This window comes from Eulemur rufifrons, chromosome 1 (assembly GCF_041146395.1).
Source record: "Eulemur rufifrons isolate Redbay chromosome 1, OSU_ERuf_1, whole genome shotgun sequence".
In the NCBI taxonomy this organism is placed as follows: domain Eukaryota; kingdom Metazoa; phylum Chordata; class Mammalia; order Primates; family Lemuridae; genus Eulemur; species Eulemur rufifrons.
The window spans coordinates 53,337,138-53,409,226 of record NC_090983.1 but is presented as its reverse complement, the minus strand read 5'-3'; positions in this window follow the sequence as shown (position 1 = coordinate 53,409,226).

Sequence of the window (72,089 nt, the reverse complement as noted above, 5' to 3'; positions counted from 1 at the left end):
GGTGTGTGATACTGGCATCTAGTAGGTACAGGCCAGGGATGCTGCTAAACATTCTACAGTGCCTGGGACAGTCCTCCACAGCAAAGAATTATAGCATCCAAAATGTTAATAGTGCTGAGATTGAGAAACCCTAATACATAAGAAGATATTTTGACATAGGTCAGTAGTGTAGGAATTGCCCTATTTTGGAAGAGAAATGGAAATTTAAATTATAGGGTAATTGAATATTCAGTCTGAACTTATAACTGAAGCACTAAAAATTCTAGAAATATGAAATTTCCAAAGTGAGGTACCAGATCACGATGTGGAAATTTGAAAGAGAGTTATAAAAGCTGGGAAGCTCTAAAACCTTCAAGAAGGATATAAAAGTGTCAAAAGTGTGGATATCGGGAAAGGAAATAAGAAAGGAATTCTTTGGCAGAGAGCTGCTGCCCCGTGTAACTCCTAATCCCACCCCACAAGGAGAAAAGTTGGACCCATTTTGAATTCTGCTTCTACAGTATCTCCTGGGAGCGATGGGACTCCAAAGTCTCTGCGGAGTGGCAACTCCAGAAAACAAAGGCCGAAAGAGTGCAGCAGCTCGAGGAGTAGTCTACTCAGTTCACCTCCCAGGCCTGAAGCTGGAGGGACCCTGCAGAGGAAGCTCTGAAGAGCCCACCAACATCCCCACAAGAGTAAGATTCACCCTCAAGCATCTGCCAGACCCAGACAGGGCAAAGCTATCTCGCAACCACACCATTCAGGTACGAGCTGTGCTGTACCTTTTCCCTTCTCACCTCCCAGGGCTCTGATCCCAGAGGAGCCTGGAAGTTAGAAAGTGGAAAACAAGAAAGAAAAAGCCACCGTCTTTCCTTCATCGAAGGCAGGTAGCCTGTGAAGAACAGGCTATGGCTGGCGAAGGGAGAGGAGGTCTTACTTTTAAATGTTTATTGGAAGATTGATTACATATTAGACTGGAATTCTAGTTCTAAATCAAGACCGTGTGTTTCGGCTTAAGTTGATAGAAGGATTTTCTACTCCTTAAGTGAGTAGAACATTCCTGAAATCTGTCAGAGTTTTCAACGAACAAAAATCTCCCCACTGAGTAAATTCTAAAGAGCAGTGGAAATCAAAAATAAGTTTCATTCCAATTTCATCTTACCCTTCATTCTTACAAACTTACGTCTTCGTTCTTCTAGAAATGTAGTCAGGATTTCGTATGACCTCTTTGCCTAAAGGGAAAAAAAAAAAAAAAAAAAAAAACCACCTTGCTAGATATTCCCTGTTTAAGTGAGATACAAAAAAAAAAAAAAAAAATCTAACTTTTTGGTTCCTAAGAATTTTTAATCAATTTCATTGAACTTTGTACTCTGAAGGGGAAAAATATCTCACCTTTCTGTCATTAGACTCAAAGCTCTCCAAAATTATAAACTCAGCTGTGAGTACTTCCCACACTTACGAGACTGACTTTAATGATCTCAAATTGTCAAAATTTGAAGTTAATAACATTGTCACGTATTTTGAGAGGATGTTTTTTCAGCTATTGATATACATCAAGCATTTCAACTATTTTGTATAGGATCCCTGATACCCTTAAAAACAATGGAACCCAGAATCTCATCTTATATTTACATGGGCCTGAACTAATTTCTCTGGGGTGACCCCAAACGGACAATAGAGAGGTATGAAATGAGTAGAAATGTCATGCACAGATGGAAAAATGATTTTGTTTTTATTTCATTGACAATCACACATAAGTCTTCACCTAGATATTTTTTGAAATTAAGTGCTATTATTTCTTTTTTAATACTTTTTTATACTTCCCATCATAGAATTACAGTCGAAGAGAAGGAAAACAATAATTGACTTTAGAATATTTCCTGAGGCCCTGAGATCCCCTACCAAAAGTGTGGTCCATGAACCAGCCGCTTCAGCCAGACCTGAGAGCTCATTAGAAATGCAGAATCACAGGTTCCTCCCCAGAACTACTCAATCCCAACCTGCATTTTAGCAAGATTCCTGGGTGATTCTCAAAGATCACTCACTCAAATTTGAGAAGCGATGAAGTAGGCTGTGATTGAAATGGTCTGTGAGGATGCTAGATAATTTAACCCAAGACAATTAAATGGAAATAACGCAGTTAGGATGAATTTATTTAGAGTCAATAAATGAATAAATAAATCCATGGTAGAAACACTCCTTTCATTTCCTTGGCAATGAAAATCACTTTTAATCCAAAGAGAGTGCCAAAGATTTTCATGACATGCCATCTGTACCCATGAGCAATTTATGCAGCAGAAATACAGCAAGGACTCAGCTGGTAACTCCCAAGACTGTGCTGGCCAGCTGTTGTGTAGGACTCACAACTTCCTGATAATCCCAACTGACTGATGATTGTGAACACTTTTGTCTTTTTTTTAAAAAATGAACTCCTAAGCCCATGGGCAAGGTCAGAAAGATAGGAATATATTGTTCCAGTGAATATTTTTCTTTTTTGTGCTATTTGGGAGATAACCTTCAGCAGTAGTTCTTCATCTTTGCTACACATTTTAGAGTCAGCTGGTGAACTTTCAAACATCTCATGCCCAAGCTGTCGACTATACCGATTAAGGCAGAGTCTCCAGGGTTGGAACCCAGCCATCAGTAGTTTTTAAAAGTCTCCAAGTGATTACAGTGTGCAGCCTTCCTATACAAGTCAAAATGGAGGAGTTATTCGACAATCATATGGTGTATTTATCAAAAGAAATAGCTAACATTCATAATGTATGTCCCCAACTAGATTTGGTGGGGGTAGAGTAGGGGTAACTGTGTAGACTGACACAGTAGCACCCTCTCCCCACCCACCACACTCACTTACTCTCATCATCTCTAATTAGACTATGGCAGTGGCCTGCTCACTCATCTCCTGCTTCTAGCCTTGGCCACTTATACTCTATGCCACCCATCTTCTCCCCTCTCCACACGGCACCCCTAACCCAGGACTAAAAAAAAAAAAAAAAAAATCAGCCTATGCCCCTCCCCCACTTAAAACCCACCAAAGGCTCACCGTGGCCTGCCTAATAAGCTCCAAGCCCCTTAACCTGGCAACCCAGGCCTTCCATGGTTTATCCTATGCCAACACCTTCACCTTCACTTCCTGCTCTTCTTACCCCTGGGCTCCAGCAGCTTAGCCAGTAACACCTTCCCATATGCCCGAAGCCACTCCATGCCTCTGGGCCTTTGCCCATGTCTTCTCCTCATTTCTTGAATGGATTCCAGAGTCCTCTCAAGACCCCAGTGCAGGGCTCACTCTTCCAGGAAGCCTTCCCTTTCCCCCATGCAACTCCCTTTGACAGCTGCTCCAGAGAGAAGGGAGTAGCGTGTGAACAAGCACAGTGTTGAGAAGGCATGGCATATTCTGGAAAAGCAGATAAGCTCACTATTACAGATGCAGGTAAGAGAGGCGGGGCAACAGAGATGGGAATCCCCCCTTGTTTCTACTACAAGGCAGGTGCACGCAACCAGGTGATGGCAGGCTCTTGAAATCATGAGAGCTTGGATAAAAAAATGGACCCATGCTGGTGAAGGGGAGAATTTTCTCTGTTAAAACACCAGAAACTACATTCATCATTAAATTTTTAAAAAACTACCTGAAAAAAGATGAATTCTAAACTTTGAATGATGATTAGACTTTATATGACTCTGTCTGTAACAACACTCAGCCTTTGATGGAATCTCAGAACCATGTTGGGTTGCTCTCCATGTTAGCAGTCCAGAAACTTCCTAGCCTGGGTGATTCTCATCAGAACCTGTGGAAGTAGAGAAGAGAGTTATCATAACCATCTGCCACCTAAAATAGTTACAATAAATGGCCCAGCTAGATTGCATTGCTACCAAGACCACATGGAATGTTCCCCATGCTTTCTCTTGTGTGTTGTTAGTCACCATATATATATATATATATATTCATGATTTTTTTTAGTCCCTCTTCCAGTTGGTCCAGTTGAAAGAAAGAAAACAAGTAATGTTTATCATGCACATGTTTATATGCCAATCACTCTGTCTGGAGTATTTTCTGTATATTTTCTTGTTTAGCAGTTACAACAACCTTGTGAAATAAGCATTATCTACTTCTTACAAATGAAGACACTGAAGCTCAGAGAGCTTCAGTTGCCTAAGATCATAGTTAGTAAGATACAAGTAAGTTCCATAAAGCTGCGTCTTTATTGACAAAATAATGATAATAATATAATAAAAGAGAAAAAAAAAAACAAGATACCATTAAACTCCAAAGCATATCCTTAAATGTTGAATATATAGATACATATTGTTCAGAGATGAGACTTTTCTCCTCAACTAAAATCATGTCATTATCAGATTTCTTTCCTAGAAATCGCCTTTTACCTAAAAAATGTGAACTTGCATATCAGCTTCAGAAGAGTGTGCTTGGGTCAGACCACAACATTTCAATAAAACCCCTCCTCAAGATCCAAGCACAGGTTTCAACGTACAGCTTTTGCTAAAGCAGACATCTCTTACCTCTTAGATACACTTTGAAAAATGGAGGAAAACCTCATTCGGATCTAGTTTTAAAAAAAGGAATCACCACTAAAAAATAAAAGTGTGCCTCAACTTGCAGTTTCAATGCTGACGTGGCCTGTTTGTGGTGATGACTCTACGATGTGCATGAATCCATTAGTGTCTTCTGGATACGATATAGTATCACATTCATCACATTGAGTTTAGCAGCTGAAAACTCCAGATACACTAAGGCTGTCTGGCTAAAGAACAGTGGTCTTACAGGATTAAAGTAAGAATCACACTCTAGAGCAAACCAGCAATAAACTCACATAAAAAATAATCTCTTGACAGTAAAAATCATGCCCCAGGTTTAAAAGAAGATCAGTTAAGGAGCTACTAGTCCCTAATCTGAGGCCCATATTTGTTCAGTGAGGTTCACAGTTATTTGTTTTCATGCTGGTTTTAAGGAAAGTAAACAAATATAATATAAAATAAAGTAAAATAAAATAAAATAAGATGTTCCTGAATAACCCATGATAACCAAGGAGACCATAACACTTCCATGTTGCATTAAAGAGGCTTTTTCCAAGGTCAATGTGAGCTTTCCTATATAGATTGTGTTTATATATAAGATATAAGCACTTTTTAAACTGTCTGAAAATACTGGTAATCTGAAAACTATGACTTGCTTAAAATCATACACTCTGTGATATCTTTTCAATAGTCCCTGTGATCTTCTAATATGGGGAAGTGGTTTTTACCAAGCTAACCACCAGCCTTGAAATACCTAATGATCCCCTGAGACTGGAGGGAATCATTCCAAATTGCTCTAAATTGAACTTCCCATGGTAAGAACAAAGGGTGACACTTAACTCAAGGCCAGCAGCCATGGACCTTGGGGGGTCCAATTTTCCACTCAGGATTCCAGTCTTGGGAACTTCAGGATTTTAAAATACAGTGTCTCAATCTGGCATGCAGAGTGAACTTGCCCGTTTACCCAGAGAAAGAGCCTGTGTGGTGGCTTTTTTATTTCCCTGAGGTTCCCCTTTGCTGGGAGCTGGAGGCCTCCAGGCTAGAGGTGGAGCTAACTGGGGAAACAGTGAAGTCACTGCCCTGTGTCATCAGTTACCCAGATTCCCCCTGGATGTCAAAGTGTTCTCCATAAAGATACCCTGCCTCGTTCTCAGAATGCATGTCAGCACTCTATCCCAGACCTATTACAGCAAATCATGAATGATAGAGCAAATCGACTCCCCTCTGGGAAGAAACACACTTTATTAGGAAATTTTTTGGTTGCAAAAAATAGAACTCCATTTGAGCTAGCTTAAGCAAAGATGGATTACAAGAATTCTGGGAGTATCATAAGGAATTCAAGATCAGTTAAACAGCCAAGCTTCAGAAGGGGCGAGAAGCAGGAGGTGGCACATTGTAGGGAGCCCTGCAAGTGTGTCTTCTCTCCAGTTCATCACTGGCTTCACGCTTCTCCATTTCCCAACCCTCAAGGTGGAAAGTGGCTGTCACCAGCATGTCCTCACTGGTGTCTTTCCACTCCAGACGGCATCCCAAAGGGCCTGCGTGCATTTGCCCCTAATTCCACTTCCCCAAAGAAGGAATATGATGGACTCAGCTTGGATAAGGTGCCTGCCGCTCACCCAGTGAATAGAGGGAAGGGCATTCGTTCAAACACCACTGCCCACACTGAAACAAGGGGCTGGAGGAAGACGAAGGAGGGATAGGGTGGGCAGACTTAGCAGATAAAAATACAGGAGGCCCAGTCAAATTCAAATTTCACACAAATGGCAAATAATTTTTTAGTATTAGTATGTCCTATGCCGTTCACTAGGGTACCTTGAGATATTAATAAATATTCCAGGCCGGGCACAATGGCTGACGCCTGTAATCCTAGCACTCTGGGAGGCTGAGGCGGGAGGATCGCTCAAGGTCAGGAGAGACCAACCTGAGCAAGAGTGAGACCCTGTCTCTACTCAAAATAGAAAGAAATTATCTGGACAACTAAAAATATATAGAGAAAAAATTAGCCAAGCATAGTGGTGCATGCCTGTAGTCCCAGCTACTTGAGAGGCTGAGGAAGAAGGATTGCTTGAGCCTGGGAGTTTGAGGTTGCTGTGAGCTAGGCTGACGCCACGGCACTGTAGCCCAGGCAACAGAGTGAGACTCTGTTTCTAAATAAATAAATATTCCATAGATTTAAAAAGTTTAAGCCGGGTGCAGTGGCATGTGCCTGCATTCCCAGCTACTTGAGAAGCTGAGAAGGGAGGATCTCTTGAGCCTAGGAGTTCGAAGCTACAGTGAGCTATGATATGCCTGTGAATAGCCACTGCACCCCAACCTGGCCAATGTAGTGAGACCCCATCTCTAAACAATAAAATAAAAAATTTTTAAAGGTTTGGAAAACACTGGGTAACAGCCATCCATTCATTGAATATTAGAATTAGTGCCTACTATGAGCCAGCCACAAAATTCAACAAAGGATTTCTCAGAACTGTTAATATACCAATCAATGTGCACTGTGACTTTCCAAGGGCAGAAATGACTCTCCATGTCAAACTTGTCTGACAATGGAAAAATCACCAAATTCCTAGTGTTGCTCAGAACCTGCTCTAGAAAATGCTGACATAAGGCAAATAATAATAATAATAAATACATATATATATATAAATATATGGAGAGAGAGACAGCTTAGCAACCAGCTCGCAACAATTCTGGCAGTAGCCCAATGGAAATGCACATTCAGGGAGTTCTTAGCACGTGCATTATTGACAAAACACACTCCAAGCCCTCCGGCCTGCATCTGCAAGTCCCGGACCTGGTCACTTTCCCTTTGCATACAGATTATTATACAATGAACTTTAACCCTAGATTGTACAGAAATTGTTTTATTATTTTATTGAGGCCATTTGCAGCCCCCTTTTCATAGGGCTTCTAGAACCTTTCTGGAACCTGTATCCCCTACCAAAATCACTACTCTATTTGCATATTACATTCTGATCCAGAAAGGAAGTTTTGACTGTGGCCAGTGACACTGCCTATAAGAAATGGCAACGAATCGTGCCAGCAGCATGAGTAGCCAAAGACTTAAGTGCTTCCCAATCACAAAACTCAGCTTCTTGAAACTGCCCTGTCTCTACAGTACCTTTGCCCTTACCCTGAAGTGCTTCCCTTGTCTCTTCTTTGGGGTCTTGGCTTTCCCCGCCGTACACTCTCACTCGGAATTATCGTCCGTCCCTTTAATCTGCTAGTTTATCTTTTCCACGACAGCTCCTTCTGGGGGCTCTAAAATGCCTCCGAAGACGTATAATCCAGTTTGAAACAAATCTCCATGTGCACCCTCTTGAATTTGGATGTACCAGTTCTCAAAATGTGTGTGTGTCATGAGGCAAGTATGAAAAAAAATCAAAGCTTGAAATTTGCTCCAAGTTGCAAGATTCCCAAGGATTAAATATTAGTGATTTAAATGTAGTTAATTGAAAATTTGAATAGTGACTGGATATTTGATGATTTTTTTTAAAATTACTATTAACGTTTTTACCTTTGTTAATGGTTTCGTGGTTATGTTAAAAAATGAAAAGAGTAGATAAAGAAAGAAAAGAAAAAACAAGTGTGGGGGAGCCCTTCAGTTCTATGAAAAGTTATGATGCCCAGAGTTTGCTTCAAATTCATGCAGGAGGGTAAGAGAATAGATGGGAGTACGGATGGAGTAGGATTGGCTGAGGGTTAATGGCTGTTCGAGTTGAATGACGGGTACATGTTGTTTGGGCACTGTCCATTATATTCTTCTGTTTATTTTTGTGTGTATTGCAATATGCTTCTCTGAGGTACAGAATAAAACCAAAGTGCTTTTTCAGCTCTTACGCACCACTCAACACAACACTTCTGACAACGGATGCGGTGCTCCCTACACACAACAAAGCAATTCTGCAGAAGATACCGGCTGGGTGTCCTGTTATTCAATTTAATTCTGACGCTATCTCCCTGGAGATGGCGTCAGATCCCACAGGTTAAGGTCTCAGTCCCATAAAACTGCCCCAGACTTCAGATGCCAATTACACGTAGTAGGTTGTGACCTGTGCTTCTGACCAATGAGCTTGGCTTTTCCATGATCCCCTCCTCGGGTTCAATTAATTTGCTAAAGTGGCTCACAGAACTCAGAGAAACGCTTTACTTACATTTACTCATGATTATAAAGGATATTACAAAGGATACAGATGAACAGCCAGATGAAGAGATGCACAGGGCAAGGTACGGAGTAAGGGGCATGAAGCTTCCAGGTCCTCTCCTGGCATGTCCCCCTCACAGCACCTCCGCCTGTGCGGCAAGCCTGGAGTTCACCAAACCCTGTCCTTTTGAGTTTTTATGGAGGTTTTGTTAACATAGGCATAATTGATTATATCAGTGGCCATTGGTGATCAATTCAACCTTCAGCCCCTCTCAACTCCCTGAAGGGAGGGGCTGAAAGTTCCAACCCTCTAACTACGTGGTTGGTTCCCCCGGCAGTAGCCCCCATCCCAAGGCTACCCAGGAGCCCACCAAGAGTTGCCTCATTGGAACAAAAGATGCTCCTATCTCCCAGGAAATGCCGAGGAATTTAAGAGCTCTGCGTTAGACACTCCTGTCACTCATAAAATGACAAAGGAAAGGTCTTAGGAGAACTTTGGTTTAGGGAATAAAAAACTAAATGTCAGAACAAAAGATTCTCCTAATGCCCCTATCTACATGGGTTTTAGGAGTTCTGTGCCAAGCACTGTAGGGCAGAGACCAAACATACGTTTTATATTGTATCACAGCTCCATGACAAAACGTTTAAAGTAAATTAATGAATGGGGTTAATTGATCAGAACTTGGGGTACAGAATGGGAGTTATGGGACAACAGCTCTGCCATGGTCCAAGAATGAAATCCTAGCGATCAAGCCGAAAGCAAGCTTGAGAGGTTATCGTATTCCCCATTGTCCTAGGCGGTACCCTGCAGGGCGCTCATTTACATATTTCTGCTCTGGTGAGAGCCCCTGTGCTCAGACCCCACACTAGCTGGACATAGATGTTCACCCCTGTGTTAGGGAATGTGCACCAGGTCTTGGGTTTTGCCTGTGCAGCCACTCAAGGGGTAGACATCCAGAACTGAGTCTTTCTCCATCACTGTCTGCGGAAACCTTTGTTCCCCTCCGCTGGACGTGGCAAATGCCGGCTGTCGCTCTGCGGCTGAGCTTTCTGTCACCATCACACGAGCTTTCTAGGTTGCTGCTCTCTCAGCTGCAATCTCAGTTCTTTCATGCTGGGGTGACTAGAGGTGCCCTTCAAACCTTTTGGCAAGATGATGCCTTTCTGAGAAGAGCACAAACTGGAAGCGGTGCCATCCCTCAGACATCAAAGGCACAGGGACCGGCCCTGTGGGACAGTTTTAAACATCCCACAGCAGCAGACACCCACGAGCGCTGAGGTCCAACATCGTGTGCTCTACCAAAACACAAGTTTTGAAGGTAATTCTGGGTCGTGAGTAAGTCTAATTCATTCGCTGTTTGTAAGGTAGGTGTTTGGGAGACGTATTAACATTTAACGGAAAGAGATTACTTCCTGTATCAGTCCAGGTTCTTGATTTTAAACCGCGGGCACCGATTCTGGCTGATTTAAGGAAAGTAAGAATCTACCGGAAGGATGTCTTGGTAGCTCACGGAGTGTCCAGGAAAGTTGAAGAACCAAACTCACAAAACAGGCAGGAACAGAGAAGCAAAGTTTCCTGATACATGGTTAAAATCCGCTGCCCCTGCTCCTAAACACCAAAACCTCCACCACTGTTGCAGACACTGGTCCTAGACGCTGTCACGGTCCCTGCCTCTTCACATCACTCGCTTCTGACTCAAGTCCAAGTCGGAGGCATCTGGCAGGCTGAGCTGAGGATATGCCCATGCCCCACCTTCAAAGTAGGATGGGAAAAGGACTATCAGGCCATCTCTACCTCCATGCTGGCACCTATGGTGGGGGGAGGTGTCTCCCAGTGAAGCACCCATTTCACTTATGTTCTCCTATGACTCTGGGCAGCTGAACCTCCATACTAATGCAGAAGACGTCACCCTGGGGGCTCTGGCCAAGAACAGCTGCTGCATGGAGGTGAAGCCTCCTTTTTAGGGCAAAACTAGGGAGAGAGAACAAGAAGACTGCTCAGTGTTGTGCTTCGAACACTCAAAGGGGCTGCCCGTCTATAGCTATGACTTGTTTCCACTTCACCTCACTCCTAACATTTGTACTCAGTGTTTACTACACACTCTTTTTTTTTTTTTTTTTTTTTTTTTTGAGATAGAGTCTCACTCTGTTGCCCGGGCTAGAGTGCTGTGGTGTCAGCCCAGCTCACAGTAACCTCAAACTCCTGGGCTCAAGCAATCCTCCTGCCTCAGCCTCCCGAGTAGCTGGGACTACAGGCATGCGCCACCATGCCCAGCTCATTTTTCTATATATATTTTTAGCTGTCCATATGATTTCTTTCTATTTTTAGTAGAGATGGGGTCTCGCTCTTGCTCAGGCTGGTCTCGAACTCCTGAGCTCAAACAATCCTCCCGCCTCGGCCTCCCAGAGTGCTAGGATTACAGGCGTGAGTCACCGCGCCCAGCCAACACACTCATTTTTAATTTAAAAAACCTCATTGATAAGAAAATGATGAATGAGGAGAGCAAAGGGACCATGATGACAACCTGCCCTTTGCAGCCCTTTTCCAAAATAAATGAATAAAAGATATCTGTTGACTCTGAAAAATAGCCCCAGAGCCCCAGTCCACTGACATGTGCCTTTCCTGATTTGGAAGAAGGATCCCTGCCACTCCCCAGCACGGTCAAAGCACACAGTGGCACCCCAGGCTCAAGGCCACACACATTTTTATTCTCCTCGGTCATCCTTGCTGCTGTTCCCGTGGACACCATACTCACACACAGCCCGAACACAGTTATTGTAATGAGCCATGCTTATTTTGCAAGGTTGCCAAGTTAAACCGAGTCTGAACTCTTCATCTGTAATATGGTACGATTCACAGATGGAGTAAGCCATGACTAGCATCTTGGACTATTTCAGAATTAAATCTGCAGGTTTGGAATATTGAAGCAAACCTAACCGTCTGCTTCCAGACACCTTCTTCACTCATATCAATGATCAATGCCTTCTGTGTCTGCATTTATGACTCTGCCTGACGTGTGTAATTTGCCGTGTAGTATTTTGCCATACCGCAGCTCAAGGCTGTGATGGGGTCCTCTCACTTCCCACGATCGAGGGCGCCTGTTTTCCCCTTTGCCAACGAGGAGAGCAGTTCGAAATCCTGCTGAATCCACAGTTCCTCTTAAAGACTGAGCTGGAAGTTATAGCCATTTATTTTTCCAACCTATGCTTTCCGGGGATAAGTCAGGTACCTAACAATGTAAAACAATATCCAAATGGACCCAGGCCTGCACTGATGTGACACAAAACACCTGATCATACCTGAACACTAGGAAGCTATCAAGCACTGCCAGGGTCATGTCAAAAGGACTCAGGAGCTAACTTGAATAGGCTCCCGCTGATCAAAGTTGACACAACTTGAGTATTAGAAAAGATAATAATAGCAAGAGATTGAAATTATTTAAATCTATGAGTTATAATGACAGTTAAAAAAATGATCTCAATAGCTTATTGATCACATTTGGGGGATGCTGGGGAACCAACTCACTATTTTGAAAACTGATAAACAAAAGGAAAGAATTGAGCATTTATGCCTCTTCCCATATAAACTGCACCACTGGATGATCAAACAGTCCATGAAGGAAAATTTCTCTTTATAGAAGTCTTCTATCCTTAAAAATAAAGGATATGTGAAAGAATAATAAAATGATCCCTTGGCTACTTCTGGTAGAAAAATGAATCCAGACAGTGATCTCTGGTGGCTACTCAGATCACAGAAAGATAGTCACACATCGTGTGCCCCCTGATGCTGAAGCCACCACTATCTAAGAGGTAGTCTTGCCAAAAAATATTAATGATAATAAATAACATGAATTTAATCACATTTGCTCCAATTATCAACTTATAGGAAATAAACAGGTCAGCAGACCACATTAAATGACACCTTAAAGATGCAATCAGTAAAATCCAGACTTTGGGAAATACTACAGGACAAATAACTGTGTTTCTTCAACAATAATAACAACAAATTGTGCAGGAAAAAAGAAATGGAGAGGGACCTACAGCTCAAACTTGCACTTCTGCATTTACCATCCAACTGGAAGAGAAGTACTAAGAGCCACCCCAGGGGACCACCCGGGCGTCAGACACACCCACCTCCACCTCCATGTGTCCCAGCATCTGTGTGAATGTCTCCAGAAGATCAGGGCCAATTATCCCTGCCAGGATAATGACTCCACCCCTGGCCTGCTGGCCCCTTGCCACAGGGAGCTGCAACCACTCAGGCAGCCGTTACACTTTGCAATTCAATGGGACTCTGTCAGTGTCCCAAGAGAAAGGTTCCCCATTTGGATACCTGAAATTCCAAACTGACAGAGCCCAGAGTTGCAAGTACAAGAAGCACAAATTCCCCAAGTGGGTAACTGGAAGTAAGACCACCGCTGTTTCCTCCCCTTGGTTTCCAAATCCATGCATTCCTGCCACTGGAACAAGGCACCATATCAAATGTACTACAGCCGCAAGGGTGATGCCCTGTTCTCACAAAGTATCGCCTCAAAGCTGGCACTTCAGCTGTGTCTTTTAAAGGCCATTCTGAAGGTCTGCTAGGCCAGCAGCTTCTGGGGGGTGCAGTACAAGATACAACCAGTGGACAGCATGGTCGTGGGCCTGTTCCCACACTTCCTTCTCTATAGAGTGGATCCCCAGGCCCGACGCTGCAGGCCCTCAGATGGTGCTGCTGAATGAGACCCTACAGACAAGAAAGACAAACTCATGCTGGATTGTGAATTGCTGTCTCACCTAAGAGGCAAGGGACCTAATGTAGTCAGGTTGCTACCAAGTGTCTGGCTGGACTCTTCACGTCACACAGTCCTTGATGAATGCCACTTCAGGGATTCAGCATTGTTTTCACTTGCTGGCAGGTTGACATCCACAGTGGCAGGAGCTAGACCAGCCTTGGTAAGCAGGAGTCTATCTTGTTAGGCCTATGCGTAGCCTCCTTTTCTGCCACCACAGTTGCTGCACTCATGAGCCCATCATGCCAGGCATGGGTGTGACTGATGACAGCTGCTGGGTGACATCAATGAGCTGAGTAATTTTGTCTACTTGGTTGATTAGTGCCACTTTTATGACAGATGCTTTCTGGTGGATTAAACTTACAATACAATAACTTTCCCATTTTGACTATTCCTGTGTGTTCACTGACATCCTCTACACCAGTCCTCTTTGTCCCTGATCTTCCAACCAGCCAGCCAAGCCATTTGCCACTGCCCACAAATCCTTGAGTCACTTCTCTTTCCCCAGTGGATATTAGGGGAATCTCCCAAACCTCTGCCCACTGGGAGGGTTTTGCCTCATCAATGTCTTCCAAGGCCACCCTTGACCAGGGTTGTAGAGCAATTGCCTTCCATTTTCGGTTTTCACCTGCATACAGAAGCAACCCATCTGTGAATCAAACTGAGGGTTTATCCTCCTCAAACAACTGATCTAAAGGAACCATCTAGCCATAGGTGTGAGCTGAGGGAGAGTCACTGATACACTAGTGGCGTTGACATGGGGCTCGGGCTACCCATTCACTCAGCTTACTTATGTCCTCTGACCCTGCTCATGTTTGCTCCCAAATATTCTACTTCCATTTTATAAAGGATTGTTATTGTCCAAACTTATGGCTCAGTGAATCTGATAGAACCTAGTTCACGATGGCTGCGTGACCACTGGTGTTTATGTTCAGACACTGCATCTCTGTCGGAGTCCAGCAGCACCCAGAGCTGTTTCTCCAAAAGGCTTATTGTTCTCTGATGGAGCTACAATTCTAGAGGTTAGCATGGCAACTCTTTCACTGGGGCTTGCCAGACACTCCAAACAGCATCCTCTCTCACCACTGACACAGCTAAAACCACAGGGACCACTGCCTACCAGAGCCATTTACTTGGGTAGCTGTGCACTGGGGAAAGGAAATATACAAATATTTCAAGCATTATTGTTGTACCTTATATAACTGAAATAAACATATTTGATAGTTTGCACAATACTCACATTGGGTCTTTGGCCTGTAGGGTGAGAGCTATTGTGGTAGGCAAGACCAGGTGGAAGTTTCTGAAACTACCTCCTCTCCCCACACCCACTGCAGTCAAGATAATAAATAAAAAACAACATATTGTGGGGGGCATATTGAACCTTCACCACACACCAAATCCTCCAGCACCTTGATCTTGGACTTCCCAGCCTCCAGAACCATGAGAAATTAATGTTTGTTGTTTAAGCCACCAAGTCTATGGTATTTTTGTTACAGCAGCCCTGATTGGCTAAGACAGTTCTCTACAACTGAGGCATCTCCTAAGGGGCTGAGAGCTAAGGCCACCTGCCACAGCACTCCCAGCAGCCAGGGCAACAAGTCCCTCATTGAAAGGGAATCTGGGGCATAAGGGGATGCATCACACTGTCCTCCACACTTCTCTTTCCTTAACCCTGTTTGGATATCCCTCTATTGTGAGTATGCATGCAGGCTTTATTGTTTATATTTTAAATATTTATTCCTTCAAGGCACATAAACTCATTTACAAATATGCTTAAGAAGTCTCATCACAAAAATGTCACTTTTTCCAGCAATTTACTTTTCATTACTGTTTAAAAATAAACAACATTTTAAAGGGAATTGGACATATGTATAATGAGTGCACATAGACATTTATTACGGTGCCATAATGCTGGGTACACTAGCGCTCAGCTAATATATGGGGACAGCTTTTCTCTTTGGGTGTTTTTCTTAGCTCTTCTAGGATCCCTTCTCATTTCAGAACACCAACATTCTTCCATTTTAAAATCACCCAGAAAGAGCTGCTTTGGAGGATGTGGCAATGTCATCCTGACTTGACAGCTTCAGGGCACTAACAATGTGCTTTTAATATCAAGCAACCACTGGATTCAACAGATGTGCAAAGCTTGCTCTCTAACGGAGACTTTTAAGATACCTGCAGTGAATGACAAGTCAGCCACCCAATCTGTCAGAAGCCCAACCTCATGAGCTGACAGCAAAGCATTTCCCTCAAGAATACATTCTCCACTTACCTGGCAAAATGCAGCTTCCTCTGAGTGGAGGAGGAACAAGGCAACTGGCAGGATGTAGCTATTCTAGACACATCAGAAGCCTAACTATGTCCCAAAGAGGAGAGAAGGTTGAATTTGGGCAGGTATCCACTTCTGATTCAGTCATCTATGGCCCTGGAGGACACACACGCTCTGTGGAGCATCCACATGGCTGACTTAGACCCTGGAGGGACTCCCAGGATGAGCAATGCTGCTCTCAGGGAAGATGAGTGTCCACTTACTTGAGGCGATTATTACTTACAAGCAATTGGTTCAGTGCAAGTCACTGTCTTGATGCATCTTGGCTTCAGGACCCTTCCCTTCCCCCAACCCACTTGTCTGCGTAGGATTGTCTCATGCGGATCACATTGCTTATTCGTATAATTTCTCACACCTGCTTTGACCAGGTAAGTATGCCAACCATCATGTATTCAAACTTCCTTCTTATAAAATTCTAACCTCCTAGTCTTCTCGGAGCACTTGATTATTTCTTGCTAACTGTAGCATAAGGGAAACTACCGTGCCAAATTTTCCCATGTTTTCTACTCTTGTGCTCCCTATCCTTCTCCTTGAGGACTTCATAAATAATTGTCAATTTCCTTTTCTCTAAAATGAGAGTACTGGGTTAAAATTATTCCTAAAATTCCTTTTCACTCCAAAGTTCTATGATGCTATAATTTTTAATCATTCTTTCACTCCAGTAATCTCACTATCCAAAGCTGCAACTTTCTTATTTCACTGAATCCTTTATAATTAGGATTATAGCATACTTCTATAATTCAAGCATAATATTTATAATAGGAGTCATTTTGCAGATACAATGTAAAAGGTATAAATATGTGATTAGAAGATTGTAGGGTAATGGGGTAAAATCTGATGATTTTAATGTATCATACAGTATTATACAATATTGCTACACAATATACTGTATATTTTATGAGTTCTTGACAGCATTTTTAAAATTTTCTGACACTGCTTTTCAGATTGTTTAAAATGTTCATTAACTCTCTACTATTTCAGAATCCTCTTTCCTACGTGCAATTTGTGCCCTCAAATTAGACTATTTTTAATCCTATTTTTACCCAAATGATGTGTTTCTGTAACATGTTAATAGGTGCTCCACACAAAAGGATTTTATAATCAAATAAATGTTGGGAAATGCTGGGTTAAATTCAATTAAACAAGTTTTTACTGCAGGACTTCTCAGAGCTTTTAATGTACTAATATATACTTTGAAGGGAACCCCTTTTCAACCCCTTTTTCACTCAGACACCTATTTAACAGCTTTGAAGTAGTAGTCAACAAAACGTAGTTTAGAAAAGGCTGGCCTGGTCTTCCTTAATACATACCTTGTGCTCCAATCTAGACCCATAATAAAACTAATAAAGGAGGAAAAGGGGATATATATCTGAGATTTTTCTGTTTGCCTTTCTTTGCTTGATTTCTGAGATGGCTGATTCTCATCCTGACGGTGCCTGGCGGGGGGTGGGGGGAGGCTCTTTTCTTCCTACCACTGTGACTATCTAGGGAAAGAGGGAGGGATGTGGGGAAGAGGGAGGAAGTAAATATGAGAAAATGCTTTAACAAGTTCCTTTGATGTTAAAAATGATGTGGAACACTAGGCTGGTAGCATAAGTAAATACTTTTTACTTAAGGAAGTATTTATGAGTCTTTTTCCCCTCTTAGGGCTAAGCTTATTAGTGAAAATGATCATAAAATGATTTTAAAGACTACTAAGTGGATTTGGAACAGTTGATGGATATTCTTCTTAAAAAAAAAAACCGGGATATTCTCCAAGTTTTTATAAGACGTAATTTAATTAAGCTTTCCTTTCATGTGCTTTTTCTTTCAGCATTTACACAGGGCACACATACAGTCTTACGGCCTCAAAAGAGCTAACACTCAGTTCTTCTCATTCCACACCTCTTCGGAAATTCCAGAGGCAGCTTAGCTTGCTTTGATAAAAGGTAAGATAGTTCTCCAGGCTCCCAACATCTAGATTTTTCTTCACAGTTAGCGGTCATGTGTTCATTGATTCAACACAGAAAAACAGAAGACCGGAAAACAGTTCCTGCTCTCACAGAGCTTAGAGTCTAGTTGATACCCTCCCACCCCTAGACCAACCAGGGGTGGAGGGTATAGGGAAGGAGAACAGTCTGTGTTACTGAGTGAGAGAGAGTTACCAAGAGGGCTTCTGGGAGGAGGTGGTACCTGGGCTGAATCTTACAGTACTTGTTGGGTAGACAAAGTAAGACAAATGCATCACAAGAAGGGGTGCAGCCCGAGAAATCTCCCAGAAGCATGGCAGTCTGGTGCTATTTGGGAACAGCCAGTTGTTCCGTGGCTGAGGCATAGAGCAGGGCAGAGCTGGTGAGAGCAGCAGGTGGGGCCCCAGCAGGCAGGGACTCAATTTTACCCTAAAAACAATAGGGAGGCATTCAAGGATGTGCAGCTGGGAAAGACAAGTATGTTTTGCATTCGGAACAGTCAATGCGGAGGACAGATGTGAGGGCACCACGTAGAGGTAGGGAGGGCACAGGGAACCAGGATGGGGATGGCGAGGCAGGGAGACAGAGAAATACCAAGGAGGCAAAGTAGGTAGAACCCGTTCTCTGTTTTGATATGCATGTGGAGGGAGGTCTGAGGTTTCTAGCTTGGCTGACCGAGAAGATACAGGAGGAATAGGCAGTGTTGTCGGGGAAGGAGGGAGGGAAGAGATAAAAGAAACTCACTTCTGTAGTTTTGAGTGCAAGGGCCTGGGGAGTCATCCAGATGGAAGTGACAAGGGAGGACTGGACGTGTGGAGCTGATACCTGAGAGCTCTGGGCCGAAAATAGTGATTCTAGAACCATTGTGCAGAAGGGTGGCCGGCGGAGGGAGAGACAGTGCTGCACTCCTGAGCCATTCCTCTGTCACCGGCATGATTTTCTTTCATATCACTTGCTACTTATTCCATTCTATAACCAATACTTGTCTTCAAATCATCATCTCCTATTTTGCTTAATGCAATTTATTTTATAAGGAAACTTTATATTATTACTATAAATTTTAAAACATCATTTTTCATAAATGGAAAGTAAATATAAAAATAAATACATAACAGTTATGCAATAATATAACCTCCCTTATATATAACACACAATTTGGCCAAATTATAAGAAGAAATTGACAAACCCACAATCATAGTGAGAGATCTTAGCATTTTTCAATAAATCAATAAATCAAACAACTTTAAAAGAAGTAAAGGTATAGATTTAAACGCCACTCATTGTTTTTTAAGTAAATATATGTCATTTTTCAAATTGTCACATACTAAGCCACAAAGCAAATCTCAGCGTGTACCTAAGATTCTCTACCCTATTGACCATATATTCTGATTATAAGGTAATAGAGTTAGAAATGAATAACCAAAAGTAATCCTCCAAATATGTAGAAATTTTTTAAATTTCAAAATAATTCAAAGATGATATCATCATGGAAATTATAACTAGAGCTGAAAGTCAATGTATGAAAGTGTATGGGATAATGCTAAAGCAGTATCTAGAGAGAAATATGTACTATCAAATGAATATATTAGAAAAAAGAAAGATTAAAATTTACTGAGCTAAGAATCCAATCAAGAAGTTAGAAGGAAAAAAAAACAAACAAAAAGCCAAAAAATCCTCAACTCAGAGAAAGTAGGAAAAAATACTAAAACATAACAGCAAAAATTAATGAAATAGAAAACAAAGAAATCACAAGCTTTATAATTCAAAGACTAATAAAATAGACAATTTTTTGCAAGACGAATAAGAAAAGAATTCTGCCTCAAATAAAAATATTAGAAATAGAAAAAAAAAGGATGTCCTTTTATAGAGGATGTCCTCTACATACAGAGATTTGAAAACAAGAACTTTATACCAATAACCTTGAAAAATTAGATAAAATGGATAATTTCCCCCAAAAAATGACATAAAATGGACTATAAAAGAAGGAAAAACATGAATATACCTAAAACAGTTACACAATTTTAATTAATAGTTTAAACATACATACAGACACATACATAAATATCATTCCTATACATCACCAGTAATCATACAAAGTACATTTTTAAAAGATATATTACAATAGCAACAAAGAATTTAGGATGTTTAGGAATAAATCTAACAAAAGCTGTACAAGGGAGAGTTATAAAACTTTAACAAAGGATGGAATGAAAAGCTATATAACATATATTGGGCTCATGAGAAAGAAGATTCAGTGTGTAAGGATGGTGATTCTCCTCAAATCATTCTATAAATTCTACATACTTCTAACAAAAATCCTAAAAGAACACTTCACATAACTTGACAAGGTGATCTTGAAATTCAGGCAGAAGAGTAAGGAAAAAAGAGTAGCCAAGAAACTTTTAAATAATAAGGGTAGACTCACCCCTACAAGAAAGATTATTATAAAACTACATTTAAATCAGTGCAGATAAAGACAAACTAAAAGAAAGAAAGCCTAGAGACAGACCCACATATGACAAAGAACTTGGTCCAGTCCCAAGGTGGCACTGCAAGTCGGTAGGAGCAGGAAGGACTAGTCAATAAACGATGCTGGGACAGTGAGCTATAAAACTCGATTCCTGCCTCGTGCCATAGATGGCATTTAGGTAAAAAACAAAACTGGAAATTTTAGATGAGAACATAAAATACACTTAGGACATCAGGATAGGGAAAGATTTCTTAAATGTAAAGCCAAAACTCAATCCATAAAAGAAGATATTGTTATATTTGACCACATTAAAATAGAACACTTTATGACAAAAAAATACCATAAACAATGTGAAAAGATAAGCCACAGAATAGAAAAAGACATTCGTTCCCCATATAAAACTATTAATGTGTAGACTATGCACAGAAGTTTTACTTAAAATCACTTAAAATATAATAGAAAAAAGACACAAGAGATGAAAAGGATATTCGTAAAAGAGAATGTTCAAATGCCCAAGAAACATAAGAAAATGTGCTTAACTTCCTCTAAAATAAAGGACATGCAAATTTAACATATAATGATAATAAAATACCATTTCAAACCATCAGATTGGCAAAAATTACTAAATCTTATATCAGACATCTGATGTGGCATAGATGTGGAGACAAATAAATCCTTCTACTCTTTTATGTTGCTTCTGGGTGTATAAATCAGCATAAACAGCCAGGCCCAGTGGTGCATGCCTATAGGCCCAGCTACTTGAGAGGCTGAGGCAGGAGGATCACTGGAGCCCAGGAGTTTGGGGCTATAGTGTGTTATGCTGATAGGGTGTCTGCACTAAGTTTGGCATCAATATGGTGACCTCCAGGAGCAGGGGACCACAAGGTTGCCTAAGGAGGGGTGAAATGGCCCAGGTTGGAAACAGAGCAGGTCAACATTCCCACACTGATTAGTAGAGAGATCATGCCTATGAATAGCCACTGCATTCCAGCCTGGGCAACATAGTGAGACCCCATACCTAAAAAAATTAAATAAATAAATTGGCACAAATATTTTGTGAAACAATTTGGCAATAGTAGTAAAGCCCTAGACGTGATTACCCTACGACTAGGAGTCTATTCTTCGAGAATCTCAGAGAAAACATGCACTTAAGTTGATGTGAAGATGCCCGTTATATAGCATTGTCATAAGAACAGAAAAAGTGGAAACAAACTATTGCCCTAAAATATGGCACCTGGGCATACTATTTTAAACTGAAGGAAATTGAGAAAACTGTATGAGCAGGAAGGTCACTCTCTGACCTTCTCCCGCCTTTCTCCCCTGAAGCAGGCCATAAAAGAATTCTCTGATGTACCTTCCCTGAAAGTAGGTCATAAGACCCTCATTCCAGAGGGGTCTTGCCCTGTACCCAGAGGCCAAGAAGAATCTGAACAAACAGGCCTTGCTAAGTTCCCCCAGTTTATTACCATTGCATTATACCCTTTTGTCCTCCGATCTTGCTTCTGCACAACTGTCCATAAAAATACAGTTTTCCCGAGGTCTTTGGGTCTTCATTTCTAAAAGCTCCCAGGTCACAAAAAACTTATATTAAATAAATTTGTAAGCTTTTCCCTTGTTAATCTGTTTTTTGTTATAGGGATCTCAGCCACTGAACTTTGTAACAGGTGAGGAAAAGATATTACTTTTTATCTCCCTTACACTATCAATGGGGAAATGGACAAATAAACTGATTTATGCAAATATTTGAACACAGCAGAGCTATCAAAATAAATTATTTACCTCTACATATTCCAATATGAATAAATCTCAAGTATATTTTGAAATTTTTTCTTGAGGGGGGGAAAAACAAGCAAGTAGCTCAAGAATATGTTTAGTATGATGCCATTTATGTAAAACTTACAACCCCACAGAACACACTCTCTACATCTTCTTACTCTATACAAATATAGGAAGCATACCACGGAGGGGAGTGTTACTGGCTGTAGCAGATGCTGTCAGGGGCCCCCAGACTCCCTCCACACTAGCTGCCCCTGTGTACCCCAGTTTCTCACCGCAAACACCTCCCGCACTGCCTAGAGGCTGCAGGAGGGGGCTCAGCCCCTCACAGGGCAGGGCTGGACTTCCAAGGAGTTTACAACCAATGACAAAAGGAGTTGTCAGGTCCGTACCCCCAACCTCCTCAGCCCTCAGATGGGACATCTATACAGTCCTCCAAAGCTTCTTGTGGACTGAGCCCCGGTTGCCCACAGGAATAACCTGCTCGTTCCCACACTCTGCCTGGCCCCCTTTCCTGCTCGGCATCACCCCTCTACTTCCCTGCAGGTCTCCCTGGGATTGACTCCCAAATAAACTACTGGCACTCAGATCCCTGCCTCAGGATCTGCTTCCCGGAGATCTCGAGCTAAGATATTCTAAGATATTTACCAGCATCAGGAGAATGGGGGGCTCCCTCTGTGAAGGGAAGAAGGGGAATGAACCAAGGGGTACATTTTAGAGATATTTATAATGTTTTACTTATTCAAAAACAAAGAAATCTGAAGCAAACATCAGAAAAATGTTAGGTAGTGGATTCATCTGTATTATTTTATCTTGCATGCTATCTAGGCTTTATGTATTTTTAAATTGAGAATAAGAAATTCTTAATAAAGTAAATGCTTGATGAATTGATGAAAAACAGAACACTAGTTCTGCATTTTATGAGACCCCGCCAGGACCACCTCTAAGGTGTTTGAGGCCCCAGGCAACTATTTTTTGTGTTTTGATTTAAAAATGTATTGTAAAATACATGGGCCATGTGAAGCAAAGGGAGTTATCAATGAAGATTCAGAATAACAAGTAGAGAAGAGGTACTTCTGGATTTGCTTTGTTCGATCAGGGCATGGGAAGATTCGTGATAGCGTTCAGGTGCCATCTTGTAGTGTTTTGGGCTTTTTTTTTTTTTTTATTGTCAGTTGTACCACTCCTGGACAGTTTTATATCCTCCCATGCATGAAGAAAGGTAGCAGTGGTGTTATCACACACAATGCATGGCTCTTCAGAACCTATTTGTGGTTTGCAGTTCCCTCATACCACTTTTTTAATGCTGGTTCCAGCATTAACAAATGCATAACACTGAATTATCTGACATAGAACCCATGAATACTAATTTCCAATCGTTCTCTCAAAAGTTGTTAACTGTGCTTCATTGATGATCACCAATGCAAGTCTTACCGAGAGTATGTAGGAAAATGCAAAATATCATTCACTTCCTGGTTGTATTCTATTTACTATTTGGAATTTTATAGCATAAAGGTAGAACATAACATCTTCTGGCCTCATCTGCTCTTAAACTCTTTAGGCTAAATCACAGCAGGAAGGATAAGTGAGGAGTGTATGTGTGGTGCAAGAACTCCATCAGTGCAAGGAATGTCCATTCCTGGCCAGCGTGGCTTAAGATCACCCAGGGAGAACATGATACCACCACTCCATCTGAGGCTAGAGAGAACATTGGTTAGAAGGGCTGGTTCCACTGGGTTTTAGGAAACAATAGTCACAAACACCCTTAGAGATAAACATAGCCACCCCTAAGAGTGCCTGACAGGTGGCACAAAGCCTGTGGAGGAGGTGGGGTGACCACCCTGGGTGCCAGCAGTGGGGGGTCACATAGAGTAAAGGTATCTGCCTTTGGTTGCCATAGATAGGCCAGAAGTAGCACCACAGTTAGAGCCAACACACCCAGCTCAAGTCCAAGGGTCAGCAGCTATGGACCGTCAGTAACCCAGAGCCTGAAACTCACCCCTACTCAGTGCAAGTGAGAGTCACCCCAAATCAGCATGTCAGCACCATTCTGGCAGCCCTGTCTCATATGCTCTCATGAACGAACTGCTGCACTACCCAGCAGGGACAACCTGCTTGCCACAGGGCTCCCCTGACACCTGAGCCCAGCCACAAGACCCACAGGCCTGTGGCCTGGAGCTCCCTGAGACACCTGGTCAACCCCACAGAAGGGATCCAGGGTTGGGGAGAAACAGAGGTCCATGCAATCCCGGTCCTGGCTCATGGCAGTCCTGCCTGGACAGCACTGCTGGCCTCCTGGTCTCAGGCACCACAGGGGGACTTGGAAATTTTTGAGGAAGCCACTCAAGACTCAAGACCCGCTCAGCTGTGAGGCATGAGGCAGGGGGCCCCTCATTCCTGTCTAAGGGTAGAATGGCACCCTGCCTCACACGATGTGTACTTGTTTTGTGTGTGTCCATTCGGTATTACACCTCGATTGGGAATTCTTTAAGGAATAAGATTACATCGGGGACTTTTTCTGCATCCGTCACAGACCTCAGTGCAATGTTAGATGCATACCAGACGCCCAGTGGGTAACTACTGACCCAAGGACCGGCCAGATTCTTTCCCTGGAAGCAAAGAGTCAGAGCAATGCTGGCGTAAGGGTGGCACTGGTGAAAACATCACACAAGAAACTGATATTGAATCAAAATTTCCCCTTTGCACATTAACCCTCTAGTCCAGTGTGCAATCATCACACAGCGCCTTTTACAGCAACTAGGATTCCTGCTTCTCCTCTAACATTCTGAAATATCTTTTCAACAACACCAAAGAATATGGACATTACCTTGTAGTCTAAGGTCTTTTCAATATTCTGAAAGATCATGTTCTGTATCTTTATACAAATAACAGACCTCATCATGCTTTTGCAGGGGGTGTGTGTGTATTTCTTCCACTATCCTTTAATAGGAAAACATTAGAACAATTAATTTCTTTATCCAGCCCTCTAATTCTCTCTCCTACTCTCAGTCTTCTGGCCAATTTAGCCTTTTCCTCCTGTTTTGCCTTTTCTCCATGAAACAGCAATGTTTCCACTTTTGAGTGTCATTTCATTAAATTTCTAAAGCAGCCATCCTGCATCCCCAAATTAACTCTTGTCTGGGAGGAAGTGTAAATGGCTTATCAGTGCATAATGTACTTTGTCAAAAAAAAAAAAAAAAATCCCTCCCTGTAATGTATATTTCCTCCTTGTTGTGCTTAGGGGCATCAATTAATGTCAGAAGCCTGACAATTCCCTGAACACATCCCTTTGACTGCAGATGCTAGTGCCACATTTTCTGACATCTGGGCAATGTTGTCTCCACGTGGCTCACTCCTCTTGCCCTTGATTTCCATGACATTCTTACACTGGCTTCCTTCTCCTTTCCCTTCTCCTTCTGGGGACAAAGAGTGTGGCAGGAGCGGATCCTCGGCAGACTAGACGCCCTGTGGGATGCCTTTCTCAGTCTTTCCTTCTTTCTCTCTCTCTCTCCTGTAAGAAACTTACTCAGACTTGAAACGTCTTAAAATAATACTATTTTAACCTTCTCTCCTACATTCTTATAGTTACACAATGAGTAAGTTTTTAAAGAAAGCCTTCAACTACACAAGCTTCCAAAAATGACAACTTCAGAATTAGAGGCTAACATTTTCATCAGTGCTTTCTTTTTTCTTTCTTTCTTTTTTTTTTTTTTTTTTAATAAGGATGATATGGTACAAAAAGGACTTCCATTTTCAAAGGAAACACATGAGATACTCTCCAAGAACAGAAATTGAGAGGAGGCAGAACCACCCTGAGTGAGTTAGAAGGGAAGGGTTTAAGCCTGATTCACATTCTTGTATTACACAGACAGAAATCACGCTGAGGCCAAAACTGAGAAAGGGGCTCAGAGATGAGTCGTGGAGAAATGGTGTAAACTAAGCTCATGTTGGACCACAGGCGGCATTTCCTGGCTCTAAAGTCCTCACTGGCCCTGGGTATTCCAAAACGCCATCATGGGAGCCGGCCACCAAGAGCCATGTAGGCTGGTACTCTGCCCTCAGGCCGGTATCCTCACCTTCTCTTTCTACTTGGAATGTCAGCGGTTACCCCAGTTACAAAGGCATAAGTGATTCCCAGTGGGAAAATCTAATGTATCCTTTTCAGAACCTAAAATCATTTCCTCACAGCTCAGCCCTACACATCTTGAGATGGATAGAAAACACAAACCAGTCAGAAAAAAACTGAAGGGAAATGCCAGTAGAAATAAACAGAGAGAATCTTCTTGCATCCCTACAGAGTTTGAGTGAGAAAGAAATATTGCCTGTTTATAGGAATTTGACCTTAGACTTCAAAGAAAAGAAAGATGCAATGAGGGTCATAAAGGAAATGCCTTTTTCTTGGATTTTTAACATCAGTTTTGTAAATGGGTCAAACCAAAGTGAGCTAAGAGATCAGTAATTTTATTTTATTTTTTCCTTCTAGGAATCAGATTAGTCCCACTTTCTTTATCACACCAAAGCCTAACCCCATATAAAAATACTGTCACTCTTAAGATAAACTTGGGAGAGAAGGAGGATGGTGACCTGGAAGGATTACGGTTTTAAAACTTCAAAGCCCTTTCCTTTTAAGCACAAATTCTAGTTAACATTTAAAGGAGACTTCAGAACAATCCTTTGAAAACCAAACCAGGAGAGACATCCCAAAGCAGCAAAAAATAAACCCCTTGGCAGTCCAGAAGGGATTAGATGCAAACCCAAGAAAAATCTTTGTGGTAACAAATTACACCAGCGCCTTCCCCTTTAAGCCCCAGTTAAACGCTCCTACCTAGAACTTTCATAGGACAGAAACATAAACACGGTCTGAGCTCCAATAAAACATTTCTTCCATGCTTTTCTAAATTCATAAATCCAGGAAAAGATCTCAAAAATTTTGTCAGAGTAGTATTTCTACAAATACCACCTTGACACCGGCCCCTCGGGTCCCAGGTCTAACAATGCCCCATGTTATCTCTGAACATATTTTTGCTTTGATATTCTACAGCACACAGGTACCTAGAGCACCTCCACATAAATAAGCAGAAAGAAGAATTCTAATAACAATAACAACTGCATCCTATTCGGTGATTGAAAACTGCAAGTATGTTTTCCAATCTGCTGGCAGTGATGGAAGTGTCATCATGTGGAATGAAAACCCATGGATTACAGTCCCTCTGCCCATATGCTTATGAGGCCCTGTTTGCATCAAACCCAAAGATGACTTGATTTTTAAATTGGTTTCTGAACTCCTGCCTGTAAAGCTGAAAGACACAATGTATTTATTCAAGGAGAGCTCTGCAGAGGTGAAGCAGGTGATCCGTAGAGACTCTACCATAACTTTTCCCGAGCTGCCATTCATTAAACATGTTCCATCTCATGAACCATGAATCATTTCATTTTTAAGGACTCTTTTATTTCCTTTAAATTTATCTAAAACTTTATTAGATTCAACTGGCACAGTCCTGACAGACAGCCCGCATACATTTTAAACCTTCCCAGCGGAGAAGCATAAAACATTTAAAATCTATATTTGATCTGACAACAGCAGCACAGTGTTTGAATTAGAAACAGATTAGACATAATTGAAGATAAAGAGGACGCAAGCACCACTCCCATTTTGGTGAAGTGGGCTTTAAATTATCAGATTCCTCCAGAATACATTACGGAGAAACATTGAATTGTTATCTTTAGACAGCCTTTTCTAAGAGTTTACAATTTCCCAGTTCAGTGAAGCTTACCACCAGCTTGTTATCAGAACAAAAAACGAAAAATCATTCAGTTCAGAGCACAGAACCGATCTCACCTCAAAAAGTACACATTTCCTTCTGGTAACAGACACCTCATTGGACAGCCGAGGGGCCACTTCATGCACAATCTTTTTGGGTCCTTCCACTTCCCAGGTAATTCCTGAGGAGGCTACAAACAGGCCTTGTTTACCAGGTGGGCTCCCTGCCAAGCCCCACCTCTTCCTTTAATTAAACAGCACACGTGTCACCCACATTCACTCATGCCGGCAATCACAGTCACACCCAGAGAGCGTGAGCTCGCTCTTTCTCTCTCTCTCTCTCTCTCTCACATACACACACACACACACACACACACACATACACACACACACACACACACACATCTTGGCTTTGCCAGAGTCCTTCCACCTTTCTCATTAGTAATGGAGCTGAACTCATTATGCAAAGCAAACTTACAAAATTTAATTAATGAAAGTTAAATAAATTAAGCTTGGATACAACAGCATGCCATGTTTTGGGGGTTTTGTTTGTTTGTACAAAAAGAAAAATCAGACTTTGGAACAAAAATCAGACTTTAACAGGACTACAAAGATAATTCCATTTAGAAACAAGCTACAGAGCAGGAACCTGTCTCAGGTTAGTTTCTTCTCATTAAATATATTTTCACTCACTTTCAATGTAAGACATATAAATACTCTTATAAGGCATCAAATCTCGAGTTTTCTAAAGACAAAAATGAGGACAGGAGAAAAGAGGCGAGACTGAATTATTTTGGAAAAACAGGAGTCTAGCTCACTCATGGAGAGCTCAAAACCCTTTCAGTTAGGCCAAATTTTGAACTTTAGTTTTCAGTCCAAAAGTTCCCAGTATAGGAAAGCAATAATTTTTACAAGCTCCTAGAAATATATTCCCTCTCTCTCTCTGTCTCTCTGCCTCTCTCTCTCTCTCCTTCTCTTTCTCTCTCACTGGTCATATTTGTTTTCATTGTGCCAAGTTTTAAAGAGGAGCTAAGACATTTTGGAAATCTACTTCTCAACAAGCATTAAACCTGGCACATAGTAGGTATTTAAGAAATATTGGTAGAAATAAATGCTTCATTTAGTGATTATCTGGCTTTGATTTTACCATCGCCTATCCGTATGCGAATGTACTTCAGCTCTTTCTCTAAAGCACATTCTTTTGTTTTCCATGTTGCTTTGCTCCCTGGGAATATTTTTTAATTGGAAAAACCTTGAAGTGCTTTGTGATTTCCAAATGATTCAAATTAAATAATCAATATTTAAATCAGAGAAGATCTTCAAGATGTAAGAGACTGTGTGTGCAGGAGGCAGGGGTGTGTGTGTGTTATTAGGAAAGCCACTTAGGCTGAAAGTCAAAAAGTGTTTTTTAACCATGTAATTCCTAGAAGGCAGCCTTCTTGCCTGGGAAAGAGCAGAGTTGGGAGCCAGGGAAACCTGTATTTAAACACTAATGCTCTGCCTTTAACCAGCTGGGTGGCTATAGGCAAATTACTGGACCTGGTTTCCTCCTTACCAGAGGAAAATACCTCCCTCCAGGGCTGTCCTGAGGTTTAAATGAGATCACATCTGTTAAAAAGCCTGATGCTGGCCGGGCGCGGTGGCTCACGCCTGTAATCCTAGCACTCTGGGAGGCCGAGGTGGGCGGATCGTTTGAGCTCAGGAGTTCGAGACCAGCCTGAGCAAGAGCGAGACCCCATCTCTACTAAAAAATAGAAAGAAATTATATGGACAGCTAAAAATATATATAGAAAAAATTAGCCGGGCATGGTGGCGCATGCCTGTAGTCCCAGCTACTCGGGAGGCTGAGACAGGAGGATCCCTTGAGCTCAGGAGTTTGAGGTTGCTGTGAGCTAGGCTGACGCCACGGCACTCACTCTAGCCTGGGCAACAGAGAGAGACTCTGTCTCAAAAAAAAAAAAAAAGCCTGATGCTATATAAACTCTAAAATATACAAATAATTTATAACCTTATGTCCTATACATACAATGTTAAAAATTGGAGGGGTTATGTACTTCAAATGCCTTTGGATAATAAGAATATCAAAGTGATAATGCAACAAAAATGAAAGACAAACATTTTTAAATAAATGTTTACAGAACACAAATGATTTTATGAACATGTATTTAAAATATAAAAACACAAAACTCAGACATCAAATTTCTATCATAATTTTTCCTTTTCAGGAAAGTTTCCAGATAAGCTGAACCAGGTGGGACTTTGTACAATACAGTGAGTTTGGAAAGTAGCCACCTTCTTCCATTCCTGGTAATATTGTGGATATTCTAGGATTCTTGATGGCTCTAACAACTTCCGGACTGAATTTAACGTAGGGTCAGTTGTCTGAAATTTTTTTCTTAACCTATGCTATATACTTGAGTGATTATGAAAGTCTTTGGTACATAGTAGTAAATGCTGGGAGAAGAGAGACCTTGGCAAATTCATTATCATAGAAAAAGATGAACTTTTTCTTCTATTTCAATGAGCCCTTATTGCTACAGCACTGGTGCTAACCACTTCCCTTTTCTAGGATGCTGAAGTTATAGAAAGTTCTTTTCAGGGGAGGAACCAAAATATCCTTTGTTCTCCCTGAAAACGCATTCCTTTGATGTCTCTGGGAGTCTGTTCTTCAGCATAGAAAGAATGTGTTTGCCAAATCTGGTACTTCATTATTTACACATACAAATTTGCTGCATCGTGATTGGACGCGTTTGGATCATGCATCCATGCAAGCAAAAGCCATCTCATTACTGTACCGACCTAAGCACTCTTCACTTCTTTCTCCTGCCCTTCAAAATCACACCCCTGGGCAAATGCAACAATTGGAAATTGCAGGCTAGCTCACCTACTTTCAGAGCCAACTCATGGCGACTAAAATAATATCAGTCTTTATTTCCATAGGGATTGGTTTTCTTGATGTTTTCATTCTATCATTTTTGTATCATATTTCCTCTTTATAAATATATTGAAGACTAAAAATAATTTCAAAATTTGAAGAAACTTTGCAAAAAGAGAGAGAGACAGAGACCATGGCATAGATTCACTCTGAGGGCAGCCCCAGACTGCAGAAGGCATCTGGGATGTGGCCTTCGGGTTTCATTAGAGTCAAAGCAGCCCTGATTAGGATGTGAGCACTAATTAAGTAATCTAAGTACAGCCCAACTTTAATTTTTGTTAAGGTAGTAATTTGCTATTTTGGAGTGGCCAGCAGTTTTGGCATTGGAGAACAGAGGATGGAATTTGTTTTTAGGACAGACGCTCCATTCAGTCTGGAGGGACCATTTTAATGAACTTTTTAGTCATGCAAATATATGGAAGTAGACTCATTGTTCTCAGGAAGACCCTGAGGTAGGGTAGTCACCCAAATGCCTAGACTTCACACTGAGAGGTTGGGCATCCTATTCACAATGTCATTTGGGCTTCTTAGCAGGACTCCTCTCCTACAGAGTCTCAGCAGGGCTACCCCCCACACCAGACCACCTAAACCCTGGCAGATGTTTGTGTCTTTTGTGTCCAGGCATTTTCTAGTGGGAGGCTGGGACTTGAGGCTGAACTATCAGGGATTATCAGGCCAGACCCCCTCTTCCCCTGACTCTGGGGACACAGTGAAGACCCTGGGTTAGCCTCGGTACCAGCCCACCCTGGACTGGATGGAAGGTGTTCCCTGCAGGTGTTATCTGAGGCTGGACCAGCCAAACACAGGTGCATGTATGGTGAACTCTCATGTGGGCCATTGGAGAGTCCCTCTGTTACCCCCAAGCTGAAAGCCAGGGCATCACCTGAGGTGCTCAGTGGAGCACTGGGGAGGGCAGGGGTCCCTGCCCAAGGCTGAAGTAGGCGTGTGCTGGAGACGGCTCCGTCAGAGCCACTGTGTGCAGCGTCATCAGTAGTAGGGGCAGAGTCTGGCATCAGGCTGAGAAGGCTAAGCAGAAAGATGAACTAGAGGGACTTGCTCTCTGGGACACTCCGTCTGGTTATCAGGGGCCCAGATTCCTGGCAATTCACAGCGATTCCTGAGAGGACACTTTGAAGGGGAGTCACTTCTGCAAAGATGCCCAATGGCAGCTCATGCTATAATGATCTGGATATAAAAAGGTTGGGTTATTTCATTTTGTCATCACAAAATAGCTAGCAGTAGACATGGTGTGGGTTCTGAATATTACTGTGGTGTCTTATCTGTGACTTGAATGGTACTAAAATCAGGAAACCACCTGGAAAAAGCCCACAAGAAATATTTGTTCTTTTTTTCCTTCCTCCAAATTCAGAGAGATCTCCTTTTCTGGGATGTAGGAGTGGAACCAAAAGGTCTCTATCCAGAGGAATATGATAGTTAGATCAAGATAAAGAATTAATAATAGCCTAGCACATGTGTTAGAAAATTCATCAGATATGTTCGTTGGTACTTCTCATCCCTGGAAATGAAATGTTCTCACCTGTGTGTAGCCACTTGCAAAGGAAGGTGTATCTGTGGGCCACAGAACACTGCCTTTTCACAGATCTTGCTTTTCATAGTAGAAAACCACATTCATCAAACAATTTTTTTTTGGGTACCAACACCTTTCGTCAGTATAGAAGAGTTAAGCAGAATATTTAGCGTTGAGAATGGAAATAAAAACAGAATGTTCAGCCACAAAAGATATATGCCTTCCCAGAAACAGGGAAAATAAGGAAAATGACCTTCTTATTAGAAATATCCCTCCCTTTTTCATAACTCCGTGAATCTATTGCTGATTTTACAGCATCTCTGCTTAATTCCGATTTCACACAGCTGTTACAAGGTCAGGTGTGAGTCAGCAGCAGCCGGAAACCAAACTGGCTCGAACTCAGGCCTCAGATCTAGAAGCGCACATCTGTCCAGCTGCCCTTGCATTTCCTCAATTTCAACAAAATGCTGTAAGGTTCTCAAGTTCTGCTGTATTTACCCCTACATAATAGTAAGGTTCATTCGGGGTGAGTTACGGTTTTCTAATAGGGTCTTCTTCCATCTTTGGATGAGCTATGTATAATTCAGGGGGGGGAAATGTCAACTTTTCAAATAAGTTTCATGAATTGGACACATAGCTTGACTCAGTTTTTTTCTTTATCAGTTTTATAGCTTTATTGGGGTATAATTGACATATAAACTGTACTTATTTAAAATGTGTAATTTAATAAATTATAATATATGTATACAACCATGATATCGTCACCACAATCAAGATCATGAACATATCCATCACCCCCAAAAGTCTCTTCATGTCCCTTTAAATAAAGGACTCTATTTTTAACCAAGGAGAATATATCCATAAGCTCTTTACTATACTCTCTGCCTCAGAAAGTCAAATTGCTGAGAAATCTATTTCTGAGTCTTATTTGGCTTTTATTTGGACAAGTTGAATAAATACACGCAATTTGTTGACAATGCATTCATAAATGAGGGTACAAGAAATCTGTCTTCAAATTGCATCTTAAAAGAAAACATTTTCATAGTAAACTCTATTTGTCCCAGGAAGTATTAGACTACTTGAAAGATGGAAATTGAAAAGTAAGCAATCATACTTTGAAAGGTCCCTGATTTCCATCTCCTACAGGTCTGCAAATTTCTCAGATGCTAAACTTGAGAAAAACCTACCGATTCCTGACATGAGTATTGCAGCCTCCATCCTCCCTTAGTCTCAGTAATGGAGGTGAAGCCCCAACCCCAGTTTTTATTTGGGGGAACCACATTTTATAACTGGTCTCTAAATATGATTTAAGAATTACTTGATAAAAATCTTAATGTTCCAGATAAAGTAAAGCCAATAGCACTGTTAATGCTGTGGTACAAAGATTTTCCCTTCTGTGATCTCTCTGCATCCTCTGGGTCCCAGGTTCCTGGTTCCACTGCTTACTACGTGCGAGGGCCCCTGGGTATGATATTGAATGGCTCCAAAACTCAGTTTCCCCATCTATAAAATGGGATTAGTGACAGTAACAGGATTTCCAAGAAGATGAGATAACAGGCACTTTTTTAATGCTATTACTTTTTTTTTTTTTTTTTTAATAGAAACAAGGTCTCTCTATGTTGCCCAGGCTGGTCTCAAACTCTGGGCTTCAAGCAATCCGGCCTCCCAAAATGCTGGGACTACAGGCTTGAGCTGCCACTCTTGGCCTACTCTTTCAATGTTAGCTGCCATTATTATACGTGTATTGCTTTTTCTAATCATGCTCTAGGCTAGAAGTGAAAGATAAAGCCTCCAATTTCAGTGTGCCTGACATCCTGGAGCAAGTATCTATCACACATCTTTAGCAGAGCGAGCTGTCTTTTTATGGCATCTGGACATCTGCTTATGGGCAGGTGGCAAACTGCTCTTCTGGCTCATTTTGGCTTAGGAGGGAAGGAAGGACACTCATCTGCCAGAGAGAGAAGCTTCTCCAAAGCCTCAGCTTCTGGGGACGGGAGGAGCTGGTTGTGGAAGTGGCCCCATCCTGCCTTGGGAGGCCTCAGTGTTCCGGGTACTTGAATTCTCCAGCAAGGCCCCAGAGAAGTGGTTTTCTAGCTGAATTTGAAGTGTTCCCACAGGTCCAATGTGTCCTCTGTAGAAAGCCCTGAAAAAATAGAAAAGGCTTCCAGGTGAAACAGCTCTGGGAAAGACTTTTCATATCATATATTATAACTGTAAAAAGGTGTCCCCCTTAGTTCTGCTTTCTAAGGAAAGCATTCAAAAACAGAAACAAAAACAACATACATAGGAAGATATACCTAACATTGATGCTAATGGTAAAAAAAAAAAAAAAAAATCTCAACAGCCTAATGCAACATCTAAATTTTGGCACATCCGTGGGCTAGGATATAATGCAAAGATTTTAAATTATAAATATAAAGACTATATAGAAACAGAAAATGTTTCTGCTGCAATATTAAGATAATAGCTTGATTATTGAACATGTAATCTAACCTCATAAAAATAAATGTAATATAAGCAAAGATGAAAAGAAATATGCAAAAATAAAAATTATTTTTACGTTAGAGTAGGTGACAATTTTTTCTTATTTCCCAGATTTTCAATATTGTTTTCCTATTTTTTAATGGTAAAAAGGTTTGGCTTACCAGATAGCTTTAAAATGAATTATGAAGTCCAGGATCTTTTCTATAGGAAGAAAGTTGTGCCCTATTTCGTGGACTTTTTGCTTCATCATTCAGCCAGGGAGGTGATGTATGGCCATACCTTTTCACCGATTTGCCTATTTTTACCGAAAAAGATCACTTGCAAGAAGAATATCAGTTGTGAGAGATTCGTAAGTGTTGATGTGGCCGTTAGACAGTAGCCAGTTTCCCCCTGGAAAAGGGGAGGCCTGGCAGATCTGCTCTAGGCATAAATGGAGGCAGTTCTGCAGGGAGTCGAATAAACAAAATGTCTTTGGAGTACGACAGATCTGTGTTCAACTTTGCGATCTTGGGACAATCAATTTCAGTTCAATTCCAGTCACTACTTAGCTTTTCTGAACCTCAATTTACCCATCTGTGAAATGGGGATAATATGATGATGAGATCCTCCCCAGAAAGTTCTAGTGAAAATTTTAGCTTAGTTCACTATTCTAGTTGCTGGAGATAAAATGATGACTAAGACACCAGGCTCAAGAAACAGGGAAAGAGCATTGTAAGCAAAGGGTTTGGCACGAGCAAAGGCAGAGAGAAGAGATGTCCCGTGCTGAGGGCAGTTACTAGCAGATCTGGATCAGGGCACAGCACTGTGGCGAAACTAGGGAGGCAGGCAGGAGGCAGCCCCATATACCCCACACCATTGAACTGTACCCTGCAGATGACAGAGGGCCACTAAAGGATTTTATGCAGAAGAATGGAAGCTTCTTTTTGCATTTTGTATAGAACACTCTGGCAACCCCAAGAAGGATAAGGCTCAAGGCACAGAAATCAATGAAGAGGCTGGTGCATGGTGAGATGATGGATCTAACAGGATCTGAGCTGAGTCTCACTCTGTTGCCCGGGCTAGAGTGCCGTGGTGTCAGCCTAGCTCACAGCAACCTCAAACTCCTGGGCTCAAGCGATCCTACTGCCACAGCCTCCCAAGGAGCTAGGACTACAGGCATGCACCACCATGCCCGGCTAATTTTTTCTATTTTTAGTAGAGACAGGTCTCACTCTTGCTCAGGCTGGTCTCGAACTCCTGACCTCAAGGGATCCTCCCGCCCTGGGCTCCCAGAGTACTAGGATTATAGGCATGAGCTACCGCGCCCGGCCAGGGGAGGTAACATTCTTAAGAAGGACTTAGGAGGTAAAATTGATCAGATTCAATAATCAATGAAATGGACAGAACGAGGAGTCAGGACGACCCCGGGTCTGCCTCTGGGCTCCTGGATAGATGGTAGCGCCATGACCTGGTCTAGGGAGCAGAGGCAGCAGAGCAGGGATGAGGCTGGGACATCCTGGGGGAGAGGGCCCTGGGGGCTGTGCAGATGCAGCTGCCTGGGTACAGAGATCACAAGGGTTCCTTCTCCCCAGCCAGACCTTTGCCTGGCCAGACTGGCCCTTGCCTAGGTTCCAGATGATGTCTAGAGAAGGGCAAATTCAGATCAGAAACTTTAGGGTACATAAGAATGCCTCAGGGGTACTTATTTAAAAGTCTAGATTTCCCACCTGTGTCTTCTGATTCAGTAAGAGCTGCAAAGAGCCCAGGAAGCTGCGTTTGAACCAGTGCCTGGGGGATCCAGATGCGGGTGATCCACAGGCCTCACACTGAGAAACAGAGACCTTAATCTTCCTCGCTCTGGATGGCCTCATTTATTGCTTCTAGCTGTCTGAAAAATATCTTTACATTCCTATCATGTTGTTAAATCAGAACATTGTCATATGGAAACACTGACACCTGATTAAGATGTAAACTACATTCCTTGCATGCGTTTGATAAGGAATCTTATGATAACGTTATATGTCATAATTATATTATAGAATGCAATAGCATGTCCCAGTGAGTTACACATAATTATATTAAAGCAGTAGTTAGGGCAATTATATCGTTTGTTGAATTGTTGTAATTTCATTAAGTATAGGAACCTGTAATGGATTAAACCCAGAAACACTGAAGTTTTACAGTGGCTCCCCTTGAAAAGTACTAGGGAGACACAGGGTTTGTATTATTCTGCTGAGTCCCAATTAGAGACTAAACACAATAGGGAATTAGATGCAATTTGCCTTGCACAACCCTCTTTGGTTTTGTCCCACCCCCACCCCAACTCCACCCCTACCACCTTCCCTTCTGACAGGCAGCAGTCCCTGGCTCCTCTCTCCCTGAACCTACATTCCCCACCTCCCAGACACCCTCCACGTCTCTCTGCCACACTCTCCAGACATTGAAAAGACTCCATCTCATTCTCTCAGAGCCCGAGAAGTCAAATTTTGTGTTGTTTTTTTTTTTAAATAAACTCACAGCAAGTGAAACATGACAAGTGATGACCCCTGTGGAAAGTGAGGCCTGTGGGCCAGCAGTATTGGCTGCACGGGGAGCTCCTTGGACCTGCAGACTCTCTGGCCCCACGGCAGCCCTGATGAAGCGGGGTCTGCCTTGGAGCAAGATCCGCAGTGATTCCTCTGCACGTGCCAGTTCGAGAAGCCCCGCTCAAAAGCCTAGAGCAAACCGACCTGGTCTGCTTTCCTGATGAGGAAACCAAGACCCAAAGGGATGAGCTCACTGGCCCAAAGGCCCAGAGCTGGTGGTGAGCAGAGTCATGTTAGAGCAAGAATAAAGCTTTCATTATTTTACTAACTATTGTATTTTACTAACAACACCAAACTATGTGCTTTACATACATTATCTCTTTTAAGCCACTCAACAACTCTACAAAGAGATTACCAGTGTTCCTACTTTCCAAAGCAAAATCCAAGAGTCAGAGATGGGAGCTTACTCGAGGTTATAGGTAACTGAATTTAAATATCAGATCTTTCCAACTCCAATATCTATACTCCCAAAACAGTGCTTTTTATTTCTAATCCAGCGACAAACAAGCAGTTGGAATGCCAGGCCATGCAGGGCTCGTGAAAGAATTATTTCTCTGCATTCAGTGTCTGTCCTTAGGCCCTCCTAGCCCAGGGCCAGAGGACTAACAAGCTCTTTCCCCTGAAGGAGATCACACTTCTCAGCCTTCACTGGGCTCAGATGCAGCTGCTCCAGGTACCTCCACATTGACTCACCTGCAACCCCTTCCTGAACACAGAGTTCTGTCTTAGGACCAATGGGAGCCCCATGCACCCCTCACTTTCCCACCACCCACAAGAGATGTGGGGACCCTACAGGGAGATTGAGATCCGCAGTTGAAGATAATCACACGTCTGTCTTAGTCCATTTGGGCGCCATGACAAAATATCATAAACCGGGTGCATTATCAGCAAAAGAAATATATTTCTTATGGTTCTAGAGGCTGAAAAGTCCAAGATTAAGGTGCCAGCAGATTTGGTGTCTGGTGAGGGCCCATTTCCTGATTCATATAGGTGTCTTCACACTGTGTCCTCAGGTGGTAGAAGGGTGAAGGGACTCTCTTGGGCCTCTTTTATAAGGCCACTAATCTCAATTGTGAGGGATCTACCCTCATGACCTAATCACCTCCCCAAGGGCCCTGTCTCCTAATACTATCACCTTGGGGATTAGGATTTCAACATATAAATTTGGGGGAGGGGGAGACACAAATATTCAGAGCATGGCACCTTCCATGTTGCTCTGGCAATGTCTCCTTCCATCCGCATTTCCACGCTGGAATTCCTTGAAACAATCAGCACGGCTTCTTGAATGGGCAGTCTTATTTTCTATATATCTTTTTTTTTCCCTGTTCTTCTGGCTTCTCTATATTTTCTAGTTTTATACTGGCTTATTTAATCCTTTTCTTTCCCATATGTATTAGTTAGGGTTCTCCAGAAAAATAGAACCAATAAGAAGAATGGATTCATAGATAGACAGGTAGATGATTGATTGATAGAAGAGAGTGGATTTATTAGAGGAGATGACTCATGCAATTATGGAGGCTCAGAAGTCCCACAGTAGGCTGTCTGCAGGCAGAAGAACCAGGGAAACCGGCAGTGTAGCTCTGTCCAACTCCAAGGCCTGAGAACCAAGAAAGCCAATGGTATGATTGTTGGTCTGAGGCTGAAGGCCCGAGAACCCTGGTGGGGAGGAGGTGCTGGTGCAAGTCCCAGGGTTCAAAGGCCAGAGAACCTGGGGTTCTGATATCCAAGGGCAGGAGAAGAAGGGTGTCCCAGCTCCAGAAGAGAGAGCAAATTTGCCTTTGCTCTGCCTTTGTGTTCTCTCTGGGCCCTCAGCCAACTGGATGGTGTCCACCGACACTGGGTGAGGACAGATCTTCCTATTCAGCCCACTGATTCAAATACAAATCCCTTCTGGAAACACTCTCACAGATGTACCCAGAAATAATGCTTTACCAATCATCTGGGCATCCCTTAGCCCAGGCAAGTTGACACAAGCTTCCATCAGCATTCTACAGCAGCCTTGGCAAAATCCCTGACTCTAAAAGGCCTGTGGTTTCCATCTTCTCCTTTTCTCTCCACACTAAGTCTTCTTTATAGTTCCATTTCTTGGTGATCCAAATTCTTTCACATTCTTCATTTCACATAAAACAAAAATTGAGAAATACCAATTTGGGTTTCTGCACAGCTTCTGTTCCTGTGAATCTGAGGCAAGCAAACTTGGTAAATAAAATAAAACAAAAAACAGAAGGGGGAAAAAAAAAACCCAGCTCCCACAAACAATTTACAGATTCAAGAACTGAGTTTGAATTCCTGAATAATCAATCCATGACATTCTGGCAACTTGGCCTGCTATTCCTTGTCTGCTATTAACCTCTACTTTCCTCTGGGCATTTTTCTCCTGAATAAATATTTAATTCAATGTAATACACATGAAACAGTTACTGCAGACGAACAAAGAGAGCAAAATATGATGGTTGTTAGAGGAGCCAGCAATGTGACATAAATGTTTCACTATTAATTATTTTAGAAGATACTTGTGTAAATATCCCAGGCCCCCCACAACTTTCAGTGAGATTCCTTTCCAAATTTGAGCTATTTTGCTTGCCCTCCTGGACTTCATTCAAATGCCTTTGCCACAGTTCAGATGAAGATCTTAAAATATATTTTTACTTATAGATTCTAGGTGATCTTAAGCATAAGGAGAGATTTCTTTGTTGTTTGTGACATACTTACACATATAGTAAGGAGTTACCTAATTGTACCATGTCTGCAAGGTAACAAAGCAGATAAAATGTGAAACAAATTGGTCATTTACTATTGTATGACCCACAATAGGTTACTTAGCTGAATTCACCACTTCTTATTTACCTACAACCTTTCTATATGGAAAAGATGGTTATCTCATGGAGTTTTCCAGGGTAGGGGTGACACCACATGACAGAAAGCTCAGCGTTGTTAGCCTTGGCATTTCACAAGTAGTGGCAACCTCTCCTCAAAGGGCAGAACTCCTCCAAAGATATCTGCTGATTCCAATACAGATTTTCAACAACTTCTGATTTACATAAGAATGTAATTGCTGTGCAGGAGAAACTAGTTTCCATGGAGGAAACTGTGTGTGATCCTGATGATTGTCCTTCACTAGGCCCGGCCCTGCCACATGGCATCCTGTCCTCCTCACCTGCAGAATCCCTGTGACAGTGGCTCCTCTGACTGTGTCTGCTGTCACCAGCAACCCTGACGGAGGTTCCTTCTGCACGATGAGAGCCAAGAGAGCTTTGGTTGTATTACTTGTTTAAACTGAACGCTTCTAAAAGGACATAAGCACATAATGGGACTGCAATAAGAGATTAAAAGGAATACAGCTATTGTCAGAAATGGGTGCCTGCCAAATTTGTCAACCAAATTCTTTTCATTTAATGTCATTAAATAAAAAGTGGAGTGTTTAAAATGAAAATTTTCTGGATTGCTATGAATTTATCGCATTGATTTTGTTAATATAGCCAGTTAGTATAACAATTCTGTCATACAGAGAAAGGGGAATAATGCAAAACTGAAAATAAGGGTAGAGGAGCTTTCTTAATTCTTTTCAATCAGATATCCCCACATTAATCTGTAAAGGACAAAAATAGGGTTTTAGAGGAAGGGAAAAAAATAGGGTTTTAAACATTTGATTTGAAAAGTCATCTCCATTTAAATCTCACTTGTCTATTTTACTGACCACCTCCTTTGTGCATTTTATTTCCTACCTTTGATTTTTTTTAAAAAAAGCCTTATGTTTCAACAAGCATATACTGACTGACACCATCAGGACAGACTAACTTACATGTAAATCCCCACAACAGCGCAGTGAGAAAATATACTCAGATTAACTCTCACTCATGTACAATCACAAGTGCTCAAAAATGGCTGAGCAAAGATCAGAACCTCTATATTCTCCTTCCAAGTTCACAGATCTTTCTATTAAATCTTTAAATCTTTAAAAATACCCTGTAAATACTCAGAGCATACTTAGAAGACCATGAGTCTCCTTTGATTTGTGGTTTGGGGCCGAGCTGGGGAAAAGTAATACCGACTATCTCTTGGAGATAACCCTCTTTTTTGAGTCCATATCTCTATGTCCATATGAATCTCTCTGGAAGCTTCAGTTCAGCAGTTAAAATAGCAGAGATTTCAGGGGCCAGTTCCTGGAGCTGTCCAGCTGTCCGCAGTTCCCAGTCAGTCCTAACAGGCTGAACCCTCCCTGGCTGAACCCTCCCGTCCCTTCCTCTGCTCGACCTTTTCCTATTTCATCAATAAATTGCCCTCACTCAGTTATACTAACATACAATGTGAGAAAATGCCAACAGTTAATTAGGGATGAGCCTGTGAAAACTTGGGGGAAGCTACATGTTTCAATTATATTAATGAACACGCAAATGCAATCAAATCAAATGGATAAGCATTGTGTCAAGTTTTTACAAGAAGAGAATTGCAATTCACATGCATGAAAGCAACTCTCTTGTAACTTACAGAATATGAGATTAAAAATAAGCACATAGGAGAACCATTAAAATACTTACTATTTGAGTCAAATTAGAATTCTATGAGGATGGTTTACTCAAATGATTTGTGTTATTTTAATTTCCTTTCACAATCAGATTCAAATTACGCTACCTGCAGGTTACATGGTTAAGCAGATGCTCCTTAAACATCAAGCCCCATTTTTTTTATAACATTCATCATTGATTTTTAAAAGGTTTAATATCAACTTGAAGCTAGCCACTAAATATCTTCTGGTTTTTAAGGTTATCAGCTCCTTCACATAATATTTCATAGATGTTATCTTAAAGAAAAAAAAAAGGAAAGAGCTCTCAGAGGCAAGAGCTTTATATCTCAAAATATTTTATGATTTAACAGCTGTCCAGGGAATTGAAAAAGATGATGCTAGACTCAGCTAAAATTCAATACCTGTTCTTTAAAGTGTGCTAACTGCAGTGTTCTGACACTCATAGTCTGCATGCACTTCTGGTTCTTCAGCACCAAGAAATCACCCATGGAGAAGGAACTGCTTCATGAATTCAATTTTATCGTCCATCCATAAGTAGCTGTATTTCTTCAAGTAGCTTTGATACTTGTGAACATTAATGGTGACTGATTGCACCCTGCTTGGGATTTCCTGGTGCATTTCCTCTGGCACATCCATCTGCACCATGTTCCTTGCTAATGGGAAAATAAAATGGAAAAAAGTAAGCAGAGCCAATGATTTCATTTAAAACCATGAAGACTCAGAGGTGGACTACAAGCTAGACTGCTGCCTTCCAAAGCCCAACCCAGTACCCCACTAAGTAAGAGTGAGAGTTTATTTCACCCAAGTTCTCAAAATGTTGTACTTTAACTGAATTTTTGTAAAAAGAATCACACTCTAAGTATGATAGGAGATCACGTTATTTAAGGGAATATATTGTGAATCATTTGGTAAAGTAGAAAATTCTTTTGGAAAGTGAAAAATTACTCACTTAACTTATCGTTCACAAACTATACTGGTTTTCTGAAGACCAGAAAAATTTGCAACTAAATCTCTGTATAAGTGGGGAGTAGATTTTTTTCAGCACGAACATTCATGAACTGGCAGAATTAGACATCAACAGTGATCAATAGAAAAGGTGAAGGTTTTCCTCTGACATCATCATCTCCTTCCCACCTAAGGAGCTCAGGCAGGCAAAAGAATCCCACTGCCTCTATTTCCAGAGACCTCTCTGATATCTTTACTGTAAGCACCTCTGACCTTCCTCCCTAGCTTTCAAGCAGCCAGGAGACTGGTACTATGAGGAAGATAAAGCCAAATCATAGGCACTTGCCCACAAGCATGTTGACCACAGGTGTCATTGCCTTACAGTTGTTAAATCATTATTTCTCAGGACCATTGTGAAGACAAGGTGAGACGATGAACAGAAAGGTATCCCTGGTACATAGGAACTGTGAAATATGTATTTGCATCTATTCTATGGCCCTGCATTGTTACATTCACTCGTATCTCCCCCCAAAGACTAAGAACTCTGGAAGAGCAGGGGCCACATCTCACTCATCTTCATAGTCTGCACCTAATATATAGTGGCTGTTTTAGTTAAAATTAGGTACCATTGCATCTGACCAAAAACTAACTAAGAGGGCCTAAGTCCACAGTTTTTTCCTCTCACATAAAAATCCAGAGACTACTAAGAATCTGGGCTGCTCAGGCAGTTCCAAAAATGAGTCTGGGTCCTACTCTCCTGCCAGCTTTGTTTCCTACCACCTGAAGGACCTGGCCCTTGTTAGCATTGTCTGAGACAGCCGAGAGGGCTCTGGGCGACAGATTTGGATTCCAGGTAGTACCAAAGAGAGAGGTTCCGCTCTCCCCTGAAGGACACTCCTGGCAGTTGTGAAACCACTTCTGCTTACATATCATTGGCCAAAATTTGGTTGTGTGGCCCCACCCAGCTACATGGCAGCTGGAAAACCTAGTCTTTAGTATGGGCTTCCATATGCTCAATTAATATTCAAAGTTCTGTTACTAAGACAGGATTTTACATCAGAGGCACAACTAGCGGTGTCTGCCGTATTAAGCACATCACTGTGCTTTGGGAAGTTGATTCTGGCAGTTATGTGGAGAATGGATCAAGAAGCAAAAGCTAAAAACAAGGAGGAGAACTGGGTGACTATGGTGATACTGACAAAAGTTGCCCCTCACTGAGTGCTTACTGCAGGCCAGACCCTGTGGTGAGCTCTGTTCCCACACTAGCTCATTTGCCACTTCAATTTCTCAAAGCAATTACAGTTCGGATTTTAGCAAAACATCTGTTCTAATTTGAGATTGTTAAATAGCTTAAAACAGCAGTCATAGCTCACAACTTTGTGGATCAGAAATCTGGGCTGGGCTCAGCTGGGTGAGTCTTCTCCTCACATAGTGATGGTGTGCAGCTCTTGGGTGGGCTCATCTGGAGGGTTCAAGATGGCTTCACCCTCGTGCCTGGCCTTGGCGGGGCTGGCTAGAGGCCTGGGCTCAGCTGGGACTGTGGACCAGAGCGCCTGCTTGTGGCCTCTGCAGCATGGCAGTCACAGGGCAGTCGGACTTCTGATTTTGGCATCTCGAAGCGCCTGGAGAGAGGGTTCAAAGAGATAGGAGGTGGAAATTGTCGGTTTCTTGAGGTCTGTGCCCCCAAACTAGCACAGCAACACTTCTGGCATATTCTGTTGGTCAAAGCAGTCCCAAAGCCTGCCCAGATTCAGGGGTAGGGAGCAAAGGTAGCATTTCTCAACGGAAGGTATGTAAAAGTATTTGCAGTTATCTTTAAGTCTCCACAGGTGCCTTGCACTTAGTCACTACCCAATAAATGTTTATTGAATGGCACACAGATTTGGTTCAGTTCTCGACCCTGAAAAATAACATAATTGGAAGAGATACTGAGTGGGGAAGGAGTTCAAAAATGAATACACAGATCTGGGACACAGGATCTGATTGTACTCGGAAGATAAAAGTGAAGTTTATTCCAAAACATGAAGGAAGAACGTTAACTGCCATTTCCCCCTATTTCCTATACTTTGCCAACAGTTTGAATTGGTTGGTTGCTTTTTGGTATTAACTGGGAATTTCTCCAAGATTCAAGCTGATTACTCCCTTCAGTCCCAGAGAGACAGGAAAACAAAGCCAGACAAGAATGAGTTATTGCCTAAATATAAGCTTCCTTGGCAAGTCTTGGATGAAGGAGGTAAAAAGGCAGTCGCTGGAAAATGCCCCAGGGAGAGCTCTCATTTGTTGAAAGAAAAGCAGTACCTGACAGGTGCCTTTTCTGAGGTGTCTAGCAACTCCCTCTACAAACGAGGCAACCCTGAAGTCTTGATGAGACGTTCTCCCCTGCTAGTGACATTTTTATTGACAGCATGGTTCTAAAAAGTTGGAGAGTCATCTCATTATCACTCAAGATGTGTGAGGCCCCATATATTAATAAAAGGATGGATTTAGAGTTGGGCTTGAAGATTTCCATCAGATGCTGGTTCTAACAGATACTGATATGAACCCTCGAGCATCCTGGACAATCCACATAAAACGAAATAATTGCAGTGACAACTCCCATTCACCAAAATGAGACTCGAGTAAGTTCTGCTTGTCCTGGTAATGACTTGAAAATGATAAGTTAGTGAAAAAAAAGCACTTAGGCTTTTCTTTTTCTCCTCCGCTAATTGGCCATTTGTAAAGGAACTTTGGCTTTAACTGGTTTTTCCACTTCAGCTACTACAAGACCCTGCCTAGACCAGCCAGATAACCTTAAATCTTTCCTGGGTGTGGCTGGACTGTATTGGTGTTAAGACAAGTTCCTTGGACCTGAGTTTCACACCTCTTCCCTGCCCTGCCATGCAAGTTCTTTAAAGACCGTGAAAGTAAACACTAAACACATCTAATCCTGTAAGAGAAATAAAAGTGGGCTTAAGGAAATTCAGCCTGTGTATCTAATGAAAATCATTAGTAGCCTTGCCAGAAATAGGACATATTGAATAATATTTCTGCTGTTTTCTCCTGACTCCTTAAGGGAAATTTCTGTGGTACATTCACCAAAGGAAAATCAGTACTCAACGGTTTTTGCTTAGTGAGTAAGAAAAGCACAAAAAGTTGCTGCTTATGTTTACAGGGAAGATGAGGTATTACAGGCATCTGTGGGAAGGACCGGTACAAATTTAGCAGACCAGATAATAGCTGGGCAAATGTGACTTTTACGGTAATGGTGGTGTTGTTCAAGCATGCGGAGCGCCTTGATTGGCTGACCTGAGAATAACCTTCTTTGACTGTGTAAACAGGGTCAAACAAGTGACTTCACTGGCCTTGAGTGAGTGATTAGAAGTAGTTATCTAGCCCATACTTATATTTAAACAACTCCTTTGGAAAAATCTCCAACTTTGCCTTTTCTCTCTCACAGAGAGGTCCCTTGACCTAAGTTCTGTCCTTGTGGTAAGGGCAAGACTTTAAAGGACTCTCACTTAAACCAGCTATAAAGCTGCTCAAATTCTTGGGTGATGGAGAACTCAGACCATGCATTCTTTACCATCGAGGCAAGGAGAATGCCTCACACATTCCATCTCAAGGAAAAGAGGCCATTGCTCAATCAGTGAGGTTCTCACAGAAGAAGCTCCACATTGCCCGTGGACTTCTGGGCCTGGGTGCCCTGCTCTCAGCTCTGCCCAGGTTTAGGAGAGATTTTTCCCCAGCACATCAAAACCTGCCAGACCAGACTATGCTGTGTGGAATAGCATGATGGTCAAGTGTATGGATTGGGCATTAAATTGCATGGAATGGAATCCAGCTCTGCTACTCTCTTGGGGCAAGTTACCATCCTCTGTGTCTCATTTCTGCACCTGTAAAATCAAGAGTATAGTGGCTATGAGGATTATAAGAAAATAACATATAAATGGCCTTCTGTAGTATCTGCACATGGGAAGGGCTCAAGAAATATCAGCTATCATTATCATTTCAGTTGCCAGCCAATGTTCGTCACTTTGGTTGCCAGAATGGGTGGGACTGGGAGGTCTTAATTGCAAGATGCTTTTTCATAGCCTAATTCCACTCAGTGACTAAATTCAGGACCTGATATAAAAACAGAAATGTTTCTGTGGGCAATAAACATGAAATTTTTTTTTATCAGTCACATTTTTTTTTTTACCCATTGAAGTAGAAAATAATTCCTTACAAAAAGAACTTAATTTTTTCAAAAAGCACATTAAAATCTGGTCATAATAATAATAATCCAAGTGCTCATTCCTGTCCCCACACTTAAGAAAGAAAAGAACAAAACGCAAGCAAAAAAAAAAAAAACATAGGGGCGTGCTCTTCTGTGGTCATGTCCACTAGAAACCATGACTGACGTGTTTTACACCAAAGCGGTGCCTGTGACACGCAATGGAGTTTAACAGTTTAACAGTCCCGCAGGCAGACAGGCTTAACAGGTCTTAAGTCATCAACATTCTTTAATTGAAGCTTGAATTTGAACATAGATTCAAACGGATTGTTCAGGCTGGTTCGGCTATCCTACAGCTTTTTGTTCTCACCTACATCTGTCCAAGAAAATGGTCCATATTTACGTCTTGGAGAATTTCTCTTTTAAGATGTAAGCGTGTTACAACTTCAGATATGTTAGGATATTTCCAAATCTCTAGGTATTACACTTCCTGGGGAACAGCTGAAAGCCAAGCACATTCACAGCCTGACTGATGTTAACCCTTCACTCTGAGAAGGTGATGTCTCGTCACAAATCGGGAGAGATTTCTCACCCCATATGAGAAATATTTACCGTCCCCATCAGCCGCTGCTGGCTTCGCGCAGCTCTGTGGAAAGCGTGAAGGAGGGGAGCCAGGGGAACCGAAAATTCAGCTGCCAACCTCTGTAGCAGGAAAGATTTATCCCTTGGAAAATGTAGGCTATCACTGTAGAGATCCACCTCTTAATGGCTTTCGACTCTGCAGAAATTGTTGTCAGGGAGACTGAAGCGGGTGCTTGTCATGCAGAGGCCATCTTGTCGCTTTGCTCACCCAGACCAGAGGACTCGCTGGAGTTATTGGTTTCCACTTCCCACTTACCCAGGCTCCATCACAACCAATACGCAATCGCACATACAAAAGACCTGATCTTGCCCATTAATGACAGATTCACAGAGTGGGCCAGATGAGCCTCACAATCAACTCGCACAGAAAATGCACACATCTCTCCCTGGAAGTGGGCTGTTGGCACGGAACGCAGTGAATTGTTCCATAGTCGTCCGCTCCCTTTCTCTGAATCCCTATAGCACTCATTATCCGCACCACACAATTTAGCACTTGATTATATACTGTCTCGTATTGTTCTCTAATTGTTTCTCCACCCAGATAAGAGGTGGAGTTTCTTGAAGACATCATTTTTTTTTCCCTAACATGATTTCTATAATTGTCTGTGGCTGCATCCCTTAAACCTCTGTCTAGTCATTTTTCTTCCATTATGGTATGGATTGCAGATCTACCTAGATAAGGGGAAATAAAAATGTCAACCACCACCTTCCCATAACACACAACTAAAAGAAAAATAAAAAGTATCTGCAAACATAATGCACAGCTAACACTGGCATACGTGGAAGAAAATATCTACAGGTAAGAAACTCAGGGAGCATTTGTTTCATCCACCGGCCACCCAATCACCTTGTGCTTATATGATACACACAAAAATCTCTTCACTCTTATGTCCTCCCGTCCTTTCAACAGGGAGAAGTCCCTAAAATAACAACAATGGCCGCTTACGGAGACAGAGATCAACCCACCTCTAGATTAAAGTTAGCGTCATATAGTCCATGCCCATTGCTCCTGGAATTGTTTGCTTGAAATGCAATCTACAGAAGCAACTAGGACTTCTGTTTCTAGAAGGAATATATTATGGCTCCCCTCATCATGGCAAACAAACAACCATTTTCAAATATTTTTGAAAAACCAGATGGTTTGGTTTTTGTTTTTGTATTTTTTTTAATCCGGACACTTCAGGAAGGAAGGCATCAACCTCATTTTGAATTCCTTTTTAAATATGCAGTGTGGGCCTTCCAGCCCCCCGCGGACGGCTGTCTGCAGCAGCCCCGGCAAGCCAAGCGCTCCGCGCGCCCTGAACGAGCAGGCGGTGGGTGCTGGCGCAATGGCACTCTCTTGTCTCTCCTGCGTCTCTTGGGATCCTTTCAGTTTCTTACTGACAAGTTTTTGTGACGTTCAATGCACTCTTTAAGAGGGAGAAATGGTTTCTTCACAAAACTCCTTGAAGTTCTCTGTACTCACAAAGGATTTGTAGACAAACAGGCAGGTACCTCAAGCATAATGCCCATGTCCCTGCCTTGAGGCAGAACCACATATTTAAACGTAGCAGAAGAGCGAGGCTTTGTAAGATTTGTAAACCTCTTCAAAGAAAGAGAACTGCACAAGCTTTTCCTAGGTCATGGTTCATCAACTGGCTACATTAGAAAATTCGTCTGTATATGGGGTGATTTGTGCTTCAACAACATGTGCCTGGGTGGCTCTGCCTCATTGCCCTCTCCCCTGTCAGGAAGGACCTGGTAAGGCACAAAATGAAAATACTTGTTTAAAAAGGATAAAGACCCCCCAAGATGTCAACAGCAGAGTGTCATGCCCAGACTGACCTCAGGGGAGACTGCGGGTGGGTCTGGCACTTGCAAGCCCATTTCAGACCATCTCTGTCCATCATCTTCTTTTATTTCCGCACGGTACTATCTTGTTCAGTTTTTGTTTGTTTACTTGTTTACCATCTGTCTTCTCCATTAGAATACAAAGACCACAGATCTTAACCAGCACTGTGTCTCCAGTGTCTATGCTGGGCACATAGTAGGCATTGAATTTGCAGGAAGACGGGGACAGAAGGAAGGAGGGAGGGAGGGAGAGGGGACCAGGGAGGGGTGGAGCTATACACCAACTGTAGTTCCTTCTCAGCCCTTCCGGCAACTCACCTATTCTTAGTTGCCTTGTCTCCCCTTGTACTCTTTTGGCCCCCAGCTCTACCCTGACAGGTCGGGATCAAAGAAGACCCTGGAAGGAGGTAACAGAATGTAACTAGCGTTACTGAGCACTTGCCACAAGACTCTTATCTGATACATAGAATCTCCTTCGCTTCAGGTAGAATTTTCTGGTTAAGAGAAGCAGATACCCATGCATCTACTTTGAGAGGGGCCAACTATGGGACCTGAGCTGGCACAGGGGCTCATATGCATTGTCTCTCTCTCTCTCTCTCTCTCTCTCTCTGTATCCCTCTTTTCCTTTAGCTGAAGCTCTGCTCAGCCTCTCAGATCACCCATGATTGCTTTCCTCTCATAATTTCAGCCTCTGCACAGCCTCCTGGGTCCTGACTCTACCCCACTGCTTCTCAGCTAAAGCTCCCACCACTCGCAATTTTTCTAATATTCTTTGGTCCAAATTTCTAAGAACTTGGTATCGCAGTGACCTAGCCATCTTCCTACACCAGGTCACGGGTAGCTGGCCAGGCCTGTGCGTTGGCTGCCTTGCTTGGAGCAGGTGTCACTCTTGCTGCAGTCACTATTTTTTTGGAGGGGGGAATCAGGTCACGTGATACATAACTTGGCTGCCTAGGGCATGTGAACAGTGTAACGTCCATTAAATGAGTTATGGATGGGGAGGCACCTTATATGTTTGTTTTATAGCATTAAATTCTCACAATACCCCACTCGCCCCCGCCAAGTGGGGCAGGCATTCTTATCCTCATTCTGTGGTTACAGAGCTTGAGGACCAGAGAGGTTAAGCAAGCTGCCCAGTTTCCCACAGGTGGTAAGCATTGGAGTCAGAAGTCAGGCTTAGTTGAGACTGCAAAACCCTGATCATGAAGCTGCCTCCAAAACAGGGAGACAGACAAAGCAGAGGGCGGCCCAAAATGCTTTCTACCCACTCTAAAAATCAGAACTGCTTCTTCATATACAAATCCCCAAAAGCTGACCCGCTGGGGAGTGTATTAGTTTGCTGGGACCGCCTTAACAACGTACCAAAGACCGGGTAGCTTAAACAACAGAGATGTATTGTCTCATGGTTCTAGAGCCTGGAAATTCAAAATCAAGGTGTCAGCAGGGTTGGTCCTTCCGAGGGCTGTGAGGAAAGGGTCTGTCATCCCAGGCCTGTCTCCTTGGCTTGCACTGGGCCATCTTCATGTTCACACAGCATTCTCACTATATGTAGGTATGTCTGTGTCCAAATTTCCCCTTTTTATAAAGACATCAGTCATATTGGATTAGGGCCCACCTTAATAACCTCATCTTAATTTGATTGCCTCTCTAAAGACCCTCTCTCCAAATAAGGTCACAGTCTAGGTACTGAGGGTTAGGGCTTCAACACATGAGTTTTGGTAGGACGCAATTCAGCCCACACCAGTGAGTGAACTGAAATACTCCTCACAAGATTCCTGCTCAGGACACGACTCCTCATGCTCTTAGAAACCAGGGTCAGGGAGGCAAGAGGCAGTAAAGGCACCGACACCTGCCACGCTCCACTGCTCCTCTGAGGACTGGCCCTGGGGCAGCAGGGACACCCTTCCTCAGCACCACGGAGTGCACGAGGGCTGCTCCTGCCTCCCTCCATGAGGCCTTCCTGCCAGCCTAGTTATCCAGCCACCTCTGCCCCACCAGACCGTCCTGTCTCACCATGCAAGGCTGTTCCTCAGCCTGCACAGAAGGGCCTGACAGGAGCCAATGTCTAGTCACTCATTCAGCCTCCTGACACAGCCACAGAGGCTCCTTGTGCTTTATTGTGCCACGGGACAGGCAGGACCCTATTTATTTTTAACATGTATCACTTGCCCTGTTCAGCAGGATGAGCAGACTTAAAATTAAGCCGAGATTCAGGAGACAGCCACCCACAAGGTATGAATGGAGGGGGCAGCAGGGAGGCTGGAATAGATCAGTCCGGGCATCATCCCCCCACAGCAGTGCACACAGCACAGGGAGCCTGAGGGGAGAACAGCCATTAACACTTGCCATAGATTAGCGAGTGCCATAGTTTGAATATGTGTCCCCTCCAAAATTCATGCTGAAACTTAATCCCCACTGTGGTGGTATTAACAAGGGAGGCCTTTGGGAAGTGATGAGAAGAGTCCTTGTGGATGAATCAATGCCCTCATAAACGGGGCTTCAGAGAGAGTTTGCTTCTCTTGCTCTTCCACTCCTCTGCCATGTGAGGACATGGCATTTGTCTCCTCCAAAAAATGCAGTCACAAGATGCCATCTTGGAAGGAGATACTGGCCCTTCAGACACCGAGTCTGCCACGCCTTCATCTTGGGCTTCCCAACCTCCAGACTTATGAGAAGTAAATTTCTGTTCCTTATAGATTGCCCAGTCAAAGGCGTTTCATTATAGAAGCATCAATGGCAAAGACACTAGCAAAGACAGCTAGTGTCACCCTAAGTGGCTGACATAGCATTTTAGAACTAAGGCTTGGATCACATTCTAATTCTCCCACTGGTTATATGGCCTTGGGCACATTTATTAACCTCTCTGTTTCTTCATCCACAAAATTAGCTACCATAATTAGCTACCGTGCAGAATTATGGCAAAGATGAAATGAGGTGATATACGAATATACAAAACTATATAGCACCATACTGGGCACTTAGTAAATGTTCAAAAAGTGGCAGTGGCTGTTGTTATTACAGATTTCACCTAGAGCTTGTCTTAATAACAAGGTTATTTCCTTCTGCTTCCTAATTTGACTTGCTTCAGTTATATAGACAATATCAATTAAATTTGAAAAAAAAAATCTAATGGATGGATTTGTAAGTCAATGAACACTCAATCTATTAAACAAGGATAATAACTCAGATTTGGGCAAACAGCTACTGAGTGCTTTCCATCTACTGGCCATATTCTAAGATACTGGTAAAACACGTTTCTTTTTTATGACTTAATAATATTCCATTGTATGTGTATACATCACTTTTTCTTATCGCTTCTGTATCCATTCAGTCATTGATGGTCATGGAGGTTGTTTGTACACTTTTTAGTTTACAAAATGGTTTCACATGTATTATCACATTTGATCCTCACAAAGACCGGCATGGTCCCCGTTTTATAAATGAGAATATAAAGTCAGAAAGATTAAGTGCCTCACCTAGAGCTAAAGCCAAGATTTTGTATATGTAATATATATTTTATATGTATAATCGTAATGCTGGTACTGCATTTATACATATACTTATGTACATATGTATATAAAAATACATATACTACATATTATAAAAGTATATGTTTTTATATATAAACATTATTTATATGTGTATAAATATAAATATATGAATATACCACTTTATATATAAATATTCATTTATATATTTATAAATGCACGTATATACTACACATTTTACATATAAAATCTTAATGCTGTGCTATAATTCCTTGTATAGCAGTGACCAGGAAAATAGTCTTGAGACATCTACTGGGTGACGGCAGCACAGAAGAAGGCAAGGACAGAAAGAGAAAATAAAACTGTTCTGCGTAAAAAACAAACAGCCATTTCAGGAGGAGGGGAGAGAAGAGAAGGCACAGCCAGACAACATCAACGAGCAGATAAGGCTTCTTTCAAAATAGGAATCTCTTTTAATACTAAAATTCTTAAAGATTTTTGCATTTCTTTGATGTAAACCTCCTCCAATTCCCTAAACCTTTAGAAACTCCTGTTATATACCCAACAATTCTTGTGATAGTGAGTTTCAGCAGATATCTAAGTAAAGAGACTAAAGCACCACTTCAGGGTCGACATGGGACACTTGCGTGGAGAGCAAGGTGACCCAGACACTGAGTAATTCAGTAGATTCGGGAGCTCAGGCCCGAGGTACACGGAAAACAAACGCCCCCGGGTGCCCAGAGCAATGGTTGGGGCAGAGGTGGTTCCTGCACGTGGGATGGCATTCACTCCAATTTCACTTGAACTTCAGGGGACAAGGAATCCGCTGACATCTGCATTACAAAGTAATTGGGTACTTTGAGGAGAGACAGGGTATAAATTGCCTTTTTGATTGTTATTGGAGGGAGGTTTTCAGTTTGGAGTTTTATTGGCCAGAGATGGGAATAAGAAGAGATCATTTGAACAGAATAACTTCTGGCAATACTTCCGAAGAACCTTCAAAGCCCTCAAACTTCTTTGCAAGGGAAAGATTAGGCAGATGGCTCTCGTGACAAAGATGATTCTGGGCAGTACTAAGTAGACAACTGCCCAGGGAACTACTAAGTGGCCAAATACGCTTTCAAAGACAAACAAACTTGGAGCTGAAAAGACTAGACCATTAATTTTCAAACTGTTGTTAGCAATAGATCCCTTTGCTCAAGCAAGATCTCACGCACACCACACAGAGAACTGCCCTGTTGAAGAGCTGAGGCTGGAAATACGGAGTCCCCCTAACCCAAGCCTGGGCTGCACTTGAAAATCCCACAACATTCGGGGGTGGAAGGCAAATCAAAAAGAGTTTATCTTGTGTATACTGTTTTGATGGTTAGTTACCGCAGACAAGATAAATCCTGAAAAGCACAGCTTTGACTAACCTATAGTGGAAAAACATCAGAATTGGGGGTGCAGTTGGTGGATTGATTAAGAAGGAGCATGAGGGAACTTTCTGGGGCGGTAGTAATATTCTATATCTTGATAGGAGTTTAGACTACATTTGTCAAAATGCAGCAAATGTGTGCTTCAGATTTGTGTATTTCATTGATAATACATGTTATATCCAATGGGGGAAAAGCTATAAACAAATATTGAACTCTAGCTAATGATGTGCATGTTGAAGTGTTTAAGGGGGAGGGAGGGTACGATGTCCACAAATTACCCTGAAATGCATCAAAAACAAAACAAGATGGCTTGATGGACGGAGGGACAGGTAGATGGAGAGCTATAGGACAAAGCAAGTATAGCGAGAGGGTGACAGTGGCATCTAGGTGGTTGGGCGTACAGCTTTCCTCTGTGCTGTATGTTTCAAATTTTCCTTAATAAAACGTTGGGGGGAAAGAATCCTTATCTTTTGGCAATACATGTTGAAACACTTACGGATAAAATTGCACAATATCTGGGATTTGCTTCAAAATAATATGGGAGGAACGAGTGTGAGGGAAAAGAGAAAAAATAAGCTTGGCCAAGAGCTTATAATTGTTGAAACTGGTAATGGAAACATGCAGATTCATTTTACTATTCTCTCTACTTTGGTGTATATGTTTGAAAAGTCTGTTACAAAAAGTTTTTAGAAATGAAAAAATAAGACTGCATTAGATACGCATTTCAAAGAGCTTACTCCTAATTTCTGTTTTGTAAATATGATTATATATTGTGTCAAAAAGTTTTATAAAAAGCAATAAATGATACAGTTTTCTCCTTATGTTCTCTGTAGTAATGGGCTTTCATTTAAAAGATCAAAGTAGCAATCGTGCTCTTATCAAATTGATTTGACCAAAATTATGTTAAAATAGAAATGGCCCAGTTTCCATTCTAAAAACGTTTCTCACTATGAAGCATCAATGAGAAACTCCAGGTTACTACATTGTACCTGATTCTGGTCCCTGATGGAGTTTGGTGCCCCATAACAAGATAATAAGAAGGCTACTACTTTAGGTGTGGCTGCTGTGCCCAGTTTATGGAGCCAATTCCTTCCCCTTGGCCCCGGGGCCAGCCACTCATCTTCATTAAGGAAACCCAGGCCCAAGGAGTTCAGGGACTTGCCCTGTGCAAGAGCCCAGCTTTTCTGTCTCTGGAGTCACTGGTCCTATTTATTTCCATACGGTCTTTCTAGCAAAATGCTAGAACTCTCAAGCCAAAAAGAAAGAAAGGAAAAAAAAAGATCACACTTCTGAAATTCATAAAAATGGAATTTCTCCTATATAGTCCCTATGCAATAAAGTTTAATTCAAAGAAACACCCCCACATTCTGATGTTTAGCCAAACCACCTCGGGCTTTACAATGGGGCCAGAAGTATGACAGGACCCGGCTCCGTTCCAAGACCTTTGGTGCTTCCTGCTTGCCATCAAAAAGAAAACCTCCCTCTCCCCGAATCCCTCCTCTCGGCACTGTCTCCCCACAACCCAGACTTTGTTGTGGTATTTCAAAGCATGTCCTGTGAACCTGGATAAAACCCCAACAATCAAGGCTATGGAAAACTGGAATGTTGTTTCCTGAACAATTTAAAACCTAAAAATAAATTAGCGCCTGCGTGTTTGGTTTGAGTTTTGGATGAAAGCCCAAGACAACTTTCCTTTGCACCTGAACTGGTTTGCCCATACCTGTGCAGGGGAACCGCCCTTCCGCCAGTGGAAATATTATCGGTTATTGTTCTGTGAGTTTTACGCTTTTTGATTAAAGAGCTCTCCCCGGGGATAAGGGGATAAGAGGATAAGAGATGTCCCTGAGTGACCGATCACTGAGAACAAAGGCAGTGTGTGGAGGGAGGGGCCGGCCAGAAGGACTTGACAGCTCAGTGGGCACTGGGTGGCCTCGCAGTGAGCTGGGCGCCTGCTCAGCACCCCGGTAGGAGAGCTGGAGGGAATGCAAAACAGCCAGAGGGCAGTGAGAGCCATCAGCGTGGAAATGGAGTCACTAATGTCAAACCCTAACAAAATGGAGCCGGGAGGCCCCCCACACATTTGCCTATGACAAGAACTTCAGTATTCAAGATAAGCCACTTACACAACGACACTTGCCTAACACGGCTGTCCTCACCAGTGAACGAATGAATGCCAACTCCTGCAACAAGTCCCTGTAACCAATGACCTTTGTTTCAAAATACCTTACGTGAACTTCTCTCTGTCTTAAAAGTTTGCTCTTGCCCCAATCCCTTTGGATACTCCATTGCACATACCCTGCGTTGCAATCCCCCCCGCTCTTCTCCAATAAACTCTTCGCTCTGTCACTCATTTTAGGTTGACAAGGCCATGTGGGGGCTGTCGGCGGGTGCTCACGTAGGTCAGACCAGTGGGAGATGACGGAGCTTGCGTCAGCTGGCACTGCCCGGCTGCTAAAGGGAAGGGCTTCGGAGCCAGGCTGGCTTGGGCTTCGAATTCGGCTCCTCTGCTTTGCAGCTGGATGGTCTTAAGTAAGTAACCTGAATTCTCCAGGCCTCAGTTTCTCTACCTCTAAAATGGGAATAATCATGGCTCACAGGGATCAAGCACCTTCCCCAAGCCAGGCCCTGTTTTGAGAGCTCTATATTTAATCTTTATCACAACTGTATATGTAGCTATATTACCATCCCCACTTAAATTTAGGTGAGTTTTAGCGAAGTCACACAGCTACTATCAATAATTGGAGAAGCCCAGCCACAAGCCGGGGGAGCAGACTCCAGAGCCTGCTCATTTGGCCATAGGCTCTCTTGCCTTCCTTTTGGGATTGTTGTGCACCAACAATTACTCATAAACCTTTTGAGCCGAAACATGACATAAAGCAATAGCTGAAGGAGCAGGGCTTGTTCACCTGAGATCGGAACAGACTCGAGCAGCTTGCCCCTGACTGAGCTGGATACAAACCAAGCTAAGAGGAGAAAAGAGGGCCAGGGCACCAGGGGGGATGTCTGCAGGCTGGAACCACAGGAGAAGACTCCAAGCGGGACTGCCACATCCAGGCGAGAAGGCCTGAAGGGAGCCCAGTGATTGTCAGCAAGAGTGACCGGCAATCTCGAAGACACTAACCTTAAAGTAGCTGGAAGCTAGGAAGTTTAGTTCGGCACTGTGATACTGTGAAATATGTGTTCAGTCTTCATCGCCAGAGTGACAAGAATGCCTCTCGTTGTTAGTGAGACGGCTGGTGGTCAGGAGCCCCACATAGCCTCAGGATGGAGGGCTTTTTGCAGTAGGGGCGAGGGAGCAACTGTGTTTAGAGAGTTGAAACTTTCCATCCAACCCTCCATCCTGGAGGGGAGTGGGCTGAAGTTTGAGTTGATCACCAATTATGTCATCATTCACACTTGGACAATGAAACCTCCCTAAAAACCCAAAAAGGACTAAGTTCAGGGAGCTTCCGGATTGCTGAGCAAATGGAGGTTCTTGGAGGGTGGCGCATCTGGGGGAAGGATGGAAGCTCCTCCCCCTTCTCCCAAACCTCACCTCTGCATCTCTTCTCTCTGTAAGATCCTGTACCCTCTGCACCCTCTGTAAGATCCTTCATAACAAATGGGTAAGTGTAAGCCAAGTGTTCCCTTGAGTTCTGTGAGCCACTGCAGTAAATTCACTGAGCCCAAGGAGGGAGTAGTTGGTGCTCTGCTTTGCATAGGTGACAACCTGGGCTTTGAAGTTGGTGCATCTGAAGTGGGGGGCAGTCTTGTGGGACTGAGCCCCTAACCTGTGGGGCCCAATGCTATCTACAGGTGGTTGGTGTCAGAGCTGAATTGAATCACAAGCCATCCAGCTGGTGCCTGCTCCAGAATTGCTTGGTGAATATAGGAAACCTCCACATACCTAATATCAGAAGTGTATCGAGTGACTGTGTAAGAGAGGAGAATAGAAAAAAACACTTTATTTTCTTTTCTATATCCCTTAAAAACACCCAGCCCAGAGAAGCCTGGACAGAACAAACACAGGCAAAACCCAGAGGAACAGCCACAGTGCCACCCAGAAAAAGGGTTTCGAGAAAGAAGGATTAAAAAAAGCCTAGGCCCCTTTGCGTCCCAGAGTAGAGTCTGGGGCAACGTTCAACTGCTATTTCTTGAGTCCGTGTTTCTATCTGAATATTTGTTACTTGTGTCTTCCCCCTAGAGAGACCAACAGTAAAGTGCCCTTGAAAAGAAAAGCTATCATGCACTTCCTTTAGTGAGAGCAAGGAGTAGGGCCGATGGGAAAGATGCAGCCTGCTTTGAAGACAGCTCCGGGAGAGGAGGGAGTGCTTGGGAATGACAAAGCCAAGGGCTCCCAGGATGAAAGGCAGAAATAGACGGGAAGCCTGTGGCGGCTGCAGGGAGGGACGGCGGGGTGTCTGGAAGGAGAGCTGTGCTGCTTTCCCCAGCTCCTCAGGGATACCCACAGCCCCGGAAATGTCTGCAGAGGCTCGGCCTAACAGAGCACCCTGGGCTGACCACGTGCACACCAGAGCTCTAAACAGAGCCCTTACTTTTCCCACCGAGTGAGTCACCTTTGCGTCCATACCGAGCCAGCCTCTGCAAAGTCTCTGTCCGTTCCTCTGAGGGACACAGGAAGGAAAAGGGAAGGACTCTGTATCTCTCCAAGACTAAGAGGAGGTGGAAACTGGGGCCTGGTAGAAAGTGAGCGGGTGGCTGGAAGGGGCCAGGGTCTGACCCTGGCCAAGTTCCCATGAAGGGGAAGCTGGGGGTACAGAGCCTGCCGGGGACAGGTCGCCCCCGGCCACCCTGCCAGGTGAGGCGAACCCCTCCCCTCTGGTACCCAGAGCCTACTCCGGCTAATTCTCCTGTTGGCAACAGTGAGCTGGACTTGATCAGCACACACCACCCTCAGACCCTTCATCAGGAGAGACTTTAGAGTCCCAGCATTGTTCAGGCCCACCTGCCTGCTCTGCACGGACGGCCCTGGTACCTGTAACTAAGGAAGAGGTAAGGAGAGATGTCCACACTGGGCATAGATGGAACAAAACAGTTCAAGACTTTTGAGGTGATAGATAGAGGCCCCTAAGCCAGAGCTCAGTAGGAGCAGGCCTAGGGCTTCCATGATTTCAGAGCAGAGGAACAAGATCAACTTGCCTTGTGCTGATAGCGAGCACCTTGCATAGCTGGGCTCCAGTACCAATTATTAAAAGATTCTGCTGCCACCAGATGAGGACGATTCCAAACAAAAGGAGGAGAGAAACCAGAAAACAGTGTCCTGCTGCACTGAAACCATTGTTGGGGCTCAGAAAATGATACACCAAAGCATGGGGCTTTGACATGCTGAGTGCTTTGAACTAAAGGGGCAGCCTCAGAACCGAGATCTCGAGATCTCTCTGACCTCCCACCCTCTGTGTCTCACCCCTCTGCCTCTCCCGAAGCACAGACTACGGAGAGTTCCTCCAGAAGGAACACACCTGTCTTGAGTTCCCCTCCCCCCATCAAACAGGGAAGAATAACTGGCAGGAAGGTAGGCTAGAGTTGACACCACACTCAGAGCCTTTGTCCCAGGCTATTGTCTGCTCTTTGGGCCCATTCATCTCCCTAAAAACCATTCACTCTTCCTCTAAAACTGCCTACAGGCCCCCTTCGCCCCTGTGAAGAAGCATATGCATATACAAGCTTCTGAATCTCACTGGGCTACTGGGTCCTCACTTTCCTGTGATGCCCCCAAGCACACAGTGCATTCGTACGCCTTTTCTCTTGTTGATCTGTCTATTGCCAGTTTACTTCAGCAGACTCAATTATCGAACCTCCAGAGGGGAGAGCAAAGGTTCTCTCACTCCTACACCATGCATTGAAGTCAGCCTTTTGCCTTTCATTTATTTAGCAAAAGTCAAAAACAATGTTTTACAAAGAATGGCAATTATACCAAAGGTATATTCCAATTTCTGGAATGAGGTACAAAGAAAAAGACCAAATGAGACAAAATAGAAAACCGCTATGCATCCAAAGTGCTTGTTTTTGTGTAACAAACATCAGTCATTTAAAACTGATTTATAGACCATTACAAGTGACTTCACATTCCCAAAATACCTATAGTGCAATAGAAACATTTAAAAAAAAAAAAAAATTCTCCGTTTCTCTCTGTTAACAATGATTTGCTTGAGACCAATTTTCTTATAAAATATTGATAGAATCAGAAGCAGAGATCTCAGTGAGAGCCGGATAAGCCTTCCCAGAAACCAAGCAAAGACGGATCTATAAAACCTAGTGTATTGACACAGACCCGTGCACAGGCAAAGCAAAACACAAACCAGCGGATAGCGAGTATGTACTCTGGGCAAAGCCAAGAGTATCACCTGGGCAGTAATGCCCTCTTGGGAGAAAGTTCTGTGTTGCTCTATCCAGAAAATGGCCTTAATATAATAATAAATATATGCATATTTCACATCAACTTCCATATGATAATGTGTTTCAAATAGATAGGTTAACATGAAAAATGTTACATGTTCTGTAGAAAATAATTTTTGAGATTGACTGTATTTCTCCCCCACCACAAACAAAGTTCTGTGACCATTAATCTACCTGAGAAAAGAAGTACATTATTTTCTATATAAGAACGTAAGATCTGGGCCGGGCGAGGTGGCTCACACCTATAAGCCCAATACTCCGGGAGGCCAAGGCAAGAGGCTGAGCTCAGGAGTTCAAGACCAGCCTGAGCAAGAACAAGACCCCCTCTCTACTAAAAACAGAAAAAATTAGCCTGGTATGGTGGCATGTGCCTGTAGTCCCAGCTACACGGGAGGCAGGAGGATCGCTTGAGCCCAGGAGTTTGAGGTTGCTGTGAGCTAGGCTGAGCCACAGCACTCTAGCCCAGGCGACAGAGCAAGACTCTGTCTCAGAAAAAGAAAAAAAAAAAGTAAAATCTAGTCTAAGCGGAGAGAAAACTGAACTCCTTTGTAACAAAAGGCAATTTAGCATCACAGTCAAGGGTCTGGGCTGTGACGTCAGAAAAGCCTGCCTGCAGAGCCTTGTCCCCCTTGCTAGGCATGACCTTCAAACATATGTCTCTCGCTGCCTTAGCTGCCTTGCCAGGACAGGACTCTACCTCACGGAATTGCTACAAGAAATAAGAGAGATACTTGGAGCTAACACTTAGATTCTCAGTGAGATACTCAGATTGAACACAGGCACTTATCTCATTTTCCTTTTAAAAGAAATAAAACAGATGTAAGCTCAGAAGACAAGGAATCTGAGAGAGGAGGCAATAATGGACATGAAATCTCAACAAATTTTAGGGAGGTAGAAAGTGGATGGAGGAATGGTAACTGACTCAGCGGTTTATGCCAAGAGGGATAATAATGAGCAACAAGTTAAGTTGCTCCCAGAACCCCAGAAAGACATAGGGGCTGAGGCTGCAGGGGTCTGGGAAGGCATGGGGGAGGCACGAGGTGAATATGGGGGCTGAGTGGAAGGCTGAGGTTGGAGTGTGAATCCCAGATTCCCTCCTGACCCCAAGGAGCAGCCAACAACCCTTCTCCCATCTCCAGGGGCTACAGAAGATAGACTCCCTGAGACACTTAGACAGAAAGGCATGAAGAAGGAAGGGAGCAAACCACAGAGCCAAAAGCGGGGGTCCCACGAGAGTCTGCATGCTGAGTAGTGGGATCTGGGCTCATTCCCCTGCCCTGCCCTGACAGGCCAACAGCTGATGCCCAATCCCACCTCAACAAAAGGTTGAGGGACTCATTTTTAGAGCAACTGGATAGCCTCAAAGAAAAATCCTACATTTGGGGACCCCCCCCAACAAAAAAGCCAGCTAGCCACCCATCACTCTGCAGTGGACGACACAAAAGCGACTGCCAAGCCTGTGCACGCACTCAGAGGTTCCCGTCAGCTCTCTAGTGCCTCACCTTCGAACATGCACGGAGAACCGAGGACCACCAGAAGCCCCCGGGAACATGCAATCTCCAGCAGGAACAACAGGGAACAAAACAAACAAATGGAGGGGGAAGGAATTAAAAGGACAGAAACAAACCAGAGACTAAAAGATTTTTTTTTTATTCTTCAAGAAGATAGAAGATATTATAGCTGTGAAACAAGAACAGTATACTTTTCTTTTTAAGAGGAAGAAAGCTTTAGAATGTATGTTCTATCGTTGGCAGCCACTGTTACTATCATTTCTATTACCACATATCACCCCACATGGCTGCCCCACGTAGACACCTTTTCTCAAGTGCGCTGCACAAAGACTCCTTCGCTGCTTAACCTTCGGCCCCTCTGCCCTCCTGGCTGTTTGCACTTGCTGTCCCTCTGCCTGGACCACTGCGTGGCAGGCACCACGTCACCAGATCCCCGGCAAGAGGCCCTGCCCACCACCAAGCCCCGCCCCCCCGCTACCATCACTCTCCTCCCCTCGCTCCCCTCCTCTCCTGCACATCACCGTGTGAATTAGGGGATTTCTTGGAGCCCTTGTGTCTCCTCCAAGGAGAGCCCCAGCACTGGACATGATGGCTTGTACATAGTATGTTCTCCAAAAATATGTGTTGAATGGGGAGATAGACAAATCCTAATGACGTTAAGGAAAAAGTAATGACGACAAATATTCACCAGAGCCTATAAGCCATTCTTTTCTCTCCTGAAGGGGTTAAAAGAGCCAGAGACAGTGAGGTTTCGACTTAGATTGCTGCACAAAATATAAATTGGAGTCTGTCATTCTTTTAATCTTCTGAATTCTGGTGGAATAAAATATAAGCATCAGCATTACTTACCATTAAAATAACTGGAAATGCTGGGGGCAAATATATTTATAAAATATGAAAATTGTTTTCTTTTCTTTTTTTTTTTTTTTTTTTTTTGAGACAGAGTCTCACTCTGTTGCCCAGGCTAGCGTGAGTGCCGTGGCGTCAGCCTAGCTCACGGCAACCTCAAACTCCTGGGCTCAAGTAATCCTCCTGCCTCAGCCTCCCGAGTAGCTGGGACTACAGGCATGCGCCACCATGCCCGGCTAATTTTTTCTATATATATATTTAGCTGTCTATATAATTTCTTTCTATTTTTAGTAGAGATGGGGTCTCGCTCTTGCTCAGGCTGGTCTCGAACTCCTGAGCTCAAACGATCCGCCCACCTCGGCCTCCCAGAGTGCTAGGATTACAGGCGTGAGCCACCGCGCCCGGCCTGAAAATCGTTTTCTAAATTTAAAAAAAAACCTGACTTTAGGAGAGACACATATACTATACATGCAGGTTTTAACTGGGCAAGAACTGAAATTCAGAATCTCCCAGGTTTAGAGTTTCCCGAGGGTTGGGCCACGAGGAAGGCCTTTATGCAGCAGCCTGGGGGATAGCCTTCTGCGATTTTTCATTTATACCAGCCACAGGCATGGGCACTGGAGACGGGGAAGGATGTATTCTGGAGGTGGAGCCCACAGGAATACCCAACGGAGTGGATGTGGAGGTGAGAGAAAGAGAAGAATCAAAGATAACCACTGGATTTGTGGATGGAAATGCCACTAACCAAGATGGGCAATTCTTGGGGGAGAGAACCGATAGATCTGCCTACATGGGTTAAGTGTGTTTGTTAGCCATCGAGCTCATTTCCACATTCGCATCCAGTGCCCCTCCCCTTCCCTCTGGCCTTCTTTCAGCTCCTTAACCATGCAAAGCCCATGCTTGCCTCAGAGCCTTCGCACATGCTGTTCCCTCTACAAGAACTCCACACCTTGCATGACTTCTCTTCTGCATCCTTCAGGCCTCACCTGAAATGTCCCCTCTTCAGAAAAGCCTTTTCTAGCTGTTTCAGAAAGTTACTATGTTAGCCGTAGGGCTCTAGTCTGGGCCTCTCCAGGCCCTTTGTCTGCCTTGGTAACAAAGGCTGGGGCCGAGCCTTGCTGTCCCAGGACTTGGTCCTCGTTTTGGGTTGGCTGGCAGTCCCACCGTAAGCTCTGCAAACCAGGCTGCAAGTTTATTTACGATGAGACTCCGTCTTTTCCAGTGACTGCAATACTGTGTCACCCACGCAGGGATCCTCCTTTCTGACTTCAAAATACCTGGCAACCACAGCAAAGACGAGAAGATGGCTTGCTGGCCTAGGAGTCGGGGTCAGAGAGGGCGTGTCTTATGAGCATGGCACAGCTGGTGTGCACTACCCTTCGATCCATCACTAGAACTGATAACAGATTTGTTTACTTCTCCCCAAGTTTTATGCTGAATAATATCTAATTTCTACCTAGTTGGAGTAAACCTAATTTCTCTAAACTTGCCTTTGTCTTAAGTGGAGGGGGAAAAAAAGTCTTTTCTAACTATCCCATCTAATTTAGGGCCCTCCCCTGAGTCTCCACCACAGCTGTTTCCTCCCCATAATCTGCAATCGTGCATCCGTCTGCCTCTCTCGTCCGTCTTCCCTGTGCTGCATAGACCCAGCACCTAGTAAGGCACTTGTGAGCGCTCAGTGAAAATGTGTTCAAATGAAGGGAGGGAGAAACAAAAAATAGGACTGGGGTTGGCACAAATGTACAGGGCCTCTGGAAAGGGACGATACAGGTGTAAAAATGGGCCCATGAGTGTGTGGGGGCGAAGGCCAGGAAACCGCCTGACTTCTGCGACTGCTCCCAATGCCCCTCCCAGCCCAGCCCCGTGCCAGCCTGCGAGAGTCCCAGGGAGAAAGGTCCCAGGCTCGGTCTCCCACACACACTGGCGCCCCCGCACAGCCCTTCCCCCCAGCCCTTCCGAAGGCCAAAGGGGCAGCCCTGACAGCCCCTGGTATGGCTGCGAGCTGGCCTGGAGGTGCAGTAAACAGCGTCACAGACGGCAGCGTTTAACATGCCCATCTACACTCAGCATTTTAAATTCATGCTGAAACTATCCTGCTAATAGAGTTTAGCCTGTTTTTTTCAATAGACTTTATTTTCTTTAGAACAGTGTTGTATTTACAGAAAAATTGAGAATAGAGTTCCCATATACCCCATACTTAGTTTTCCCTGTTATTAACGTCTTTGTTAAAATTAATAAACCAGTATTAACACATTATTGTTAACTAAAGTCCCTATTTTATTCATATTTCCTTGGTTTTTTTTACCTGAGGTCCTTTTTCTGTGCCAGGGTCCCATCCAGGACACCACATTACCTGTAGTCTACGTGTCTTCTTAGGTCTCTCTTGGCTCTGACAGGGTCTCAGATGCTTTCTGTTTTTGATGGCTTTCACAGTTTTGAAGAGGACTGGTGGGCTATTTTGTAGAATGTCGTTCTCTTAGCATTATGGGGGTCTGGGAAATCACAGAGGTAAAGTGCCATTGTCATCACATCACATCACCCTGACTTGCCGCTGTTGGTGTGGACTTCGAGCCCCTGGCTGAGGTGGCGTTCGTCAGGTTTCTCCCCAGTAAAGCTACTCATTTTTTCACCCTTCCACACTGTACTCCTTGAAAAGAAGTCACTGTCTGCAAGCCACACCTGGGGGCAAAGTATCCACAGAAATTATTTGGAATTACTATGCAGAGATTTGCCTCTCCTCCAGTTATTTATTTTACTCGATCATTTGTTTATATCAGTACAGATTCTTGAATGTTTATTGTATACTTTGGGTTATAACTGAATACCCTTTTATTTTATTGTTCAAATTGTTCCCGCTTTGGCCACTGGAAGCTCTTTCAGCTGGGCCCCGTCTGCCGTCAGCCTACCCCCCAATCCATGCGGGGTTTGGTTTGGTTTGGTTTTCATCACCACCTTCTTACTTTCTGGCACTGCAAGACGCAACTTGTTTCTCAAATCATCCTCAGCAGACCCCGATTGAAGGCAGCCTCAGAAGTAACCAAAGGGATGTCCCTGCTTTTTATCCATGGAAAGGGATATTTCTAGACCGTTTGGCTCCCTGGTGCTCACTCTGACGAGGCTTCTGCTTTGCCTCTCAAACAGAAGTCATTTGACAAGTGTCAAAGGACACAGGAAGTGCCAGACTCCAGGAAGAGGAGCACCAATAACCGAGTCACAAAGATTGGAATCAGCTGTGACCTCCACATCTCCGAGCCCCAGTTTCCTTATCTGTTCCTAGCAGGGCTTTGTGAAGACGAAAAACATCGCTGGGCCCAAAGTTGTTGCTTTAAAAACGGTTAGTCTCACAAGAGAAAGGAGGAGAGTGTGAGTCCATCGCACAGGGGTCCTGGGGTTGGAACGGAGCGCCAGCGGCTTGCTCCAGCCCCTCCACACAGCCAGGTCTCCCTCGGTTCAAACCTGAACAAATGACTCATGAATTCTAATCCATCCTTCCAGTCTCAGCTTCCCTCCTTCATGCTGGAAGGCCAAATTACAGTATTTTATTATTTTGCCTCTTTACTGTGTATTTTATTTATCTCTGTTGTGCTACCTGGTTTTGGGCATTATTCAAAGGCCTACTTGTTCCTACCTGCTATTTGTATTCTTGGTAATACCAGCGATCCCTATAATGTACCTCTCCCAAACCTCAAGAAGATTTCTATATTGTATTCTTGCCACACTGCTAGCTTCATTAATCAGGAGCTGAATGCTGAAATTCCACTTACTGCTCTGATTTCAGTGTTCCCTTAGCATCTTTGTCATTTTCCAGAATCAGAAATTCTGCTCCTGGACAAGTGGCCACTCACGGTGGTACCCACCAACCAGCCACCAACTGGATGCTGGAGCAGGTCCTGAAAGAACGCAGGCGCTGTCAGACTTCTCACCCTGCTGGAAGAGCGGTGCTGTCGTCAGCCGTCCTCTGTCCACAGAGCCCCTGGGACACGGTGCAAACTGGTGCCTGGCTGTCCTTCACTAAGTTCCAAGAGGTCAGGGCCACCTATGTCTTGTTCACTGCTGTATCTCTACTGTGCAGCACAGTGCCTGGCACAGTAGGTGCTCAGTAGACATTGATGAATAAATGAAGGGGTTTCTCCTAGCACTAGTCACTCTAGCTTTTCTTTCACGTCCTGGTGGATGCAAAAGAGATGCTCTTTTTCCTCAGTCCTCAGATGGCCCCATCTTATCAGGCCCATCATGTTGATTGCACTCTACCTGGTAATCTGACTTAGAGTTTGGGAAGCAGGGCTTCCAGCAGGGGCCCTGGAAAGGAAGGGAGGAGAACCAAGATGAACTGAATAAGAACGTCCTCTCAGCTCCTCTGTTGAATGTTCCCAGACATTCCTATTCTCAGATCCTTCCAGGCCTGGCCTCTGCCCAACACCAAGATGCATCTCTTCTCAACTGCCTTTAAACCTATAGCTTTAATGGCCCGTGCAGCTCATCCACAGGACAGAACATCCTAAAGACACCTCTTATGCTGTAATCTTCTCTCTTGTAACCTAATCCTTTATGACAACTTCATTTTTCATGTATTTATATCTTATCTTCCTGATCGCACTATAAATTCCATGAGAACAGAGATGGTGTCTCATATTTTTTTTTATTGTTCTCTCTGCCCTGGCGCCACCTCTGGCACATGGAAGGTTCTTTCTGAAGTTATTAATATTTACCTCCAAGCCACTAGACCCTAATCACTCCATCACTTCATAAAAAAGTAGGATAAAGGAGGGTGAGAAGAGAAGGTCAGAGAAGGAAAGAGAGAAAATGGGACAAGGGAAAGAATATGAGGTCATCAAAACAGGAAGAACCGAGCCAAGACAAACCCCAGCAATATGTTAGGTTAAATTTCCCTGAAAGACTAAATGGACAGAAAGCCCAGCACTGCTAAAGGGGCAGGCCAGAGACTACGAGCCAGGTCAACTGTCCCCTCACTGCCTCCTCACGCCCGCTTCGCTGCTGCATGTGGAGTCCCTTGGCACGACCTCCGCGCTCCAGCAGAGTCTCCTGGACTGCAGTTTTGTTGCATTAAATATTATTTGAAATAAGTCGACACTTAACCACCTGGAAATCGTTGAACCATAGGTTTTTCAAGCTGGAAAAGATATACGAGACCAGTCAAGGCTATAATTCTAAATCTAAGGTCCAACGTCTCCTTTCAAAATATGTAAGACCCTCTGGAAACGGTATGAAACATCATGTATAGGCCTGTGTAAACTTTTCTGGGGGAAGGATTTATGAACTTTGTCAGATTCTTAAAGGGGTCACGCTGCCAGAAAGTCCCAGATCACTACTCTGGGCTAAGCCCTGGGTGCTACAGACCAGAGAGCTCTGAGCAGAAGGGTTAGGTGGTGTGCCCAAGACAACATGGCTGGGTGGGAAGAGGACCAGCATCATGACCTGATTCTCCTGACTTCCAGCAGCCACTTTTTCTCCCGCACTTACACCTTCCCCTTCCTCCTTTTTCCTTTGTTATAAAGAGATTTTCTTTTGACACCATTCGCTCTAACAGGATTTGACCTGCGGTGGTGTGGGTGCTTTGCTCTGTTACATTTTAAGTATCTTCTATTTGCCTGCCTTCCTCCACCCTCATGGTGCCCACAGAGATGTAATTTTCTCACTTTTCTTTTTCTATTATCACTTTCTCTGGCCTTTGGCCACTCTCTTTTCTGCTACACATGGCAGGTCTCTGTGCGCCCTTTCATCCTCCCATCCCGATTTTATGAGAAGTATTTGTTTCCGTGTTTCCTGTATTTGCCTGGATGTATTCTTACCGGGCTGATGGTGAAACTCTCTGTCTCAGCGGGGAGCTGTTGCTCACAGCAATTACGCCCGCTGTCTTCCTTTTCATTTTCCTTCGGCTCTTGATGAAATTGTGTTTCCAGAAACCCTATGAATTCTTTCTCAGACTCTTACATAACTCAGTGTATTCGACCACTTCTTTTCCGTCCGTATTTTTTTGTTGTTGTTGGTTGGGCACTTGGCTCATTTTCTCTCCAGATAATTTGGTGGCTATTTGATCTTCAGTTTTGCTCGCACTGCGGATGATCTCCGGCATCCCAATGCAGGGCTCAAGGGCCAGCCAGGCTGGCTTGGTGCTTGTGGCAGTCGCTGCAAATAAGTCTGTGAACTCGCCAGTCGTGTGGTTTGTCAGTTTTGTGTATTTTGTGCTGAGAGAGGATTTTTTTTGTTTGTTTGTTTACCCTTTGGGAGGAAAGGGGTGTTCATTTGGGGTCCAGTTGTAGGGCTAAAGTTTGAAATGGGTTCTTTTGCTCCAAGTTATATCCTTTCTACTTTGAAAGAGCTTGTCCCTTAGGCAAATTCAGTGTGTGTATGTGTGTGTGAGTGTGTGTGTGTGTTCTGGGAATGATTCTATAGAATATTTTATTTGGGCTAAAACATGTTTCAATATTTTCTCTGTAAATAAATCAACACTTGAGGATAAGTCCTCAGTTCTACTCCCTCCACCCAAAGCCCCCCCCCCCTTGCCCTGTCCTACTCTCGAGGTGAGGATTCACTCCAGCCTCAGAGAGGAGCATCAGCAAAATTAAGGCAGAAATCAGGCCCTCATCTACCACACTAGCATTCAAAAGAAGCAAGTAGAGTCGTGGAAAGGGGTTAGAGCTGGGGGGTTCTGGAGGAGATAGCGACTCAGACACCTGGTGGTCCTTTCTTTGGGCCATGGGACTGACTGGGGGTGAATGTGCCTTAAGAACAAATGAGAGACTGATTGAATGTGGCTGAGCCCCTGGAGCTAGAGTCAGGGAAGGAGCAGATTCATTCTAAGCCCCACTGAATAGACCAGGGAGTGAGGGCGGGGTGATAACTGAGCCTTCGCCATATTTCCTGGTTGGCTCAGGAGATAGGATGGGGCAGATTCCAGAGGAGTTCATGATGAGCCCCCTCAGAGGCAATGGGGCAGGGCCTGACATCCTTGGTGCTGTCACTATGGCAACTACTGCACCACATTCATTTTCCTCTGTGTGCATGGTACCCTGGTGAACCTTGAAGCCTGCCAGGGGTACCATCAAAATTTGATCAATGTGTAAACTATATTTTAGCTGTCATTGAAAATACACACTGGCAATGTCTACCAGATAAAATCTTGAGCCAGGTGGGTCACGATATCAGTCTGAGGTGTGGTACAAGTTTCTGCCAGAAGAAGGACACAGCTATAGTGTAATGTCAAGTCATCCTGGAAGACAGAACCAATGTTCAACACAACACGCTAGACTTTTGCCCTTAGAAAGTTACAAGATGGGGCAGCCTGAGCAGTTCACAGCACTGTGTAAACAGCACTTGCGCTGAAAAAGTATGTAAATAAATAATGTGAAATTGGTTTCCCTGATCATCACCTAAATACAAATCTGGGAACGACACCAATTGGACATCAGACTGAGGTGGGGGGTGGGGGAGGGGATGGGGGTATGCCTACACAATGAGTGCATTGCGCACCGTTTGGGGAGTGGTAACACTTGAAGGTGCTGACTCGGGAAAGGGGGGGGTGGGGAAAAAAATATGAAACTGTTGTTTTTAACTTGCATTGTTCACTTAATAATTTATCATGAATATTTCCCATATTATTTCATATCATTGTACAAGAAATAATGTATACATTATGAGGACATACTGTATCTAACAAGATATACTGTTAGACTCTTTGATTCTGTAAAATTAAATTGTTATTAATGATTAAAAAAATAAAAAAATAAATTATACTAAAAAAAAATAATGTGATGACGGCTATCGAAAACCTTTCTCAATTTTCTATTTTTTTTTTCTGTAAATAGATATTCACGTTCAAGTGTGCTGCTAAAAATTTCAAGTATTCAAAAGGTTGTGTAGGGGCAGATAAGTGTGATTCTTAACCATCGTAAGGGTCACTGCTAATCTCCTATGACAAAAGACAGGCTAACAAGAGAAAAGCATAACAAACTCATTTAATCAGTCTTACATGACACAGGAGCCTTCAGAAATGAATACCCAAAGATCCAGGGAAAATTATTTTTATGCTTAGCTTCCGTGAAGAATGGACAGCCATGTAGAAATGTAGCTGGACAAAAGGGTATGATCTAATGCTAATAGACTGAGGGGGAAACCCAGCAAGTCCTGTTCAGGTTCTTCTGGGCCTCTCAGTGTAGCATCCCTTCCTCCTGGGCATGGGCAGGACCCCTCTGGAGTGAGGATCTTCAAGAGAAGAGGGAGAAAGTGACCTTTCCAGGTATTATGGCTTGCTTTGGGGGAGAGGGGTTCTAATTTCTAAGACTTGCCTTGGGGAAGAGGAACTCTGGCTTCTGTGACTTACTTTGGGGGAGAAAAAGAGGCAGGAGACAGGAGGGCAGGAGCAGGTTAGAGAGATCTTGCTTCTCAGGCCTTTCCAATCTTCAGTTCAAAGTACTCAGCCCACCAAAGCACCATACTTTGGGGTATCATGTTCTGAGCCCCAAGAGTTGCCATGAGTTCAGAAAGTAGAGTTGGGGCTAGAATTAGTTCATTACATACAATGCACAGTACAAAAGTGATTTTTTGATATTGTGTAGCTAAATCTTTCAACATTTAGAAGATCTGCAAAGCTCAGAGAACCAATATTTTCCAAATGGCCAGTGAAAGACATTAGAAAATCATGCACGGGTAAGAGACTCACTCAAAGTACTGGATAGATCAGTGGGCTTTAATGCAACTGAATATGAAAATGTCATTGATGTGGTTCCAGATTTCATATTATAGCCAGCCTTAAGGAACCACCTCTTGCTGAGTGTTGGGGTAGTATCAAAGGTGAATATCCTGAGTATCTGAAAAGGCTACTTCTCCCTTCTCCAACTACATATCTGTATGATATGCTGAGTGTTGGGGTAGTATCAAAGGTGAATATCCTGAGTATCTGAAAAGGCTACTTCTCCCTTCTCCAACTACACATCTGTATGAAGCTGGATTTTTTTCATAAACTTCAACCAAAACAACATATCCCAACAGATTAGATGCCGAAGCAGATGTAAGAATCCAGCTATCTTCTAATACACCAGGCATTAAAGA